A 63,680-nucleotide genomic window follows, 5' to 3' on the forward strand; every position below is an offset into this window, starting at 1 on the left:
CGGTGGATGGGGGTGGAGGATGCGCGGTAAAGGAGAGGACGAGGATGCTGGCAGGCAAAATTACAAGGACCCGGCCAGGTTCTCGTGGAAACTTGCCTATGAAGTCCTCGTTGCGGGGAATATGCAGCGAGTACCCAGGCGTCTGAGCAAGTTTCTATTTTACGAGATCTGTTTCTCCGGGGCACAAAGAGGATCCGTGGAATTTCGTCGTAGGGATAGGGGGTAGAGAAAGCCCCCTCTGAGAAGAGGGTAACGAGGGAATGCTCGTGGAATGGAGGATAGAAGGGTTGGAAGATGTATAATTGGTCGTATATCGTGTGTATGTATTTCTTTTGGGATATCTTTTCCCCCGTTAATGTGGATCGTGTAGAATTTAAGAAAATTTTCTTAGTGGTTTGGATGCGTTATAAATTATATGGAAGGTTTATTAGAGAGTATAGATTATATAGGATTTAAATTTTATTTCGTTAGAGATAGATGATGATGAAAATTTGTTTTTTAGGAATTTAATTGCGATTCTTGAAAAAACGAGAATGAAAAATATTCATCGAAATCTCTTTATTCATATACATATAATTTATATATATATATAATCAGATATATATAACCATTATAATTTATAATTTATAACCAGAGAAATGTTGAAAAAGAGAGAGCATCATTTTTATGCACGAAAAGATCGTTTCCTTCGCAAGCACATTGTAATATTTAATAAAATCGAAGAGGCTTAGAAATATAGATCGAACAATGGATATCAAGGTTTCATGGATACAATGTTCCAGTTCCTTTGATGGAAACCGATAGTCAGGTCATACGGTCCCCTACTATGAGAGATTCAATTCCTCTCGCAACACGCCTCGATTCTCACGGCTTCTTTTTACGATTCCTGGCATTCTCTTTGCCGCTCAGCCTTTCCTACGTTCCTTCCATCGTCGAAGAATACGTAACGAGAGGGCGCGTGGCCGAAATTCGAATCAGCGAGCCACGGAAGTGGCTGTCGTGACGAAATGGTTTCATCACTGATTCCATAGATCGTAATTCTAAAAAAAATGCCCTCGCCTTTTCGATGATCCTTCTTTCTCTCGAATCACTCATCTTTATTCTATGATCTGAATTATTTGATACAATATATGGATATATGAAAGATAAATTTTCTGAATTTACATGTAGGTATATTAACTTCTACAATAAATACGAATATTAATCTTTGTGCGTTGAAGATTGCATTAAAATTTTCGAGTTAGAGTACAGCATACTTATTAAAGATTTTTATCTTTCAATATTAATTATATATCTAATTGATAAAACAATCTCGTACGAATATAAATATCGTTACTTGTCCAATCTTATTCTCTCGTTCCACGTAGAAAATATCCGTGTCGATTTCTTCCTTCGCGCCAAGGACACGGTTCTCCACTCTTTCGATTCTTCGTGAGGGTAGACGATGGGGGAAGCTCCTCTCGTGCAGTTGTCGCTGATTAAACTGGTTCACCAACTCTTCCACTTGATCGCCTCTTCTTTCTCTTGCTGACTCAGACCTTTCGAGAAGAACACACTCGTCTTCCGGTGGATTTTTATACTTGGTTCCTCTACTTCCTTTCCCCCCCTTCTTATTTCTCTCGATAGTTTCCCTTTGGAGAATTCTTTGAAAGAAACGTTTGGTATCCCAGACATGTCCCGAATTTTGCGCAAATTCTTTCCGTGAACTGTTTCCTTTCCCGTGTAAAGAGATATAAAGGGGGATGAAAAGGAAGAAAGTTGGATATATATCCGCAAGATGGAGGGATAGTCGGGCTAATCCTTGGACGGACTCGTGCAGTTTGGAAAGATTGAATAGGAACACGAGGGTGGTATGGTCGTAAAGCATATATTGAGAAACTTTTTTTTTTTTATCGCTGCCTATGCCTCGCGAAACATCGGTTTTATATTAGATTTCGTACGAATTGTGGATGGAATGATACGTCACAACGTATAGCAAATTGATTTTAATTAATGTAATTAAAAATGATTAATGAATATTGGAGAGATTTCTAAGTCATGGAAAGTAAGGTCATGGTGGAAAGATATCTTACGTGGAATATAAAAGAAAGGTATTTGTAACAAATTTCATTGAATATATTTTTGACAATTTTTTATTAACTTGTTTAAAATATTTTGTATAATCGAAACATTTAAAGTATCTCAAATATCAAAATATAATATTTCCTTTCTTTTATGATACTCTTTATATTTACTTTTCTTTATTTTATTGTAAAAATAATAATGAGTATCATCTTATTTCATTGTCAGACGATAATATTCTCCATTCTCCTTCTTCTTTTTATTCTATCGTAAAAATATGAAATAATAAGTATTATCTTGTTCCATTCTCGACAACAATATTCTCCACAATATAATTCACGATAATATAACTTTTTATTACTTGTTTAACTCAATCCACTTTAAACCCTCTCTGAATTTTAATACATAGCATCAGTTATAAAACACCAGCAATCAAACGGATACAACCGCAGCAATTCCTCTATATCATATCGCTGAAAACACGTTTCTTCATCGAACACTCGTCCAAGTGTTTTTTACATTCTCTAAAACTTTCCACGTATTAAACTCCATTCTTGCGATCACATATCTCCGTGAAAACTCATCGATACGTGTTTCTATGATCCTGCGAAGCTAACAAATAACAAACTATCCTCGAGAAATAAATTTTTTTCCACCTCTAAACAATCTCAACAATCATCGAAAAAAAAAACAAGCAAACAAAAAATTTCCATCTCCACAATTTTCCATATTTGTGCCATCATTGATGTCCCATCCACACGTTCTATCAACTTGGAGTTTCTAGTAGTCTACGAGGTCATCGTTGCGAAGCATCGACAAAAGGGAATGGAACAGGTTTGGAATCGGATTACGAGGAGAATCGAACCCTTTCCCGATTTCAATTAATCGAGAAATAATTAGCGGCGTGGAGCACGATGGGAGACGCGCTTCGAGTCGATGCGCATCTGAAGGGGGTTGCGAGGGGTGGAACAAAGAGGTGACACGGAACGTTTGTCCCGGACGTCACCGGTCGCCGGTATTATCCTTTCAAATTGGTTATTTTCGGTAAATACCGTTTTGAAAAGCCAATAACGCTGTTTCCCCATTGTGCTCTCACTCTCACCCCGTCGGCCAGGGCCTCGATATATTTACGATTTCACCCTTTACGAGCTGTTCGTGCTCGGGGACAGGGGTGTTCCCGGAGGTGAAACCGACAAAAGTAATCCCGAAAACGGCACAGGTGATGCCGCTGCTTTCCAGTGGGAAAAAAAAAGAAAATATCGAGGACTCCCCCTGGAAGCAGCAGATATATATATATATAGAGAGAGAGAGAGAGAGCCAGGTAAACCACCCTTCGATCTTCGGGCGATCGAATCTTTGGGTTTCACGAGTTGCTAGATTCGATGTGTATCGAGATATATTCGAGGTGATGGATGATGGTTGAAAGAGGGAGACAGAGTTGGTTGGAGGAGCAGGTCGAAAGCGCGGAAGCCAATTTTTCGAGTGGAGGGTGCCGAGCGTATTGGGTACACCAGATAAGGGATGCTCTCGCCGCGTTGACGAGGAACGAAGTCGGGGGTAAGTTCTGTCGCTGACGGCGAATCTCTCGCTGGGTGTTCACGAGTGGTTTACGAGTCGCTTGGGGAACTGTTTTTACTGTTTGTTGTATTCGAGGGAAATTGGAATTGGGATTGGAGAGGGCGGGGGAAGTATCTCTGGAAGGGTTAATAATAATAAGCCGATAAGTGGATGTGTAATTTAATCGTAAGTTTTAATTCTACACGAGGGAACATCCGTTTTTTTATAATTTTCAATTTACTCCTCGATTTTGGAATATATACCCAAGTAAAACTCTTCCCGATAAAAAAATAAACTATTACTATTCGCTTCTCTTATTCCAATAAGAACGAGACAAATATCTCTCGAACCAAACTTCTTAAATCTCAATTCAAATCAAATGCAACGAGTCGAAGAACCTTCTAGATCATATCTATCGCTAAAACTTGCGAAGAATCGAAAGATTAACGTCGTTAAGGCCAATCTTAATCCCCGTTCCGCTAAAATCTCGGCTCCCTTGTCCTTGTGGAGGAGGAGAGGAAGCTGAATCGCGCAAGCAGGAAAGTCGACGTCCGTCGAAGGAAACGCAAGAAAACGCAAGGGTGAAAGCAAGGAGGAGGAGGAGGAGAGGGTGGGCATAGAGTAGGGGCATAAAGAAGGAGAAAGAGGTGGCACGTGAAATTGTGCACGCCGACGCGGCGCGGGGCGCGCGCCACGCCGAGATGATGGGCGGAGCGGGGCGAGGGCGAGAGAGGGCGCGAGAAAAGTGAGAACGAGAGAAAGAGGGCTCAAGGTAAACCTTCCCCGGGGCGTCGGCCTTGAACTACATTTTTAATTGCGACTTCCTCGCTCGCCTCGCCCCGCTGCTCCTCCAGACGATAAAAACAAAAGAGAAACAGTTTTCTGTCGACGCCGCCGCGAGCGGCCCCACCCCCTTCTTCCTTCTCGCCCTGTTAACCCGTCTCCCTCCCTCCCTCCCTCCCTCTCCAAAGGCCGCCAACGGGGGCCAACTTCCAGCCAACCGTCCCCCTCCCCTCCCCTGCACCATCTCCACCTTCCTCTCCCCCCTCCCCCTCCTCTCCTACCTTCTACAGCTTCCTCTCCTCCTCCTCCTCTTCCTCCTCCTCCGCGTGCAACCTCCTCCTACCCTTTCCTCCTCCGTGCAACAAGTAGCGCGTTCATTTAAGACGTGTCTGCGTTCTTCTTTTGTTCGTTTTAAAAAAGGCAAGCGACGAAGTTCCGCTTTAAAGGGGGACGGAACGTTCCAACCACCCCCGCGTGACGCGGGGCGGGGATGATCGCGAGGATGTGAGAACTCGCGTTGGTAAGATTGTTGGGGAGGAGGAGGGGGTGGGGGGAAGAAAGGGGTGGATGAAGGGAGAGGAGACGCGTGTGAATGGATTATTCTTCGCGGGTTAAGTAAGTCTCTTTTCAATTTGTAATTCGTATTTTCAATTTCGCTCGAGAGGATACGTTGGCGTGTATTATTTTTATGCGTTTCAACGCGAGGTTACAATTACAGGAACGACAATTGGATCGTGTAAAATTTTCTTGACTCGATAATAATAATAATAATAATAATAATAATTATAAAGAAATTTCAAGATTTTCCTAATGTAATTAATAATCTCCAAGATTTCTCTTCTTTTTTTTCGATATATATATATATATATCAAAGTATTCGAATCCTCCTCGCTTCAAAATAGAAAGCATCGAAGACAGGAGAGGAAATCCGACCTCTCAACCCTGGGTGGGCATATGGCTGCCGCGCATATCCGTCTAGTTAGCGCTCGCACACGATACAAAGTTCTCCTTGGAAACGGATGCGAGAAAGGTCCCAGCATCCCATTCAGCTTCCCCTCCTCGTTCAATGGACCATCTCGCTTCGTTAACCAGTCTGTCGCATTTTTTACTCATCACCTATAGATATACCATAGATATATGTATATATATATATATATACGTATACAGAGCCGGGCCAACCCTTTTTCTCGCAATTTGAATACATTGTACCCCAACCCGACATACATATGTATATCCGACCGATACTTTTCGCTCTTCTCCTCACCAAACCCTCCCCCCCTCCAGATCTCAGTCTGTTTCACTCTTCCACGTCGATTCCCTAGTCGAAACGCGTATCGCAGTTTCTACCTGGATAACCCTACCTGAAGGGGGGGGGGGGGTTTGTGTGCGTCGTGGCTTGACCGAGTTTCCAGTCTCTCTCCTTTCTTTCTCGAACACAGACAGAGTGGAAATACACCCCGTCCCTCCCCATATACGGTATGCCGATTTCCTCGACAATGCTTCTGATTTTGATTTATATGACGCGACCGACAGCTACACGGAATCACCGAAGGGTGCACCGCGATGGAAATTATAAATTCATGTACCCCCCCTCCCCACCCCGTCACGGGTTGTTGGAAAAAGTTTCCGCTCCGGGCGATTTGCGTTCCGCGATCTTCTTCGTCCCCCCTCCCCCTTTCGATTGGGTTCGTTTCGTGTTTTAGNTTTTTTTTTTTTTTTTTTTACGAGGCCTTTCTGTTGTCCCATCTGTTGATCGATCGAATACGGGTACGATGGATTCGCAGGATCCGCGTGTAACGGGCCCTCGAGAATGGGGAACGAGGGTCCGTGTTGGATTTGATGAAGGAGTGAAGATGATGCGGAAGATTGTTAGAGGATTTGGTTTATCCTGTTTCACGTTGGTAAAGCGATTCACTTGTCGATGGATTAGGAATTATTTTGTCAAGTTCAAAGATTTGGTGTAACTTATTTCTTTGTTTTATCGATAATTGTAATTATTCTATTTATGAATATATTATGATAGGTTAATTTCAATCGTTATAATTGGGAAATTTGGGAATAATTCACAATTTTTAAAAATACTTCATATTCATTGTATTCTTCTCATTTAGTAGTAGGGGGATGAAACAATACAAGTCTATCTCGACATTCAAGAATAATTATAAATTATTAAATACATAAATAAAACACCAAAGAATATATAATATTTTATATCAATTTGACTTGAGTATAATTCTAAATAACCAAAAATCTTTCCTCAAAATTTTCAACCATCTCATCTCCACCCTCAAAAATCCACTCCATCGTAACTCTCGATAGAGCTCGATAAATAATTACCCTCGAGAATTGAACTTTCTTCAAAGCTACCAGCGACGTTAATGGTTAATGGCGCGACATCCGGGGACCGGATTCGCGGAAACGGGGATGATCCTCCTCTAAAAGGGATGGAGGATTCCGCGTGATCTGCGGGGACGAAACGCGCTTCGAAATTAACCGCGTGCATAATTCTGCGCGTCGACTAAACGTCACGGGATCCGATTTCCCCTGATTCGTCCCTGTAGACGGGTGTAATCCAACCTCCTGTCCTGTCGCCTCGACGCGGATGTTTCTCCATCAATAACTGATACTCGCCTAAGGAGCGAGCTCGTAGCACCCTCCTGACACACATAAGCGGAAACAGCCCTGCTTAAACCGTTCCACGCGAGATCCTGCGCCCCGGATGCACTTTGTGCCGCTCTACTCTACTTCCACCGCGGGGCTAATTTTCGTGATAGTCGGATAGAGGGTTAGAGGGGATTTGGATGGGGATGGAGACGGAGCAGCTTCGGGGTGGATGCTGTCGTGATGAAGTAATTAGTCGGTAGGTATTGTAGGTAATTTTGAGAGTGATGTTTTTGAAAAAGGATTTTTCTAGCTTGTGGTTATGTTTTATATTATTGTTTTATATTATTGTATTGTTTTATTTTATACATTCGGGTTTATATATCGGGTTAATTGTGTAATAATGGATCGATTAAATATTTATAGATAGTTTTTTATTAATCCGGTTTTATAGACAATTCCTTATAATTATTGGTATTTTTATATTTCGCGTATGTACTTTTCAACGTTTGAAATAAAAATAAAAGGTGTAGTAAAATTTCTATTGTTCGAATAACACGATGTGATATAAAATATGTGTTATATATTAGTTTATAATGTGTATAATATATGTGTATATGTGTATATTAGTTTATAGATAGTTTTATACGTATTTTTTATTATTCCGGTTTTATAGATAATTATAATTTATAATTATTGATATTTTTATATTTCGCGTAAGTACTTTTCAACGTTTGAAATAAAAATAAAAGGTGTAGTAAAATTTTTATTGCTCGAAATAATTTATGAATAACACAATGTGAGATAAAATATGTGTTATATATGATATTTTTATATTATGTTCGTGTTATATGATATTTTTAGAGTGAGTTTATGTTATTTTATGATACTTTGATTCATCATACGACGATCATTCAAATACCTCTTCCATTTATATTTATAAAAGATGTTACACAGATAACACACAATCTTGCCACGTGTCACCATACATCTCAATTTCCACGTGGATTTTTAAATTTTTCTTCTCAGATATAACTGATATTCCGAAATAAACATTCCGTTTCTTTCACTCTGTTCTCAACTACTCATAATATTTACATACCACGGCAATATTACAACGGTTCGAAAAATATTTACATTATATTATCGACGTATTCGAAATATACAGAAATACTTAATCGTGTTTCAAACTCAGAACCCACAAGTTTTCCTACGTTTCAATATCCTCCGATCCAAGAACCGTCCAACAGCAACAATCAAAAATTTCTTCTTAATAATTCATATCCTATCCTTCAAAAATCGTTCCAATCGACCATTTATTTTCTCATTTCCACTAACTCACTCTCGGAACACGTTAACCAGAATCGTAATAATTAAAATCTCATTTGGGAGCTACGTCCTCGGCCACGAGAATATTTCACGAGCCCTTTAAAAGGTTTCTTATCCCAGTCAGACGGTATATTAAAATCTCGCGCAAGACTCTCCTCTCTTTCTCTCTCTCTCTCTTGAGAGAGGATCCGTCCCGATTTTCAGAGAGTTCACGAATTTCGAAATGGGAAAAGGGGCCACGGAGGATCTCGTGGTCGAAGGGGTGTCGCGGCTCTCACGGTTTTCCACCGCTTCGAGCAGCCCCCGACGGGTGTCGGGGCGAAAGGGTTACGTGAAAACTCCTCGTCTCGGCGACAAAGGGGGTCTTATCTCGAATTTCTAAAGTCCCACCTTCCTGTCCTTTGCAACGTTCCACGATTCTTCTCACCCCTGGCCCCTTTTCATCCCCGCGCAACCCTTTCACGGGAGGATTCCTCGCTCGAGATATCGTTATTAGCGGTGTATTCCGATATTTCTTCTTTCTTCTTCCTTTCTTTTCTTCCTTTACTGACAAATATATCTTGTCTGTTGCAGGGCGACGCGTGCAGCAGAACGTTACGCAGACGAATAACACGCCGGGGAGGTTGAAGAAGGGAGATGGAATTCTTTGAGGGTTGGAGATGACGTTTGATGGAGCCGAATTAAGCGTGAGTAATATTAATAAACCGTTTCACTCGTTGAAATAAATTTTATTAATTTAAAAGAATCTATATATACACTCACATAGTACACGTATATTCTATAATCTACGCTCAAATCTCTCACCAAATCTTTTTCATTTTTTCACTTCGAACAAAACTTCCACTCTTTCCCCCCTCTTCACCTTATTTGCCACGAAAGAAAAAAAATACTCGCGCCAAAGCTTTCCTGCCATTTATACAAACCACACAATAAACCTTTTCCTTCAACACCTTACAACACCTCGAAAACATTCTCAAGACGGAGGAGGGGGGGAAAAAAAAAGGGGGGAAAAAGGAGTGGCGCGCGTGAAATTCAGCGCACGTAATAAATTCACGGGGAAAGTTGTCGCAGTAAAAGTAAAAGAGCGGAGGAATGGCGCGAGGATGGGGGAGAGTGGAGGGAGGGGAGGGGGAGAGGAGTGGCAACCGCGTGCTAAGAAGAGGCGCTCGATGAACGAACGAGTCCGCTTAAATAACGCGCCACGCCGCTCCTGGATCCCGGTGAATAGCGGCAAGTAGTTAGGAAAATGTCTTACTTAAAGAGAGAAAGTTCGTCGACCGGGTGAGGAGGGATCGCTGCGACCCTGGCCCAGAAACAAAAGCGAAGGAAGAAGAAGCTTGTGAATAATTCAAGTGCGCGCGAAATGAGGAAAGAGTTCCTCCGAGGTGAAAAGTTTCCTCCGAGAAAATTTTACGCTGCCTCCTTTTCTTTGATCGCCCCCTTCCCTCCCCTCCCTCGCGCCCTTGAAAACTCGCGCTCTTAATTGAACCTGCCATCCTCCTCTCCTTCCCTCTCCTCTCCTTCCCTCTCCTCTCCTCCACGGTTTTTAAGAGACGCTCCTCGCTCGTTATCCCATCGATCCCTTCGAACGATTTTATACAAGCTTCGAGATGAAACGTATTTAACTTGTCGTTGTTCGAAGATCGGGGAGGGGAGGGGATGATTTTTTTTCGAAGATTGTGAATTTTAAGGATAGAAACCGTTTGTTGCTTGTTATATGTAAATCGAAGGATTAAGAATAAATGGTTGTTGGGCTTTCTAGAGCCGGTCATCGAGCTTCACAAAGGATTTCCTTGGCGTTTGATGTTCGAGAGAAGTATCTTAAGAATGATGGGATAATTATAAAATGTATCGTGAAATAAAGTAAGGTTGTTTACGATGATGGAATGTCGGGTTCGGAGTTTTCAGAGAAATCAAAGAATTTTCAATATGTAATTAATTAAAATTCGAAATAGAAAATTATTATGCGCGTAACAAAAATAAGAAGAGAATGAATGAAAATAATTTATCGTGACTTACCTTATAATAATCCCGTCAAACGCGGCGATATTCTCGCGCGAAGGAGAACGTTCTCCAGGACCTACCTCAAGAACTCGCTGACAAGAGAGGAAAAGGGTTTAGCACGAGAACCGTAACCGTAAAATTCACGGGGTTTAGAGGGGTCTGCGAGGGGAAGCAACGGGCGAGTAAAGATGGCGGGGAGAGAGCCCCCTTTCCGCCCCCCATCTATAAACAAAAGGCAATGCGCGGGGGCAAATTACGGATTCAAACGGCCGCCTTTTGTCTTTTCATGTTTATTTCTTTGTTTTACCGTCGTCGGTATTGTTTCAGCGGAGCGACAGAAAAAGCCAAAGGAGGGGGAGTGGAAGGTCATGCTTTGCCTTTGTGGGAACTACGACCAGCTTTGTTATTCCTCCACCTTTTTTTTCTCCGTCCACGAGACTTCTCTCTTCCCTCCTTTTTCTTTTTTTCACCGGCTGACCCGTCCCGCTCCCTCCTCTTTCTCTCTTCTCCTCCCTTTTTTTTTTTCATTATTTCTTCTTTTTCTTTTTCTTTTTTTTTTTTTCCACCCCTTTGTACTCTCGCAACACGAGTCGTCGTAACTGACAGCGACGCGTGGTCGATCGGTCGTTCATGGACCTCGGGAGGTCTCTCTGACGGTTGTTCCTCGATTCGCTTATTATTCGTTGTCGAATTGTTGTGTAATCGTTTCTCGTTAGCGGGATGAGACTCGTTTTTTTGGGGAGGGATCGATACGAGAGTGTTTTAGTTGGGACGTTTGTTTGGACTGGGTTTTTTTTTTTATTATTTATAGCACGCAATTATATATGGTAAAATTTCACGTACGTTCCTTCTTGTATTATGTAAAAAATTAATATCGTATTGAAACAATGGTATGAAATGATTTTTAATTTTGTATAACAGTAACATGAACGTCTCAGATACTTGACATCGAGTATTCTCCTAAGTCTTTGCAAGAAATATTTATTCTTTTGATATTAAACGAGAGGTATTATCAGATTAAATATAATATTCTCAATAAATGAATGGGTTAATTTTTAAAATTATTAAATTCTGCGGCGATACAAATATAAGAATGATTTTCCATTCGACGAGTTTCCATTTCTCTTTACTCCGTTTACCATACACTTAAAAACTTTTTAAAACCCGGTACTCCTTTCATTTCTACCATTCCCAATCTCCTGAAATCCCTTCTCCATGCCTTTCTCGTCATATATATATATATGTTTCGAACCACCACGAGAAATCTTCGATATGTACACACAATATGTTCATCCCCTCGATCGAGTCGCAAGTAGGGCAACTAAAATTCTTAGCAAATCGACGATCGAAATCGAGTAAATTTTCCATGCGTTTCTCGACTGTTCCAACGGAACAACCATCGTCCACAATGGCCACGGTTATTTCGAGTCGATTAATTGAACTCGATTATTGTCGTCCTCCTTGCCCTCCGGCTAAGAATATGAATCTTTCACGAATCGTGGAACGTGGAAAAGGGATGGGGAGGGCTGCTGGGCTCGAAATTTACACGCGAAAACGAACGATCTCGCCGGTAAACTGACAACGAACGTGACGTCGCTTAAAGATTCAGAAGGATAGACGAACCTTCGAACGGGAAGAATAAGGAAAATTTTCCACCCTGTCGAAAAGCCATTTTCGGCCAGAGACAGGACGAAGACCTTTTGTCGAGGAGAAGATTAATTTTCGGCCGTGGGACGATTAACTTGGATGGTATGATAAAATTTGTGAAGGGTGAGGAAGAATAGAATATTTTGATAGATGGAAAATTGATTGTTTGGATATTTATTAAATTATTGAAACGAGAAATTTCTTTTATCATTTTTCAAGTAATTTGTAATTATTATTGAAGATGTGATGGTTCTTTTGATAAAAGATTAATATTTAATTAAAATATTTTTTTTATACATCTATCAATAATGAGAGAGGAGATTTTGTTTATAAAACGGAGAGTATGAAATAAATTCATTCGCAAGAATTTGTTTTTTCTTTCAACTCTTTATACGCAAATTCTGACATGAAATTATCTCCATCCAAGATTTAAAATTTAATTTAAAGAAACTTTTTTAATTAATTTAAAATTTCAAAAATATAGAACGGAACAACTTCTCCCTTTTGTCGTTCGAAGAATTTCGAACGAGCAACTTCCGTTAAGAATTACATCGATTAATCTCTCTAGAAAATCTCTCTCTTTATTTACCAAGACGAGTAGCATAATAGACAGCAGGAGCGAAGAATGTGGAACGAGCTGGTTACTTGACCCGAGAACCTTTGAATTAATCGTGGGGATGTTAGAATACAGCAATAATTGAATCTTCATGGCGCCATTTTAGCCCCCAACGATTCTTAATTACATTATACAGTCTTCATTCATCTCTCCTCATTTTTTAAAAATAAACACGCCCTGTACATCGACTGAAGAAATCACCATATACAAGAAATCTGTATACTATTGATACCATTGCTCGTGTTAACACTACTACTAATTCTTCATATGCAATTCTTCTCTCCAATCATCTCTAAAAAGAGGAAGCACGCTTTATGCATCGATTAAATAAATTTTATGAATCATACAACGAATTAATCGATTCTCATTTTACGCATCAATATCCTTTCTTATCTATTCCATTGCTGTCATTAAACTAACAACGATATTCAATCACCATCTAAAAAGGAGTCTACTACTAAAAAATACTTTGCCTCGAAAATTACATCGTTGCTACTAAACCACTCTCATCCCCTTAAAAAAAAAAATAAAAAAAATAAAATAACACACCCTAATGACACACATGATTAGAAAACGAAACCATCGCAAAAAAAAAACTTATTCATCACCAACCCAACTATGCAACATCGGCAAACTATCCTCTCCGAAAACCAACCCCTTCCATCCACCTCGAACAATCTCTATTCGCCGCGGAAACGAGACGTCTCCTTGCACCCTATTCTCCCGCCTTTCGCCACCCCACGCCACCCCCGATGGCGAAACGAGGTCCGTGAAAAACCAGACGCCGCTTACTTTCGAAAATTTCCTTGCACGCTGGTCAGGCACGACCTTCTCTCTCTCGGTCGTCGAGGGATCGTTGAACGAGGGTGAAGAGGATAGGAGAAGGGGGAGGGGACCACAGGGTGAGAAGGATACGGTGTGTTGAACCGGGTGGAGGATGGAGAGAGATGGGAGAGGAGGAATGGGGCGACGGGGGAGGGTGGAAAGGAGGGGGTTGGCGCGGCGGTCGGCAAGGACTACGAGATCAATATGTATGTTGGGGGATGTGGACCACGTGGGTCGGGGGTGGCCAGCAACCGGCGGCTGCTGATTGGCCAACGGCCACCCCAAGGCCACGCCCACTCCCACACACGGTGTCTTAAAGCCCCGACGAAGCGGCAACCACCCTATATACCTTGGTGAACAGCCACCGCAAAAGCAGAGGGACGTTGCTGGGGGTGGCTGCTACCGGTGGATGCACGATGCCAACACTCTCTACACACACCCCTAACACTGTTACCGAATTCGGTGGAATCATCGAAAATTGAAAACCGGCTCGTCTTTACCTTCGTCTCCCTTTTATTCTCCTTTTCGTGGCTTTTCTAGGGGGAAAGGGGGAGGGAGAGGAAGGGGATAGTGTCCCCCTCCCCTTACCCTTCATCAGGATGTAATTCGATTAAGTCGATGCCGAGGTAACACAGTTTTGAAGTTTTGGAGAAATTGGTTTTCTTATCTTTTATTTCTATTTCCGGTGCTAGAAAACTACCCCTACGGTTGATGGTTGGTAATTCGATCGAACAGATGGCGAAGGAATGTGTGTATGTAGTTTCTTAAGTTTTGGAGGATATTAAGTTTTGTAGCAGACGTAGAGTTCGATTGTTCTCTTCCTGTCTTTTATTTATTTTTTTTTTTTTTCATGTTTCTTCTTTATGGAAAAATTTAAAACCACGTTGATGGTAATTCGAATTAAAATGTGAGAACTAGTTTTTATGGTGGATAACAGGTGAAACGTCTGATGTTAATGTGGAATGGAATACTGGTTCCGCGAGCCTGTTCAGTCGTTGCGGCTTTCTTGTCTAATTTACATTCGCGTTGATTCGAGCGTCACGATCAACGAGTCGAGGGTTAAAATGGGGTAACAGGTTGCGTGAAAAGATTGATAACTTTACGAGTGGATATTATAGTAATTAAATGTGGAATATCTGACTGAATTTTTAATTTGATCTTGATTTTATTACGCTTTAAGGAATTTTCTTTGAACGAGTAAAGAATATTTAGTTTAAAAAAAGGATTATAAATTAGTATTTATTCCATTATATTTCTCGTATAATTAGTAATATTCATTGAACATCCATGGTAGATATTCTATAAAACGCAAGATAAATATAACTCGAGAAATGCAGGTAAAATTTCCTATTTCCGTTCTTTGTACTTTTATTAAAGTAATCACAAAAATTTAGAGTGATTAATAATTAATAAAATAACAAAGAAATTCTTTCATATCCTCAAAATTAATATAATCTTTTTACATTGAATTTTACTAAAATTAAAACTTTTTTATTTTACTTTTCATATATTGTAAGATATTAGCTTTGTACAAAAGAAATACACAATTTGTACAAATCTGAAAGTTACGATAAATGAAAATTAACTACGAAAACTTATGCCCATTTTATCGATATTACGAAATAAGAGAAATTAACCGATTGTTCCGGAAAATCCTTTGAATACAAAGTGAATTGTTCTCGATCGAGAAAATCGGTTCGAAGAAAATCGAATATCATTTCTCTTAAGTAACGACGGGATTAAAGAAGCGAATTCTCATTACATTAACAAATTAATCGATTCGTCAAAGCGTGTACGATTCGCCATTGGATTTAATTAACCGTATAAATCTGGAAAGCAAGTCGTGAATGGGTAACGATATTATCCAACCCTTCTGATCGTCGATAAACGAGAATCACAACTCCTCCCACTAATTCTCCCTTTCGACCCCTTTTTCGCGTAGATTCGAAAAGAAATCCGGAAATTGCGTGTTTGACGGTTACGAAACCGTCCAAGGATTGATCAAACGAAATTATTTTCATCAATGAAACGTAAGTTAAACGATCGAATACGAGGCTTCAAAGTGACGATTTACGAGTAATTTAACGAGTGGAAGTTTAATGGATTAATTGATGAAATTATTACAATTGGAATTTAATTATCAATTGTAGGAAACGTATATATATATATATATAGTGTAAGGTAAGAAGAATTTTCTTGAATGATATTGATTGATAAAATTTCTATATAAAGTGATGATTATAAGGTTTCAAAGAATGAAAATGCGAAATGCACTAATATTCCTTCTGAAAAATATTTTAGTTTTAAAATTGAAAAAGGAATATACAGTAATCACAAATTATCACTTACCATCGAATCTCAATCAAAATTATTATACATTCTCAATTAATTCACCCCATTATGCTTCATCATTCTTCCACCTGACTCCATTAATTACCTAAAAATACTTTCACACTTTTCGATCCTCGATCACTTCGAAACTAATCAATCAAAGAATTTTTCAAAATTCCACAATTTTCACGTTTCTTTCCTCGCAACAATAGTTTCGATTCGATTAAATTTGAAGACATTCGCGTCGATCGTTCGCCAGAAAACGAGATGGTTGAAACTTTCAGCGTTATTTCCGCACGATTCCGTCCCCGATTCGTTCCTTCCCTTCTTCTCCTCGTAAAATATTCAACCCTCGTGGACGTAGCGCAAGATTTCACCGGCATATACGATTCACACACGGCAATAACGGCGGGGATGACGGTTCCCTTTGAACACTTGTCCGCGTTCCGTTAAAATAGCTTCGACAGGTTCGCTAATTAGTCGATCAGGCACCACTTAAACATGGCGGAGCAATTAGGAGGAGCGGATGCGGCGGATAAGTCGTTCAGATCAAACGTTGATCGCCTCTTTGATTCATGTTCGATTGGAATTTTCGGGAAATATATTCCCGATATCTCCTGTTCGCCATTTTATTAAATTATAACTCCGTTTATTAAATTATATATCGTTTGAAACGAACGTTCAGTATTCAATCATCGATTGAAGAGATTGTAAATTATCCTAATTCATTCGTCGAAGCATCATTATATATCAGAAATATTCCTTTCAAAACGAGATTAGAAGCTTATCAAATGATAACTTTTTCTTACAAATCCATATGTAACTAATTCATATGTTCGTATGTTCACAGATGGGCGCAGGACGAGGCAGGATCCAGGTCTAAAGGGGACACGCGGATTCATTAGAGGGAGGTCTTCATCGAACCCCCACAGGTATGCTTCTTCGTAATAAACTTCGTATATACGCTTCTCGTTTATAATAGAAAACGGCACCCTAGCGATCGTTTTGGATACTTGGCGAAAATGATAGCCGTTCCATAATTAAATGCACTGCTCGCATGGAACGCGTGCACCCTGTCCCATAAAGCATATTAATGGGTGGAAGTTGGAGGAGATGCGCCCGCTTTTAATAAGCCGCTTACGGCATCGTGTTTGATTCGCGTCTTGTAACTTGCCACGGTATTTCTCTTCCGAGAAGAATAATCTCTTGGCCGGAGAGGGCCCCTTTTTAGACGAATATCTAAGGAGAAGATTTGGGTGGCTTTTATTTTCTTCCTTAGGTAAGGGATTCCTTTTTTTTCATCCTCATGTTTGTGCTAGTTTTCGTATTATTAAGATGAAATTTATTTCACGGTTTAAGAGAGAGGGAGAATTTTGTGAGGGATGAATAAATGTATGCATTTAATATTGGATTAATATAATTTACTTTTTTAAAATTAATGCAATTTATAAAATTTCATAAATGCAATATTTTATTGTAGCAAATCGAGCTTCACTAATAAAATATTTCTTTATATAACTTATTAATTGATAAATAAACAATTGCGCAATCAAGAAAGGAAATAAATAACAAATACATGTACCTTACATACACAAACTTCAACAATACTTTAGTAATCAATAAATTTTATGTAACGATGTTACATAAAAATTTAATATCTAAAATAAATTACGCTTTTAGATATCATTATCTGTTTTGAAAAAAGAAAAGAGAAACAAAATATTCATCCTTTCCAAAAAGAAGCAACAACATGATAACTATCTAGTAAAAAAAAAAAAATATCGTTGCAATCATCCCTTAATATCAATAAGCAACGAATGATAAACTCGTTCCAAAATTTCTTTACCAAGAATCATCTTTTTTCGATGGATAAACTTGCTGATATTTTTCCCTTCCTCTCTCTGTGTTAACACCACAGATCATTTTATCTCGCGGAATAAAACGAAAACGAACTGCCAATGGAAAAACGGGCCGTCAAACTTTACGATAATGCGATTTTTTCCCGTGGAAAGCGAATTTTCCGGGGAAAAAAAAAGGGGATGGAAAGGTTAGGGAGGAAAACTAAAAGTACTACAAGCCGAGTCGGCGCGACGAAAGAAATGTTCGCGTGTATCCCCCCTCTCTCTCTCTCTCTCTCTCTCTCTCTGCTTCTTTTCCACCCCCTTCTTCCGCCAACCCCACTTGCCAAAGTTTTCATTCATAATTAGAGGGAAAAAAGGGGTGAAAGTGGGTCAGCTGGCGCGCGACGACGGAACCGCCACTTGTAGAGGCGATAAGGAGGCAAAGCCATCCGCGAAATCGTTAGCCCCACTTTTTTGTTACGATTAAGCATGGAAGCATTTTTATTCTTTTTTTATTTTAATAGATTTCGTTCCTCGTAATTTGTTAATTCTCGATCAACCAGTTTGGATTTATTAATATCGTTTGTTTTCGAAAGATAGGATTTTTATCTATTCTTGAGAATAGGTTTAATGTTTAAATTATCTTTTTTTATATTATATAAGAAGGTTTGTTAGTTTGTTTATTTTAATACTGTTTTTTGGCGAAAGAGAATTAGTTTGAATCTGTTTTTTGGGGAGGAATAAAATAAAATGTATTTTGTAGGATTTTTAATAGATTGAAGGATGATTTTTTGCGTTCACACAAGCAGATTTTTTTTATTAATCATTAAATCAATTTATGAATATATGTACTAATCTAAATCTCGTTTCAGTCCCGTGGAGTTTAAACTCCATGATTGACTTTTGAAAAAAAATAGAAAAATTGGAGCGAACTTTTTCATCGTTATGGGCTTTAAAAGAAGTCTTAAAAAAATTCCAAGACATTTACCATTCCAATGTTTACGAGTGGTCGTGATAAAAATAAAAATTCAGGAGAAAGAAATTCGAAGAGTGAAATTTCGCTCGATTCACCAACGAGCCAATTTCTTTACACATAGATTACGTATCGTAATAAATAATATTTTTCTCGTATCGATGTTTTCAAATATCTTCTTCGTACCTCAATAACGAGCTTCTTTTTTATTTACAAAGCAAATTGTAAATAACACTCTCCGTGTGTATCTCATTTCAAAGACAGATACGCGAAACTTTGTATTTACATTTTCTTTCTATGTTTATATATCGAAATATTCCGAGAAATACGAGTTCCGAGAAATAATCGCTTCAACAGCGGCGCGTGAACAATACATAAACACGACAAGGAGGAACGCCAGTTGCGAGGAAGACGCGTAACGCGACGGAACAAGTCCATCCAGGCTGAGCGCTCGTGAAAAAACGTTGCAGGAAGACGAGGCAGGAAACAATGCAATTTGCCGTCTGGTAACCGGGCCAGCGAGGGTGAAGGGTTGCCCGTCGAGAAGGGGGTGTCCCAAGGAGGAAAAAAAGGCGACCGAATCTGCCTCGACGAAGTGAAAACATCGAGAGAAAGAGAGAGAGAGAGAGAGAGAGAGAGAGAGAGAGAGAAAACAAGCGCAAGGAAAGAAAGAGCGAGATCGAGTTTTCGAGGAGGGGGGCGGGGGAGGGCAAGAAGGGATCGGCGTCGGCGTTTTCATTCATAATTAGAGAAAAAACAGAGAGGTGGTGGCGGGCGCGAAAGGGAAGGCGTGCCTCGAAATAAGACGGTGGGAAGAGGAGAGGGTGAAGGGTGGACGAGGATGGAAGAGTTCGGTCTCCACGTAGTACGCTCTCTACGTAGTAGAAAGAAAGAGTCAATGAAGAAAGTGGCGAAGCCGGCGGCGGTGGGGGTGGCTGCTCAATGAATAAGAGGATAAGAGAGGAAGAATGGTGGGCGAAGACGACGGTGGGACGAGGAGAAACGACTGGGAGGCTGAAGGAAGTCGAGAGACAGAAGGAGAGAGAGAGAGAGAGAGAGAGAGAGAAAGAGTGAGCGAGAGAGGGAAGAGTGGAAGAAATAGTGGGAGGGGGTGAATGGTGGCGCGCGCCAGAACGGGAATGGGGGGTGAAACCGAGTTGCGGGGAATCTTAAAGACTTTCGCCATTCTGTTAATTTTCTTCTTAAAGTGGGTTAAATTATTTTATGACTTCCGCCGCGTTCTTCTCCCTCCTCGCCTCCTTTCCCCCTCCTCGCCCCTCTTTCGCGGGGTGGCGGCGCGAGTCACCCCTGAATCTAATCCACGGCCGCCTCCGTCACGTTCGCGGCATCGTGAAAAGCGTAATTCCCTCTTTGTCTCGTTCTCGCCCCCTCCTCTTCCCCCAGGCCACCACCTGTGCCTTCCTCTACTCAACCGGTTCTCTCTACCCACCCCCCTCCGCCCAACCCCTTTTCTTTCCAGACTTCTCTATGCAACTGAAAGTATCAGCCGCGTCTTTTCTCGCGCTTCTCCCCCTTCTCCTCATCTCCCCCCCCCCCGGAGAACTCTTTCCGCGAACTGTGCGGAAAGTTTCCGCTTCTTCCGCTCCCGAACCTCTCGACCTCGACACTCTTCCAACCCCGTCAGCTGATCATTTCATTTTCTATGAATCCCGCGATATCGATATCGGTTGGTTAATTTCATTTACTCGATTTATATTTTATTTGTCGCTCGGCATCGATGCTTGCTCGATCGATTTTGATTTTGATAGGTAGAAGGTGGTTTCCTTTGTATTTACGTTATTTCTTATTTGTTATTCGTTATTCTTGAGTTTTAGTAGCGAGGATAACGTGTTATTTTTATAGGTTTTTTTTAGTTATTTGAAAATATTTGAAAATAGTTTTGCAATTTGGTATCGATTTGTATTGAAATATTAAATATGATCGAATTTGTTTTAAAAAAGGGGATGGTTTATTATTCTTTAGTTTTTATGGGGGATTATTACATAGTCATGCGAGTTGTGTTTGAATGAAATACTTGTGTTTTATGATATTTATTGTATTGCTTCAATTAATATTGCTATTTTACGAATACAATTACAACGATATTTCATTATTATATCAATTTAAATAATATAAGGGGATAATAATTGGAATATGTCTTTGTGTTATTATAAATGGATATAATATTGGAATATTGATTTAAATTTTTTTTAACAAATGCGTGATTTCTTGTCTTTATTTTAATTTGAAACGCTTAACATCGCCTCTCCTTCTCTCTCTCTCTCTCTCTTCCTCTCTCTCTCTCTAAACGGGACGATCGGCGAGAAGAGCTTCTGGTATTTCCTCCGGAGGAGAAACTTAGCCGATGTTACAAACTTTATAAAGTTTCGCCATTTACTCGGGCAAAAACGAGGAAACTGGCGCGAGCAAACAAAATCATGGTTCGAAAAGTACTCTCCGACCTTCGACATCTTTCCAGAGTTTAACGGGCGCGATTATTACTTTACACCGCAGCTCTTACTTTCCACTCTCGGCCGTTGTTCGTTCCCAAACAATTTTACACGGACACGCCACTTTCTTAAATTCAACCTTTACGCTCTGGAACAACCATTTTCCTCTCAATTTCCCTCGATACCGACAACCCATCTCTCTCATCGTACATTCATTTTTCATTCCTTCTATAATACATTTCCACGATGTTTCAACTCCTTCCGTAATTGTTTATTTAGTATAATGTAAGATCGAGTGAAAAATTAAACGAAAATACGCAATCCTTCTATAATATAACGATTTACGTGACGATATCGTTGTAGGATTCGTTAGTCCTGATTTGTAGATTCCTTTTTAAAATCTTGTACATTGTAAAGTAATTAAAATTTGAAATCATTGTTATCGATTACACGAGCTCAAGAAGCGGCACCTTGAAATCGAACGATTCCGTTCCGTTAAAAAATATACATAACGATTCTTCGCATCTTCGATCGACGACAATCTCGACGAGAATAAAATTTACGGACGAAGGGCAGAGCCGTGGAAACTTCAGGCGGAAGCCTGAAATCGCTGGCTTCTACTTCCGCCAAGTAATTATTCTTTCTCGACGCGTCGTCGGTGATAAACAAGCCACCTGTAAGTCGCCTCTCCGGATGCAGCGAACGCATCGAGAAGGAGAGCGAAGCAAGACGTTGGCCAAGAGAGGATCGTCGAGGAAGAATTATCGACCTCCTCGCCACCCTCCTTCCGCCATTCTTCCTTCCCAAAGGCTGAAAATAAATCCGAAAAATTTTCTAAAACAATCCATCTTCCATCCAATCTCCACCTGAACTCATCCCTCGTTAAAACAAAAAAATCTTCACGGAAAGAAGACAAGAACAACCCTTTGCGACGCGACGATTGATTAAAAAAGCAGGAAACAAGAACGACAAAGCGGATGGACACTGGACTGGAGAAAGCAACGTTCTCTCGTCCACCCCTGTTTCGTGGAGAGGGGGAGGTATCGCATACGTAGACACATATATACCGATACAAAGACAGAGACAGGGGTGGGCCACGATCGGTCGAGACCCTGCGCCGGCCAATGGCGTTTCACCCCCGTGGTGAGGGTGGGTTGCCATGGTAACCCCTCGCCATACACGTACGTGGCACGTAAAGGCACGTATACATGTACGCGTGACGCTCACTCTCGGGTTTCGCCAGGCCAGAGGGGGATGACTGGGGTGGTTGGTGAGGCAAACGGAGGCCGGGCCGAGGGGGGAGGGGGAGGGGGGATCGGCGGGAAGGGTGGCGTTGGTGGCGAAGGTGAGGTTGAGTGAACGGGGGGGGCGAACAAGGGTGGCGGAGTAGGAGAGGAGGGGGAGGAGGAGAGACGGGATACCTCTTCCACCCTTGGACAAGCCCAATCGATCGAGGTGTGCTTCGGCCGGACGAAACTCACCCTCTGTCAGCCCGCCCTCCTCGATCTAGCAGCCTCGTACCACCATCGCCACCACCATCGCCACCACCAGATCTCTCTCTCTCTCTCTCTCTCGCTTTTTCTTTCTCCCTCTTTCTACCCTCCAAAGCAACGGTGCCTGTTATTTGAATGAGGGGGAGGAAGGAGAGGGTGGCGACGGGGGTTGAATGTGACAGAGTGCCACCCCCGAGGGCCTCTCCCGTCGAAAGTGCGGCGAGCACAGAGACTCTTCTCTCCGCTTGTCTCTCCCCCTCCCCCCTCTCCCTTCTGTCCCTTACTCTCCATCTCCATCCCTCTTGTTCCCTTCCATCTCTCCCTCTCGCTTCGCCCTCCCCACACCTGCAGCTTGCTGCCGCTGCCGCCTCCTGCTCCGGCTTCGGGAGGGTGGCTCGCAGGGGGTTGCGGAGGAACGGCGGGGGTGGTGGCGTGGACAGAAATCAATATAAGACGGGCCTCCACGTATTCGTTCCCTCTCGCTCGCGCGCAACCAGCCTCCCTTATGTTTGTCTCCCCGCGTATACGCGTCCTCGTCGCACCCACCTCCAACTTCGGCCACGTTCCTCGTCCGTCGAACCGAGGGGACCCCGTCGTTGTATCTCTGTTCCGCTCTCTATCTCGCCCGCCCTCCCTCCTCCCTCCCCTCCCCCCTACCGTCCTCCACATCCCACTCTCCCACATCCCACTCTCCCTCGAGGGTGGACTAACACACGTACACGGACACGGGCACCACACACGTAGCGAACGAACACGTAGCGAGGGAAACGCGAGCGAGCGCGCGCGCGCGCTGGCAAACCAACCATTTCTGTATAGGGTGTGTTTCGACGTGTAACGGGTGGCTCGATAATACGGGAAGAATTGTTTTGGGGAATGAAGTTTAAGTTCGGGAGGATGTTGGATTTTTCTTTTCTTCTTCGCCTTCTTCTTCTTCTTCTTCTTCTTCTTCTTCTTGAATCGTAGAATAACATTGGAAAGAAGCAATTTTCCGACCAATTATCTTAGCCACAGTTAGTCGTAACAGGGAGCATAGTCTTTCTCTCCGACTTTCGATCGAGATACGGGAAAAGTTTGTGAAAAGTTGCCGCGCCGATGAAACTCTCTCCATAAATCCAACGAAGAAAAAGGAGCGGAGGGACTGCGTTGGAGAACGAAGGAGCGTAAGAAAGGAGTAGAAGAACGGTAGAGAGAGAGAGAGAGAGAGAGAGACGTGAAAGTACGGAGGAGAAAGCGATCTGAAAAATCTGAATTACAAATCCCTGTCGGTTCCTCGCTGCTCAATTAACTTTCGCTTTCCTCGAGACTTAACCCCACGGATCGCTAAGGATCGCGAGATGGACGACGAGGTCGAGATACTTCGTGGACACCCGTTTCGTCGCGGTATATAGGATCGATAGAAGGACAGCAAACGTGTGGGGAGAGTGGAGTTCGTATCCTGCGGATAAGGGAACGGCATCCATAAATTACGACGCAACTCTGCAGGGTAAAAGTCCTGTACAAGAGACCTCCTATGTACGGCTGAGGTCTCTTCCAGCCACCCTTTTCCTTCTTCCCTCCCCTTAACCCTCCTCGACCCCCCTTTACGACCCAAAGCCCGCGAGGGCTGAGGGTAGGCGTGCTTCGGAACTATAAATTTTATCGTTAAGTTGTTTAGAATCGCGGTCTCGTGAACCATTTCGCGCTTTACCATCCCCTCCCCTCTCCCCCTCGACTTGATTTCGGCCACTTACTTACTATCGATTTTATCGACCTCTCGATGTCGATGATGATCTGTAGATAGAAAGAAGATGGAGAAATTGTGCTGGATGGCGATCCATCTGAATAGAATAATTAGAAATAGATTTAGAATTAATGGAAATTAATTAATCGAATGATTCCTTGAAATTTAGAAGATAGGAATAATATTATCTGGTATCAGATTAGATTCTTTATCATTTGAGGAAAGTTAAATGAAGAAAAAGTAAACTTTTCGAATTCTATTAGAGAACATTTGAGATACGAATAATGAAATATATATTTTAAGATACAATATTCAACACGTCGTTGTGAATATTTATTATTAAATATTAAATCATTCTATTATTCGAAACATTGCAAAGAACACAATTCTAAAATAATCCAGCGAAACAAACAAATTCAAACATCAACTCGTCAATTTCAATGCAACATCAATTCACTCAACTTATCATATATCAATTCGAGAATCGGTATGTCGCGTCGTCGAGGAAGGAAAGAGAACGGAAGAAAAAAGAGAANAAAAAAAAAAAAAAAAAAAAAAAAGGAAAAGAACGTTCCACGTGGCACGCGGCCTACAAAGAAACAAAAAAACTTGTGTCGTCATCGTCCTCGAGGGTGGTAAGCCCAAGTGGTGGGCGAGAGGGATGGTCTGGCGGGGTGTTATCGAGGAGAATGGTGCGAGGGGAGGGGGTTGGTCGAAAACGCGGGTGATGGCGATGCCTCCTACCTTCCATTCTCGGCCAAAGGAAAGAAATAGCAATGGGTATAAAGGATGGCCGGGGAGAGGGGGTGGATTCGATTCCTCGAAAAACTGTACGTTTTTCTCGCCGATAGAATGGCCGGGACGTCACCTGAATACATTATGTGTTTTCCACCCCTGGGGCTAGGATATTGAAATTTTTAATATCGAAGGGTGGCGGCCGAGGGGGTTGGTCGGGCGGCGGACGAGGGCGGGATGGATGGAGAGCAGTCGAACGTCTATGGCTTCACGAAGCATCCCTCATGTAACCACCCTCCCACGGCGATCCCTTATTTTGCCGTCGATATAACCGCTGCTGGATATGTGCGCGCGCGTGTGTGTATGTGTGCATTTTACGTGTCTTTGCTGCACAATGAGTGTGTACACGCGTGGACGCGTGTTTGTGCTCGAGCGTATGTTTGTGTTTGGGTAAACGGCGACGGGTATATAGACGAGGAACTCTGCAGGAAGTTGTTGCATTATCGTTAACTGTCACTTCTTCCGGAGATCGATAACTGCTTGATTCGAATTATCTTCGATTTTTCGTGGCTCGTTGATCGCGAATTCGATTGGAATATTTTCGATGGAAAAATTTAAATAGAAATTGTAATTCTTAGGAGGAGAGAGTTTGAAAAGAAGATTTTTGATATTTGAATTAGCGAGATGTGAGATTCTTTCGTAAGGTGGAACTTATATATATTCGTTTGATGAAAGAAATAATATTTAGGTATAAATTTTTACGTATAAACAATTAATAATTCTTTTTTTTTTTTTAATTTTAAAATAAGTTCTCTTGTATTCTATTTAAATTTCGCGCGATAAGATTAGTTTTGCGAAGAATAAAATATTTATATTTTATTCTGATCGCGATTAGAAAGGATTGTTTAACGATGACAAACGAATATTCGATATGGTTAAGAAATATGGAGCAAGAGGAAACAAAGGATGTCTGTGTCTTTTCCTGTTCAATGGTTTTCGACTCATTCGATGGTTAAAGAGGGTCTAAAGAATCCTTCGCTTTGAGATCTTTGCTATTCAGTCTTTGATCAGCTTTCTTTGCAACTTGAAAAGCTCATTTCGTACTTGTTGCTGCTTTTGAATTGCATTTCTTAATGGCGACATGGGAATAAGTTCAAAGGACGATGGTCTATGTAATTTTTAAAGACAAGACGAAGAAAAACCAAGACGGAAAAAAACAATGAACTGTCTTTTGATCATACTTTATCGCGTATCTTTCCTTTTTCTTTCTAAAAAAATTATTTTATGCAACAAAAAAATTGATTTTATAATTCAATTAAATCATCGATTCTTATAATAATTTTTAAATTTTGTTACTATCAATAATTTCTCTATCAATTTTTCGATGATATTATAATCGTTTTAAATTGTAGCGATATTTCGTAATATATTTATAAATTGATTAATATTTGAAAAGAAATACGTTTCTGTAAAATTTGTTTTTAATAATTATGTTTAACCGGAATTATATGATTTCATTTCCCCTCTAAATGGAGATAAAACAACGATGAATTTAAATTTCCGTTTCTGAATTCTCGATACAATGAGATGTTCGAAGTAATTGACATTCGATTGATTACCGTAATTATGAAACTTCAAAACAGTAAAGGTGGGGAAGAATAAAGACGATAAAACGTTGATCTTTGTTCAAACTTCGATAATATGAATATAATCGGAATATTCATATAACGGAACGTAAAATTATCAGCTTATTGCTACATGCAATTAATATAATCAAGAATCGTCGAACTGGTTTCGTATAACGAGATTCATATTGAAAATTCAAAAACGAAACTTATATGCTGTAATTTTGCTTAATTTTTTCATTTATATACCACGTGCAAAATTTTTACAGGCTTTTAAATAATGTTAAGAGGAATATACGAAAAATATTTTCTTACTTAAAATAAGAATCTAATTTTCTTTATTTAGATTTTTTATAATTTTCTTATTTTTTAAATCATGTTTCTCAAAATTTTGTAATTTTTACTTTTAAATTTTTAATAACTTTTTAAGTTTGTCTAATTTTTCTTATATCCTCGATTCTTGCAATCTAATTTTAATTATATAATATTCATAATATATAATACTAGAATTCATCACACTCGACATAGGAACATTTATTCTTCATAAATCATCACCGAACGAAGATTCGACAATAGAAAATATAAACACTCGTAAATATTTTAAACGATATACAGATAAAGGAGATAAAGGAGATAAAGGTTCCAATGGAGGCGGTAATAGCCATAATTGTGTGACAAATTCTTTCTTAGCCCAGTGTGCTTCACAAAAGAAAGTGCATGCAATTAACGATAAAGTCATGGAGGCTAGCTTCTCTCTTTCTGCACGAGAGCAGTGGCTTTTTCACGATGATTTACCAGCATGAAAACAAGTATCAAAGGAAAGAAGAACGATGCCCTCCGCTTCAATAAGGGCATCCACTTTTATTCGTCCGGGAGTTCCATTACAAGACTGTAAAGTGGCGTGCGTACTTGCCGTGAGATTACATCGGCCCTTTGTCGAACTGGATCCGTCATTTAATTCAATTTTCCTGTTCTGCACATATATTAAAGCATCTGTTGCCGCCGGTGGATCTCGGGGAAGAAAGTAGCGATTGAGAGGGAAACGACATTTTGACGCTCGCCACTTCAGAATCGGTGCCAGTTGGATTAAACGCCGCTTCCTGCGACGATCTAAAATTATTTCCGCGATGGAACGTTGAATTATCTATTGATGGTTACGGTGATTAATGAATTTCATGGTTAATGGAATTCCTCTTGCCGATATTTATTTAAAAATATTTATTTCGACAGTAATTCAAACACAGAAAAATTATATCTAAATATTGCGAGTGAATAATTGAAATAATACGAACGAAAGTAAACATTTTGATAAAATAATAATTTTGTCAAAATGTTTTCGATAATCTTTTCAATAATTGAAAAATTATTGTCATTTTAACAAATTTGATTTAATAAATCGATATATTTCTTTCTTAAATTACATTTTTTGAGTAATTGGAAATAGTTTAGTTTTCATACTAATTTTTTCATACTTCTTTTATTTTCGATTATATCATCATGAAATAGCCTTTACATTTAGATACGAACTTAGGCATCAAATTTAACTCTTCCACGCTTCAACTTTAACACCTCAATATCTTCCTCGTAAAATTATTAGAAGAAAAATATCCAACGAGCGCAATTTCGAAAATCTATCATCCACGCCCTTCTCGAAATCTCGAAGAAAGATCCATCGCATCCACGTATCCACGGGAAGGGAAATCAACGGAACAAATGTAGCCGAAAAACCAGGTCAGGCAAGAGGAACGCGTGTCGGCCAACCGACACCTAAAAAGCAGTTGCCCGATCCATCGAAACGGGGGATCCAGTTTCGAGGATGCGCAGGTGATGGCACACGACAATGCGCCACGGTTACGGAATAGAAAACCTACAAGATCGTTGAAACGTACCTTCGACCGCGACCCATATATATATATATATTTTCTACCTCTCGATCCAGTTTCTCTTTCGCCGCTACGACCCATCCTACTGGACACTCCGTTAATTTGGACTTTTGGTGACCGGAGGGTGCTCACCCTCCAACGACCCTTCCGGCCGAAGGAAGGACGTATGGGCGCGTGCTATGGGCGCCCCTCTCGAGGCCTTGGGGCGCGACCAGGATGGCCTGGATGGGTCATCCGTTGACCCTGGGCGTGCTGCCCGGCCCCAACCCCCCTCGGTGGTCAAAACAGGCGGAAACATGGCCTGACCCTCGTACATCACCGGCCCGGAACGAGGATGACCACGAGGTTGAACGGTCACGCGTCCGCCAATTAAAAGTAAATTCGTTTCGTCTCGTGGATTGGAGGCTGGCGCGGTATCGTTGAGGAGGGGGGGGGGAGGGAGAGGTGAGAATTATCGGTAGGGTGGCAGGGTTCGACGTTCATCGAGGCGGGGATGAAATATCGCGGGCCACGATTAAGGCGTGAATTATTTATTGCCGGGATGAGTCGCGTTTCTGTGCTGGCATTAGCGTTCTTCTTCTTGGTCCTTTTTTTCGGTGGATGGGAGGAGGGGTGAGTTTGGGTTATGGGGGTGGAAATATTGATACGTTGGGACACGCTGCGGGGATCCGAGTGTTCTGGAATTGGATTTGGGAATTGGTTTTTGGTAAAGTGAAAATATGAAGAAAGAATTCTTTCGAAGAATTGTGGTGTTTTTGGTATGGTTGAGGTAGCATTTTTGGGATATTTAATGGGTTAAAGAATTATTACTATTGTAATTATAATATTTATTTTTATTTCGTTCAATTTTATAAAAAGAAAAAGTACATTTTTCGTCATTAACGAAATATATTCTTCTTTTTCTGTTCGATTTTTGTATAAATTATATGATGAAAATGGAAAATGGAGAATTCTTTCGAAGAATGGGTGTTTTTGGAATGGTTGAGAATGAAGGTTTTTGGGATATTTAATTTAATTATTAATATTATAATTATCATATTTATTTTTATTTCGTTCAATTTTACAAAAAGAAAAAGTACATCTTTCGTCATTAACGAAATATATTCTTCTTTTTCTATTCGATTTCTGTATAAATTATATGATGTTGTGATCGTTGTTGTATTCGCCGAGTGGAAAGTGCGTTTCGTATTCGGCCGCATCGACACGAAAACGCAGTAGAAAATTCCGGCCGTGTTCGACAATGACGTCGACATACATTCACACGCGTGCTCCGACGTTGTTTTTTTCATCCCTTCTCATCCCCCCACGTCGTTCAACCCTTCAAAAAAATCGTAGGAATTTTTATTCGCGAATCCAACACGACGTTGACCTAACTTCGGTCGAGCTACTTATCGCGCCAACTCCACTTTGTCTCGAGTGAAATCCAAGGTAATTCGAGATCGAGCTGCATAATTCACGACCTCTATGAACGTTTTTTCTTTTTTTTTAGCGGTAAGGAGCAGAAAAAATTTGATTTTGGTAAAGAGGCCCCCGTTTTTATGATTATTTTTTGAACGGTTCAAGTTGAATATTTTTATTATAATTTTTACCAAATATTGCCTTGACGAAGTTGAAGTAGTTTCTTTATGGCATAAAGAAATTGTAATGTACGATTGTAATTTTATTTTTATTACTGTTATGCGGGAAAAGAATAGAATAGAGTATTGGTTTAATCATTTTAAATGTAGGAGGATAATGAATGTAGGTATAAGAAAAATATGCAATAATCATATAATTATAATATTCTAATTGATTTTTAAATATACTTCAAAATAATTAATAATATATTTAATTTCCGTATTATGCTTACAAATCAGCTGTATGTATTAAAATAACTCTCTCTCTCCATGCTAAATCTGTTTTAACCACAGTCACGGTTATACTTGGTATTCACCCTCAAACAGGGGGAAATATTAAATTAGCCTGATGGAAACGACTCGAGGCATTCTCCTAATATACAATGTTCTCGATTCACCTGAAGTAAAAAATGTTTTTTTCCTTTAAATCAAATTTTTCAATCAAATTTACAAAAATTATTCTTCCTCTTTATTCCAATATCGAATGCTTGAATTAACTTTAAATTACGCAAAGAAATATTTAAATTTTTCAAATATTGAACTTCTACCAACAATCTCAAATAAATAATCAATAAATAATCAACTTCTTCAACTTTAGCATCGAACATCTATTCCTCTCTATTCTCATCACCATCATCCTCTACATCTAACATCTCATTATATATAAAACCACGATATTCCTCCATACATCATCCCCCAATTTTAATATTCATTCCTTCCCTTTCCCTCCACAACACCTACGTTCAAAAACTATTAAAGAAAAAAAAAAAAAAAAAGAAAATATCGATTCCTCTCGAACACCAACAAAACTTTCTATCAACAAGTTTATCATCCAACAACTTTCCCCGAATAAATCATCCCCGACCCACTTCCAAACCCTTTCCCCGCGAAAAACTAAAATTTCCAGCAAGCAAATCCTCGAGAAGCAAGGCAGCCAAGCCTCGCGTTCCCCGTGTTTCACCTGGTGGCTTGGCGGATTATTTGGTTCTCGAGAACGCGGCCCGTTCCCGGGGGTGGTTCGTCGTCTTGGAGGATACGACGTTCGCTGGGTCGGCTCGGTGTGCTCGTTACAGCGCCTCCACTCTGCAAGATTCAATATTCTAACCAAAATCCCCGGGGCTAAGGGTGGGCGGATGGCGCGGGGGCGGTTTGAGGGCAAAACTTTCCAGGCGTGCAGCCGCGTGTTGCCACCGCACCCCATCGCGCCACGAGCATCCGGTTGGTCTAAAGTTTCCCGCTTTCGTCGACGTGTACCCCCGTCGTCGTCGTCGACGGTAAACTCGCAGTCCACACACGAGGTACGCGCGCGAGGAACGAGGGGGATGGGATCACGAGCGAGTTACTTGACGGACTCGACGTTTCTCTGACGTCGTACAGTTACCGCCAAGAATCCAGCTCCGGTGAATTTCGGGGAAGGAATTCGATGGGTTGAGAGACGACGACGACGACGACGACGAGGACCATGCGAATCCGCGATATCGGGAATTTTATTTGCCGAGGTAAAGGGATTCCGAGAACGGGGGTGGATAGTGCGTGGGTTGTCCCAACCGTGCAATTAGATTTGCTTTAGAGCAGCTATGCTGCGACACTCTTTTGCTATTGTTATATATATATTGGAATTATTTCGGTTATTCAATACTTATTCAAATAGGAGTAGTCATTTTATTAGATTGCTAAGTATTTATGGTTTGATATATATATATTTTTTGGAATTATTTGGGTTAATCAATACTTATTCAGATAGGGGTAGTCATTTTATTAGATTGCTAAGTATTTATGGTTTGATATATATATATTTTTTGGAATTATTTGAGTTATTCAATACTTATTCAGATAGGAGTAGTAATTTTATTAGATTGTTAAGTATGTTATGGTTTTATATATATATATTTTGGAATTATTTGGGTTATTCAATACTTATTCAGATAGGGGTAGTCATTTTATTGAATTGTTAAGTATTATGGTTTGATTTTTCTTTTTAATTAGAAAAGTATTTTTCGGACAAAAATATAAATGAAATAAAATTAAGTTTCATTCCTAACAAAATTATAATTTCCAATATGAATAAATCCATCAATTCGTATATCCAATATCAATACACGATACATTTTTGAATTACCACAAATTCCAGCCTTCAAACAAAGTTAAATAAAAGCTTACCAAGTAATATATTTCCAGGTCCCTAAGAAAATTCCTGAGGTGTGCGGAATCACGATAAAAAGTCTCCTCCTCGGCTCCCCCGAGGCACACATGCCCACGTGTATTTATCCCTAGTCGCCTAGCCTGCCCCATCCCTCACCTCCTTCGACCAATCGAAGTCTCCCGCTTTATCGGCGAAACCGAGGGTGTTCCTCGGGCAGACGGAACTGCCCCTGTGTTTCGGCCGCTTTATCGTCGAAAATAGGGGTGGTTTTCAAATAAAGGGGGAGGTGGACGTCGATTTTGCGCGGACTGTACCCTCCGGAAAGCGTATAAGAGCGGCCTCCGCACAGAGGGAAAGACCTCCGGCTATGGCCTTCCATCTTATCCCCCTTCCTCCTCCCTTTTTCCGTCCTCCGTCCCACCCTCGCCTATTTTCCCTCACTGATGTTCCGTTCGTCTATCTCAGCGTGTTTGCGCGTGCACGACACGCGATACGGATAATGGAATGTATCGATGATGCAAGTTGTGCTGCAGTCTAGGCTGCATCGGGGTGAATTTTCGACGCCATGATGCCGAATACCGGTTAGCAAGCATCCACTAAAAATTGTTTTTTTTTTTTTTCATTATTTTATTTCGATGTTTTCGTTATTAGAGGAAATTTTTAAAAAAATGTATGAAAAATAAGAAGAAGAGAATTAGTTTAGTTAAGTTCGTTACTTGGATAGGATTGATTAATTCTCTTTTAACAAGGAAGAAGATTTAACAAGGAAGGAATTTCTTTAATAAGGGAAATGTACGAATTGGATTAGATTAATGTGGAAAATTGTGAAGAGATTGAAATGAGGATGTCCTTGTATATAATGTGTGATTTAAAAATATTATAAAATTTGTAAAAATATAGATTGAGAATCCTTACTTAAGATAAAAAAAAAAGTTCTTCTGTTTGATTTTATATGAGAAATAAGAGATAGAATAAAGAAAATTCTGAGGAAATTGTACAAATTTAAATCTGTTAATTAATAAGCAAACTTATCGCAGAATATTACACTACTATAGTTCAAGAATTCTTAGTACACGATAGCAAGAGAAATTTCATCTTCCGCGTCGATGATCAAAGGCATATTTCTAACGATATACTACAGAATATACTGCAGAATTTCATTTTGGTGCACGATGCGCTCGCCACAAAGATCCACGAACTTTAATCAAACGAAATTACACATTCTCAACACCTATTTACACGATTCCAACCTCAATACGTTTTGAAAAAAAATCCGTATCTTCAATATGGTATCATGGGAATCATCGTATATATAAACAAATTACGCATATACATATAATAAATTTACTACTACTAAGTAATTAATTATTTATTTTAATTACTAAGTTATTAACTACTACTACTAAGTAAGTAGTTTTTTAATAATTGTCATTTATTATTTCTCTATTATTTATCAATATCTTATTCAGGGAAATAATCGCGAAATAACATATTAGTTTCGAATGCATATTGCAATGCAAATGTATTTACAATATCTGTTGCATAAATAAATAAAATTACGCAAATTTAGGCGCAATCCATGCATTCTCGAAAAACACGAAGAAGCTCTATAATAATTCAATTGAAAGAATATATCGCTGTATATGCGTAATTTGTTTATATATACGATGATTCCCATGATACCATATTGAAGAAATCGAACCCTCCTCCCCTTTCCTCCCAACCATCCTCCAAACAAAATTTCAACCGGCGCACGTAGCCCGATAAGCCTCCGGATCCGTAATTCAGCGGACACCATCGCATTATTCATCGACACCTTTTCGAATCCCCGTGCCGATAGAGTCTGGAAGGGCGGCAGGGACGGAGAACTTACCCCCGGCGCATCGGATTTAACGCGTTGAACGCTGCTCTAATGAGGTGCGCCACGTTTTCACGATCCTTTTTCTCCCCGTTCTCTCTCTCTCTGTCTCTCTCTATCTCCGTTCTCCTTGTTCGCCAGGTAGGCGCAGCAGTATTTTTAATGGGGCACCGCGCTCTCCTTTTTTCTTTTTTTTTTTTTTCCTCCTCTCTTTCCACCCTTGGCCGTGTTCCACGTTCAGCTACCAACCCCTTCGGCCGATGGTGGATACCTGAGTATCCGTGACGCAAGAGGCAGATACATAGGTAACAGCGGCCCCCGGGGGTAAAAGCAACGAGAGGAAAACTGTCCGCGCGGCGTAGATTGAAATTCAAATGAGACCGCGAGGATATTCTAATTCCGTGCGGGAACCCCTTTTTTGCATATCGGGACCCACGCAGCTGCCATCCCCGGGACCCAAATTATATACATCTTTTTCTCTCTCTCTCTTCTCTCTCTCTCTCCTTTCTCTCCTCTCCCCCTTCAACCGTTTTCTCTTTTCTATTTTTCCTCCTCTTTTCTTCCTCTTCTCCTTTTTTCCCTTTTCTTTCTTTCTTTCTTTCTTTCTTTCTTTCTTTCTTTCTTTGCGTTCGATCGTTGTCGTTCAGAGCGTTAGTAGAGCGTTTTCGGGTTGGGCGGCGGCGCGTGATCCGCAACAATTGAGAATCGACAGTATTCAAATCCGTAGGCGACGGTAGGTAGCTACCTAAGCCCCAGGCTTACCGGCTGCCTTCCTGCAGATCGATTTTATGTTGCGGAAAGACGGAACACGCCGATACTCCGGCGATTATCGCCACCCACACCGATAACGCGCCGCCCCGTGGCGGACTCGCGTCCGACTTGGCTCTATTGGGGAGGGTGAACCTCGATCCGTGTCCTGCGATTAGGTGGAATTGGAAGGTACGATGGTGGTTACCTTATTTGCATTTTGTTGATATTGGTTTCGTCGTGGATGGAAGAAGGGTGGGATTGGAGAAGTAACGCTATGAGATTGGAATATGATAATTGAGAAGGCAAAAAAAAAAAAAAAAGAAAAATTGTAATATGCTTGGTTTATTATATTTATTATCAGGAATTATTTTACTTGATGAGGAATTTTTGGAGAAGCAATTTTAAAATCCTCTTTGATTGTGGATTAATTAATAATAATGCAATTTTAGTTTTTAGGATATTAAAATACTTATATAATTAAAGTATCGTATTGAGAGATAAAAGAAAGTAAAAATATCTGTGTCTTCATCAATATTTGCATCAACATTTAGTTAAAAAGGTTTGATTAACAATTCATAAGAAAATTATTTTATGAATGTTAGATGTAATGAAATTTTAAGAGAGATTCACAAAAATTTTTCTTCCTATTCCTAAATTAATTTCCATACATTTTTTTTTTTTTAGGATGCATCGAACCGTATTTACAACGCCTTCCACAATTTTCTTTTAACCCAGTTCGCGTGGCAAGAAAAAGAGAAGAGAACGTGTAGATCTTAACAGAGGGTTCGCGTTTCGTTGGCTGGAGAAGTTGCTCGTTACGGCTAAATGAAACGATGGCTTGGGATTGTTCAGTGGCTCGTTTCAGGGACGAGAAGATTTATGCCGGCGAAGAAAACTTGCGCCGATAAAGTGTTCCCGTGCTCATGGCGAACGCTTATCGTCTCGTTATTCCGGACTTCGCGGCGAAAGTTTCTAGGCAAGTGAAAGGGAACCGTTTTCATTCATAAAACGTAACGTTTTCTTTCCACCGACCGTGTGCACTTTTCATTCTCATCGATTTTTCATCGATCCTTAATTTCCCCCCTTCCAACCTATTACTTACTCAATATTATAATCTAATATTGTTCGTATCAAAAATAAACTAAAATACAAGCGAATCAACTTTCAACCTCTCCCTAAGAAATTAAAAAAAAAAAATAACGAAAAACACGTCGATTAATCGGCAACCAATTTCAATTTTCATAAACGAGCGGGAATAATCCCGATAAAAATCCGCAGGTGAGGCTTTCCGCGAAAAGTCAGCGGGCTTGATGGGCCGCCTACGTGTCCAGGAAGAGAAAGAGGCCTGGATCGAAGAAGGCGGGGAAGAGAGAGAGAGAGGAGGGAGGAGAGTGCAAACGGCCTGAGGGGGGCCGCCGCTTTGCATAATCAAATCCCGCGATGATGTAGCAGAATGCGAAGTACCCTGTCGGCGGTGCGTCGAAAAAGCGGGGCTGGGGGATCCCGCGGGCACGCGAGCACTCCGAAAAATGCACCCCCCCCTTTCCCTCCCCTCGCCTCGCCCGGTCGTCAAGGCCACCCCTCGCCAAAGTCCTTCAACCGAACCCCTCGCGGAATTCCGGGAATAAACCGGAAACACCTACTCGTTCCGCGACTGGTGGCCCCGCGAAATTCCCGTTTCAACCGAGGGACGTTGCGAGGGGGGAGGGGGGGGGACGATCGAAGGGAGGAGGAGAATCGACCGGGAGAAATTTTTCATTCGAAGGGGCCTAGGGATTTTCGGCGTGTTTGAGGATTTTATTTTGTTGTGCAGAGGAGGGGTGTAACGTCTAGGGTAACGAAGAATGATGTCTTGTGTAAGGTATGGTGAATTTTCCTTTTAGGAAAGGATGTGATATCTTTTGGTTTCTAGGTGTGTATCTCGATTGGAAGTCTTTGGATTGTATTAAATTGTATGGGTAAAATTAAATTGTATGGGTAAAAGAAGAAGAATGTGGATTTTTGGAGTAATTATTATTTAATGTAATTATTTAAGGGGATAATGAAAATTTTCAGCATTTATTTCAATACGTTCGTGTCGTGGGTAAGAGATAAATTATAATTTGTTATCAGGTTGCTTTGAATGTGTTTTTAGTATAATCCTCTGTGCCTCTTTTAATTAAGTACACCAACTTCTATGTTCCTTTGAAGTTTGTAACTATCATTGATATGCAGAGTTTACTTGTGGTACGTATAATTAAAAGAAATATAAAAACGAAAGAAACTAGAGGAGCAGAGTTCTTTGATGTAAAAAGCTGTGTACGTTAGAAGTTATTTAAATTCCCTGTACAAAGCTACGCAAATAATCAAGTTTTCTCTACATCTTTATTAAAGATCACATTACTTAATCTGTCAACGCATAAATTTCATCGATGAAAAAGTATACGATACATACACTTTAAAAATATTAATCAAAATAAACTAAAGATGCATAGGTTATTATTGATCAGTATCATATTCATCGTTTGTTTATTCAACTCCAAATATTCCTGATCCAATTCATATCCAATAATCCAATCCAATTTAATATCCGTTATCTATCGTCTTCTACCATTCAATTTATCCAATCTTCACATTATTCCATTTTCTTAAATCATAACATACAAAAATTCTATCGAAATTTCTACGAAATCTCCATTCTCACGAAATCCACACCATCGACTCGATAATTACAATGATCAAAATGTTAAAACAAACCAAACTCCACAAGAAAAAAACTCTTCTCTCTACCCAAGAATCAAATAAAAAAAAAAGGAAAAAAAGAAAGAAAAACCTCGACGAAGAAGAAGAAGAAGAAGAAAAAGGAAGAAGGGTGACCGGGCACGTCCTCCGGCATTTGGAGGAGCGTCGCGGGTGTGTTGAGACGGAAAAAAACCCCCGTGGAATTCCGCAGGGGAAGAGGGTGGCTGGCTCGCAGGGTTGGCACGTACCCCCTCGTCAAAATGGACGGGCTAAGCCCGTATAAGTCTAACGGGATTTTCGATCGTGGGCGGGTGAGTGCAGGCCGCGGTTCGATGGTGGGTCTGCAGGGTGCGGGGGTTGAAGGATGGCGAGGGGGTGGATGGGGTAGTCCTTCAAGATGGCGGCTATAAGGGATGGTTTAGGGCGCGTGAGGGTTGCGGGTGAGGCAATATATCAGAGACGAAGGAAGATAGAGAGGCAGAGAGAAAGAGATATCCCTTGCTAGAGGGTTGCTTCGCCCCCGATGGTGGCCGTTACCACCCCCTTTCTCGTCCTCTCCTCCTTCCATCCTCTCTCCTTTCTCTCCTCGATCTCCTCCGCGTCTTATCCCTAGTTTCTCCCTCCTTCTCCCCCTCCTGCACGTCCTCGTATCGCCTTTTCTGCCTTTGCTCGCCCCCTCTCGATCAAGACCATCCTCCCCCTCCCTCCCTCCCTCTCTCTCTCTCTTTCTCTCTCCCTTAACTCGTCCCCGTGGAGCCCTCGGGTCCGTTCACGAAAGTATAAACGTCGGAGGAGACTGATGGAAATGGACGAGACGAGGGAGAGAAGAAACGGACGATCGGGAAATAGTGGAAAATCGAATGGCGAAGGGTGGAAAGTGGAAGCTGGGGGTGGGAGACGACGACAATTCGTTGCTTCCAGGGATTGAAGGCTTTTCGTTCGAGGCAGAGCCCCTCTCTCTTTTACCTTTGCCGCGCTGATATCAGGGCAGGGATGGGGGGAGGGGGAGGGGGACGATGGAAATATGCCAGCGGAAGTCGTCGAAACCGGTAGCCGCCGATGCTTGTTGATGGATTCGCGTAAACGCGCCGAAAGCCCTCTCTCTCTCTCTCTCTCTCTCTCTCTCTCTCTCTCTCTCTGTCCTTCTCTCGTGATTCTGGACGAAAGGCGATGCGTTTTTGTTTCGTATATAGAGCGAAAATGGAAGATCCGGGGAAGGGGAATTGTGAAACGTGGTTGAAACGAAGATTACCGATTGCTTTTGAGAGAAATTAAAGTTGGAAGATTGAGAATTGAAACTCTTGTGCGTTATACGATGAATAATTTTACACTTGCAAGATTTATCTAATATCTGTGACGATAGATTCGACTTTTTAATATAATAAAGATTAATTTTATATTTTTCTTTGGTACAAGAACTACACGAGTGAAGAATAGAATTAGATTTCACGATATTTCTATTATATTTTTACAATTTTAATCTTCGATTCTTTAAGAATCACAATTTAAATCCATTTATCCTCTTCAACGTGACGTTTGTCTCGAGAAACATCAAAACAAAATAGAACAGATCCTCCTCTTTAAATCCATTCAACAAATTCATCACGGGACACGTAGAAGAAAGGATCGATATTTTTTCATTAATCAAAAGAAAAAGAAAGGGTTAAAAGGAAGGGGTAAAAAGGAAAATGTCTCGAGCAAACGTTAGACGAATACGACACACGATCCAAGAGGCAGCAGAACAATCGTCACGTTCAAGTACGTCGTAAATCCACGCGTACAGGAAACGGGCTAAGTGTCGCGGCCGGTTAAAAGGCATTATAATAAATTCACGAGAAATTTATCGCGCGAACCACCCTCGAAAGGAGAGAGAGAGAGAGAGAGAGAGAGAGAGAGATACGGTTCAACAACAAAGAAAAAAAATGCGGAAGAAAAATAGAAAGAAGGAAGAGGAGGAAAGGAACGAGCGAACACGCGCATAAAGATTTCAACTCGCATCCAGCCGCCCCACGCGGCGTATCCGGCAAAGAGGAGCGGTAATGAGCTTCGAATTCGTTCCCCTTAGCGTGTACTTTAACCGCGTTTCGCTGCGTTTTTCCGCGGCGAGATCGTCGCGAAACAGGGGAAAATCCCTGAAAGAAATCAAACGTGACAGGGAGAGGAGAGAGAGAGAGAGAGAGAGAGAGAGAGAGAAGAAACGAAAGGAAAGGAAAAGGAGGAAGAAAGGGAAAAAAGGAACAAGACACGAGAGAGGAAAATAGAGGAAAGAGAGGCAAGAAGAGGGCAGAGCGGCACAATGGCCGACTCGTTAATCGACGTCGGGCTGGGAAACGGGGGCGAGGAAATCGCGTGTCTCAAAGTGGCGGAGAGAGCGTGGCAAGAAAATTTCCCCGATAAAGGGGAAGAAAAACGAGCGGGGGCGAAATCTCGTGGAATGAAATCGCTGACTTTTTCACCTGCCGATCGTTCCTCCTATCCACCACCGCGCCACCGAGGTCCTCGAGAAGCTCGTTTTCACCCCCTTCCCTTTCACCCCTCGCCGAGTATTTTCGTCCACGCCACGAATCTCGGAGAAATTCAACTCCGCGTGTTCGAAGGAAGAGAAAAAAAAATATGTACGAAAACAGTGGAACAGAAAGAATGGTGGAAGAGGATCGTGGTAGAATAAGAAATCATCTTCGAAATCATCTTCGTCGAAAGAAACGAAGAAGGACCACCTCGTTTTTATATATATCTTCGTATTTCGGGGGGAGGGAGAGGGGGATAGAGGTGTAGTACACGAGTGATCGAGGAAGATGAAAGAGGCCGTAGTAGTAGGAGCGTGAGAGCCGGGGGATGGTTGGAGGAAGACGGGACGAATGAAAAGCTTCGAGCTTGCGGTAAACATCGAGCGTGTAATTCGCTCTTTAAAGAACACTTGGACGATAATTAAGCTGGTACGGAGGGGCACGATGCAGCCTGGTTGTGCGGGGGTGGGGGGAGGAGGTTGGTGGAACGAGGATGGCGAGCGGGATTGAAGCGGGAGATGGAGGAGCGAAGGGTGTGGAGCGGCGGGGGTGGAGCGAAGAGGGCGAAACGACGGGTTCCGGGCACCGTTGAAAAGATCTTTTTCCGTTTATTTTTCGTGACCATGGCTCGGAAAGACACGTGGTTCTGATTTTAATTAGCACCGGGGGTGCACTCGTAGGCGCAGCGCGCGCACACCACAGAATCTCGGGCTTAGAATTTACCCTCTCCTCCCTCCCCCCCCCCTCCCCGGAGCCCTCGTTCCGCTTCCTTTCCTCGTGGTCACCCCTTCACCAACCCCCTCCCTCCGACTCGCCGCCACGTTTCTTTGGCCATGTTCTCGCGCTCGGTCAAGAGGGTTAATCCGACAGCGAAATTCTCGTTTCCCCCCGTTCTGGTCGAGAGCGAGCGGTTTTGATAAACGCTCGCGTTCCACCCCCGTTACGAGGAGAAGGAATTTCTAGAGATTTTTTTCCCTTTTTTTCCGTCTTCAAAGTTGGATTATATATCCGCGGAGTTGAGTTTTTAATATTATTTTCGGTATTTTCTTTTTTTCCCCCTGGTATAGCATTGTAACAGATTTAAGAAGCATTTCACGCAGGTTTTTCGATAATTCGAGGGTATTCTTTAATTTTTCTTGCATTAGGATTTGTAACGAGTCGGGTTATTTTTTTATGTTTATTAATTCTTTCTCTTGGACAAAATTTTTTTAAGAATAAATCTATGTGTAATCATTAGTAATCATTTTCTATAAAATTTGCTTAGAATTTCTTTGTTACGTTTATATAACTGGATTCTAACAATATAACGACGTGATTTTTTTTTATCTTATTAATGTACGATATTACAAGCTTTATATAATATTACAAGCTCATTCACGACACGACGTGAAAAACGATTTGTCTTCGAAACGGAGAACTTGGCACCACTATCTGGAAAGTAGAGGGTAATAGGAAGAAAAAAAAAGCTTCAAATATTGAGTTTTCTGCATCACCATCTCCTCGGTCGTTCGTGTTTCCCTAAAGAGTTTGCCTCATTAATTAATGCCATAGGGAAATATCATAATTTCTCGTAGCTCGCTCGAATTTCCTCGATCACCCTTTTCTTGTTTATCTTCTTTCGCGAATATCAATTTCAAAAACAAAAATTTTAACTACGCTTTACACTTAACGGGTAAAAAAAGGGTATTAATAATAAATGATAACAAAACATTTTTATCACACATACACATTTATTACACATTATATACATTATTTACATTACATATACAATTTTCTACATCTATTATCATATTAAAGATCTCGTTACGAATTTTGTACGAAATCATCCCCAATCCCCAATTGTTCCAAAAATTCAACGCACAGAAACAACCCTTCCAACTAAAAACCTAAATTCCCCCCTCCCCTCTAGTTAACCATCACACGCGTAAATCAAAGAGATCGACACGTTATTCAGAATCGAATAACGAGTATCAACGTGAGCAAATTGCGTATCCCTATTCCTCTCCTCTCTCTCTCTCTCTCTCTCTCTTTTTCAGGTTAAAAGAGAAAAGAAAAGAAAACAAAAGAGTGACGACTCCCGGTAGCTTTTCTTCCCCTGTTGGGCGCGGGGGTGGCCGGAGGCGAGATGGCAGGGGTTGAATCGTCGCGCTCACCGACGTTTTATACATCGCCGGGTTTCATGCGGCGGTGGTAATTTTTTTATTAGCTTGAAAACCACTCGACTCGTCGTCGTCGTCGTCGTCGCCGTCGTCGTCGACGTCGTCGTTGGCGTCGCCATCCTCGTGATCGTTGTGTCGCCGCTAGTCGGTGAGGCTCGATCCACCCCAAACAGGGGTGGAAAAAAAAAATCGTCCATTCCCCTCGATCCATCAGACGCTTCTCTCTCTCTCTCTCTCTCTCTCTCTCTCTCTATTTCTCTTTATCTCTCCTCGTTTCACTCTTCCGGTTACCCTTTGCCCTTCACAGCCAATCCTGTTCCAACCCTGTGGAATCGTCGAACGGCGGTGAAAAGAACCACGCGTTCATTTGCCTTATTAAGTAGTTTTGCGGGAATTAAGAGCGTGTCGCTTTGTCGTCGTGGCTCGCCCTCCTCATTGTTCAGTTTCTCGCGGGCTTATTCCGCTCGTTTCTGGAAAGAAGTGGCGGACGAGGAAGCGGAGAGAAAGTCTGCGCCGGGCCGGCCTCTTTCCTTTTCCGGGACACGAAGAATAAGCATGTTTTTCGAAGGATACCCGCGAATTTTCTTGTTCGAGGCGATTTCTTTCTTTTGGAACATTGTGATGAAAGGTACGTTTGCTTTTTGTTATTCGATAGCTTTTTTTAGAGTTTAGATATAATTAATAAAAATGAAAAGAAGAAAGGAGAGAGGAACAGTTGGATAAGATATTTATTACTTTGAGAATTCTTATTTTCGTTGTTATTATATTAGATTTTTATTTAGATAAAACGCAAGCGTTCAAATGTTCAAACAATATGTAGAAAATACATTATGAAACACGCGTTAAATTATACACTTTCGTTTCGTAACAATAGATTATCGTATTCACTCAAAGTCACAAATGAATCTTTTCGTACAAAAAGCGCGAGGAAGAATTAAAAATTTGGTTGTCAAAACTCATTCAGGAAATAGAGGAAAGTATGCCATTCAGTTTTCTTTTTGTTTTATCCCGATATCTCAATCGATTGCCGAGATATAAGAATTCAAAGTTAGTATTTAAGACGGCGCGAAGATTATGAATGGGCTCGCGACTCGGTGACCTACATTTTTTCCTAGAAATGCGTACTACGTTCTTCCAAGAATCGCGTCTTTCGCTTGTCTGGAGTTTGAGATAGGTCAGTGAGACGACGTGCGAGCGAGAGGTCCGAATAAACAACAAGGATGAAAATAATAAAATGACAAAAAATTACTGTTTTCTTTACTCGACGATATCTCGGGAACCGGAAGTCGTATCGAGATAAACAAAAAAGCGTTTTAAAGGGTATGGTTTCGCGGTTCTAATGATCGTTCACTCGTTGACCGGAAGTTATTATCTTTGGAATTATAACTGTTCAAATTTTTTCTAATTTTAAAATAAGGTTTAATAGGATTTAATATAATTGAAAGGAAAACTATGTTTCCTTTACACGATGATATCTCGGCAACCGGAAGTCGTATCGAGATAAGTGAAAAAGCGTATCAAAATAAGATTCTAAGAATCTTTTATCCATTGGCGAGAAATTGTTATCTTCAAAATTATAGCGATTTAAATTTTCTATTAATTTTAAATAGGTTTTGAAATGATTTGTGCGATAAATATATTTATTTTCGAATGAATACCGTTTGCAAAGATCTTGTTAATGATATATTGGAAACTTTTAATTGGTTTAAAAATCTTTCCTTTGAAAATCGTATTTGAACTTGACCCATATAATTTTTCACGCGCGTCTCATTTCTATGAATCGTTAGATATTAAAATACTTTTGCTTACAGGTGATGGTATTCGGAACTTAAGATTTGAAACGACTCTTTTCCGGTTTTACCGGTGCTTAGAAACTTTTAAAGGGTAATAAACTTGTTTCACTTGTGCACGTGCCATTTATTAAGATGAATCATGGAAACGAGCAGTATTTTTTTCATCGTCTCTGCTGTATTTGTGTGAAATCCGTTTTGAAAAACTTATAACTACCAACTTTCGAACAAAAAAAAAATATAAAAAGTTTTCAGCAAACTTTCGATTAAAAGTTACTAACCACTTTATTCACATAACAACATTACAGCGAGAAGAACGTTAAAATTCTATTTAAACCCGTAATTATAACAAAATTTCGCGTAACTTTTTTAATATTATACTTGTTGCTCAAAGAATTTAATTTAGAATCGTAGTATAAAGAGAGAGTGAAACTTGTTGCACAACGAGGAATTTAAATTTTAATTCATTAGAAGCCAACAAGACCCTAATTCTTGTACTTTTTAATGCAATTTTCGTGTAATTTAAAGTTTCCAGTATTTATCAATTCATCCTGTACATAATGTTTCTCTCTTTATTTTATTTATTTGCAAAACTTTCATAGAGATTTAAATATTACGGATAATATACAGAAAATTTCATATTTTTCGACTGATAAAGAAAATACTTAAAATATAATACCAATATGGACAATATTTTTAAGATCCACATTTTCCATTTTAAGTTAATATTGATCGTAATATAAAACCCAACAAAATCTAACCATACAGAATATTAAGAAATAAATAAATCTACAAATAAAACTACAAATCCAACCTTTTCCCTTGTTACGTATAATTAATATTATTTGAAAGACTTCTCTGAAAAAAATCACGCACAATTAAACAACAAACGACGACAGAAGAAAAACAATTAAGACGTTTAAAAAACAAGATATCAAAGATATCCATCCTCGAATATCGAATTAATTACCGCAAACGGAAATACATACAATTCTCGTCAAAGGAAGATTTTCCTCCGCATCGACTTAAGGTAAAGATTGGCAGAGAATTTGTTCAAAGACCGATTTTTAACGTCGATGGCGACATATCGTCGTATCAGGACGACAGGCGCAGAAGCCACCCCTCCGGTTGGATCCGGTATTAATGCAAAGGAAGCCCTTACCTTCCCTGGCTCGCAATCACCGACATAAATAAATCGACCTACCCCCCTCCGTCTATTTCTCTCCCCGACGGCCCAGAATCCCCGTACTCGATCAGGCATCGAAATACGTCCGCATAAAAAGGAGAGGGTGGGACGCGATCGAGAAGGACCGATTGTTCCACTCGTGAAGATCGGATCTGTTGTTAAGCCACGCTTACTCTTCTGCCAATCCCGCGGACGATCTATAATCAGAAAGACGTACGCCATTTATTCGAGGAGATTTTATCGCTGATACAACGATACTCAATATGCCGAATCGAATTGTTAACGGTCGAAAATCGAGGTGTGGAATTTTTACGATTCTTTTTTTTTTTTTTTTTAAATATATGTTTAATAGGTGTATTGGGAATGAATGAATTTTATGATTTACGTCTGGGTGTTTTATATCGTTTAAGAAAAGAGTATATTATTGGTGGATGTAAGGGAAATATTTAGATCTTTGAGAGGGATGAATGTCTTTTCTATAAATTAGAAAATTTTTTATTAAAATTGGATTTTTATAAATTTTATAGAAGTTATATAATCAATAGAAGTATATTAGGTATTGTGAAAAAGTGGAGGAAGGAAAAGATAAGAGATAAGATTGATTATCTTGTTTTTTCTTCATAAGGATTTAAATTATCTCATTCCCTCCACTTCATTTAATTACTCCAAAAATTTACTCTTTTTGAGTATCAATCATCATATTAACTGTTCATATCCCTCAACAGCTACAAGAATAATCTAAAATATTATACAATAATCCCCATAATAGTCTGGGTAGATTCTGGGAATTCGATTTGAACGAAGAAAAGAAAAATATGAGTCAGATAAAGAATCGGTCAAATCAAATTTCGTTCAGCAATTTATCTCATTTGAAACAAAAATAGGAACGGACGTTAAAGGAAAGAAAATACTGTTGTCTTTTAAGTGAAAACGAAAGCTCTTCCAAAATCGACTTTGCGCAAGCAGCAATAATTCATCGGAGGGTGCAGGGCCAAAGTAACTAGCATAAATTTTTGTCCAATGGCGCTCCAACCTGAGAGTGGAATAGCTGGCAAGTTGCACAGGCATCGTTCACGATGAACAGCGTCGTTAGTCTACGAGCCATTAAGTAAATTATGCAAGCTTTGGAGTCGTTCGACCGTTCGAAGCGTAAACTTTAACTATCCCTGGGTGAATCGGGGCCGATCAAATTGTTTTTCGCCTCTTTCTTGTAAGGAATCTTGCACCCTTTCCATCTTTTATTACCGTGCTTCGAGTTTTCGAGAAAAGTGTATCTAACATTTTATATATATATATATATATATATATTGATACGAGACAAGGGAAATAAAAAGAAATTCTTTTCATTTTTAATTCTTCTTTATTTTTAATTTTTAGTTTACAATTACTTTACAATAACAATTATTGTACATAAATGATCTTACAAGTATATTTTAATTTCAGTCTTGTCTTCAATGCTCGTCGAATCACGTTGCTTGATTTCTTAACGTCCAAACAATATTCTCCTCTCCTCCCTTAATCCTTAATTTCCATTTCCACGGTGGTCAGTCCACGTTGCACCCTCCGGATTATCTCGACTTGTCGTCGCAAGCACGGTCGCAAGAGGGTCGTTTACCGTGCAACCTCGCGACTTAACTCCCGCCAATTAATCTCCCCGCGCTAATTATTTAGCCGGTTAGGAGGAGTTCCATGCGGCCGAACGTAGTTCCGTTATCAGATGTAGAAGGGGAGAGGAGGAGGGGTAGGCTTCGTTCGAGAGGGATCGCGAATAAGTCGGCGTGGAGGAGGAGGATGGGGAGGAAGTTACAAGGGAAGGATGGAAGGCTCGTCGCGGCGAGGGGCGAGGGAGCGAAGGAGAGAGGCAGCGCGCGGTTGAGGTTCACTCGTGCTCAGGAGGATACACGAGGGGGGGGTTGAGGCTCGCGCAAGAGTAAATTGATTAGAATTAAAGGGTTGGCTGGCAGGTGCTGCTGTGTGCCGGGTTACTACGGACCATAAGAGAGAGAGGTCGGCCGCGAGAGGGTGAGAGGGACCGTGGAGAGAACATAGAGCAGAGATACGAGGGAGGAAAGGGAGCGAGGGTACAACGGTGACCACAGCCTCGACGCTGATTGGTCGAGTCAAGTTTGTGGCAAGATGGCTGGCTGGTACTGGTGGTGCTGCTGCTGCTTCCCTCTCTCTCTCTCTCTCTCTTTCTCTCTCTCCTTCTATCTATCTATGTCTCTGTCTCGCTCTCTAACCCTCTCCCACACCCACACTCCCAACGTACTAGCGGCAGCCCGTACTCCAGTTTCTTCTCCAGTTCACCTCAACCTCCTGCATGCGCCTCGTCCTCAGGCTCTTTCTCTCTCTCTCTCTCTCTCTTTCTCTTTATCTCTCTCTCCTCTTCCCATCCTAGCTTTCCCTTCTACGGCGGTCTCTAAGATGCTTTATCTATGTGCCAAATAGATGTATGTACGTGTACACGCCTGTTCGAAACAATGCCGAGCGTGCAACCACCCACCCACCCTAGCGCTACCACCCTTTCCGCGAGCACACACACCGTCCCTGCCTCTTACCTTCCACGATCCCCACACCCCCGCCTCCTGGCCCCTGTCCTTCTCCTTGCCCTATCATCCCTTGCGTGCTCTCTCGCCTCAACCCTTACCACCCACATCCACCTCCTCCTCTACCCAACCACCCCTGTCGACATCGTCACCATTTCTGCCAACGTTCTCCGGCCACTCCCGACCCTACCCCTCTTCTATCCACCGCTTTCGTGTCCCTCGTCATCGTCATCTTCGTTCCTTCCTGCCGTGTGTTCCTTTCTCATCCTCTCTCTCTCTCTCTCTCTCTCTCTCTCTCTCTCTCTCTCTCTCTCTCTCTCTTCGATTCTCTCAATTCTCCGTTAGCGTCGCGTCCTATTTCCATCCGCCCGATGTTCTTCGGCCCCTCCAACCACCCCGCGAATGCGAGAATACCGAGCCGGCCTCAAAGAGAATGCGATAATACGAAGAACTTCGACTAATGAGTTAATAGTTGGTGTCTCGCGTTATACCGTCACACCACGGGGGTACTTTATTTCCACGTCGCCCCGAGCAACGAGCTATAACGCGGGGGCGGTTGCGCATAGGTGGATTTGGCTCTTATTGCGCGTGCATTAAATTTAAATTGGATGGTGATGGATACGTTCACGTGCGCGTAAACGAACGGGTATTTATTATTTTCTTTAAAATTTTCTTATAAATTAATATTTTTTTAATTTAGAAATTAAGGTATATCAAAAATAAATACTTTTGTGTGATGTATATATTATATATATAGTTAGTATATAGAAAAATAAGTTGCAAGTGAATGACAGAAGAAAATCGTGTCAGAGAATTTTCACTTTCGCTTTCGAGGGTGTCGGTCACCTTTTTGCCACGACGTTAATTGACCTCCCACGCTCCACCAGGTCGTTGAATTTTATCTCCGTTGTCGGGAAATTCGTTTCAGGAGTGGTAAGGGTAGTTGATATTAAAATCGAGGTAAGGAAGCTGGCGGGGATTACCCGTTATCGAATCGACGATGAGCGTGTTTTATTGGGAAATGGGGATGATTTAACAAAGACACTGGCGTGTCGCGATTAAACTTGTAAGATTCGATTGATTTTGCGTACTCGTTTCGCATTTTGAGTTTCGTGGATACGTGGGTTTCTTTAAATTTGTATCAATTTCTTTCCTTTATTGAAAGAATTTATGAAACGAATAATTTACTGGTATGAATGATTTATGAAATTGATACATGATATATTTAAATCGAAAATGAATAAATTGTCGGTGAAATTAAAATCCGTTTAATTATTAGTTTCTAAAATTAATTTTAATACGATATCTATCCCAATTTTTTTTTTTTATATATTAGAACAAATCAATCAACGATCAAATTTGTGGTTAATCATATTAATTGTTGAAAATATTAATTGTCAATCATCATTTAATGTTGATTAAAATCTAATCGTTAAAATTCTATTAACGATTTAAGTTGATTGATACTAAATCTCGAACTAGACTCGAATATCAATCGTTAATTATTATTAATCTACGATTAAACGTACTATTAAATTATGCTCTAAGCTAATTTCAATCTTAAACTGGTTAGATCATATCATTTCATAGATAAAAATTGAATTATTCGTAACATATATTATGAACAAATATACACATTCACATTGAGTATAAATTAATTAAAACACAATAACTATCTAAAATGATTATATTTCATTCTTTTTATTTCTTAGACCACCCGTCTAAAACACCACTTTATCACAACGAAAAATTTCAATCTAATATTCATTTTACAAATAAACGAATGTCTACAAAGAAATCCAAATATTTACCTTCATCTATCCATCTTTCGAAATCTATTGTTCCAAGATATTCAAGATTATTCCGTAAACGAGTTAATCCGTGGCAGATCGTCATCGAGCCCTCGTGAACCAATCCCCTCCCTCCAAGGTGGGGAGGGAGAGAAAGAAGGGAGGGGTAAGGGTGGGGGTCGTTCTTGAATTTACATTTCTAACCGCGGCTAAGAAACGGCGCGTTATGGAGATTGCGAAGGTAAACGGCGCGATATCAGCATATCAAACGGCCTCTTTGAGCTCTCTCCGGCTCTCGGCGGGCGAGCGTGTCGGCGACAGCCGCGGGGCGCTTTTTAAAACGCGCGGCCCGCAGAAAAATCCCGGGGTTTTTCGAGTGTGTGCGCACACCCGTGCAGTGTCGATTCGTCGCCGAGCCCAGCCGCAGCCAGGGATGAAAAGAAGCCGAGCCGCCAGCGCGAGAAAAGTGCAACCAATAATTTTATTTTCCGCGATAAAGCACGGCCTCTCTCCTCGGTGAGCGTTCCGGGGTGGCACGCCGGCGAAAAGGGGTGGAGGGCCGCGTATCTTTAGTAAGTAAACAGAGCGCCTTATGAATTTTAAGCAGCGCGACGAGGAAAGTACGACCTGCTTCTTCTTCTTCTTCTTCTTCTTCTTCTTCTTCTTCTTCTTCTTCTTTTTCCTCTTATTTGACCTTCTTTCTTTATTTTACATTTTCCTTGTCGTTCCGCTCGTGTTCTCGTTCACCTTCGTCATCCACCTCATCGCTTCCTCCCCTTTGACGCGGCGTAATTCGATGAAAAAGGGGCGAAAGTAGACACGTAAAAGTTGTTGCGAAAGTTTACAATTTGATTGAGAAACGAGAGGGTTATAATGCATATGTTTCTTTCGATCGTTGATCGAATGTATTAATTAGTTTTTGAAGGTTTAATCAATGTAATCAATGATACATTAATAGAGAAAGAATTTTACAAGATTTAATAATTGAATTATACAAAAACCAAAACAATTCTGTTGAAGTTAAATTAATTATAATGTTAACTTAAATATTAATAATATATTTTGGTATCAAGATCAATTTTGGCCATCTTGGCTTATAAATAATTTACAAATTAATACATTGCGTTTAACTAATGCGTTGAAAATTTTTGTATGTTTCAGACGTGCTGTCTAAGATGGAGTCTTCCATTTTCGGTTCTCGAGTAACACAACATATTTAGTCCACCATGAAGCATGTATACCGTGTGCAAACGATTAACAAGGTTGGAGAGAATCCTATCCCCCTTTGAGGTGAACGCAAAGTTTTCCTTAGAGGGGTGAAATCAAGCACGCGTGAAAAAATTCTGCGAAGAGGTCAGTCGTTACCTTCAGCAAACGGAACAAGAAGTTCACCTGGGCTAAAGATGGCGGATATCGTTTTTTCATTTATGACCACGTTTCGATGTCTTTAAACGAGACACTTTAGAGATTCCCATTTTAGAGATGCTCGATATAGTTTCGATCGATTTTATGAATCGTAAGAATTTTAAAAATTGTAAAATTCGTAGGTTCTCTAAAAATTTATTTATTTACATTTACAACAAAATGCTAAATTGAGCATTCGTTATTTACTTATCGGACTTATCATTAAAAAGTATAAATAATAATAACTTTTCTCTGCACCGATAATTCAAAGATTACTGTTCGAATATGCATCATCAACAACTAATTAATAACTTTTATAACAATTATAACGCTTCTTTCATCAAACAGTCAAATTCAAATTACATAAAATTTAATCATCGATCCACCACTCAAAACTCACCTTCCAAAACTCAATTCTTCTTTCCAATCTAAAAATAAAAACCATCCTGCAAGAAAGGAAAGCCATTGTAACGCGGCAAACATCGAATATCGCTCAACTCAAGACGAGTTTTCCGGGAAAACACGTCCTCGCTTCGGATTTTCCGTCAGAGTGGGCGGTCATGCGGCGTTGTTTTGATATTGATCTCCGGATACAACACCGTCTAAGCATTCTAATGGCAAGGGACGGGGATTCTGCGCGCTGCATGGCGCACGTGTTTCTAATGATTTTAGTGGTACCGAGGTCTACCTACCGGCGATATATAGTTATAGTCGGCTACGAACACGTATTACATCCACTCCGCCGGGGCACCGTGTAATATGTCGGAATTGCGGAAAGGGGTAACGCGGCCTGGAAGCCGGAGAGAGCCCGCGAGGATGGTCTTGCGGGATTCTTAATGGCGAAAGGCCTCTGAGGTAACACTACGGCTATTAAACGCAGACCTCGCTACTCTGTCTACCTTACTTCTCTCTCTCTCTCTCTCTCTTTTACTTCCTATATCCAGCTCTTTCTCTTTTCGTTTGCGACAAACGTATAGGGTGGTTTTCCGTTACGTTCACTGGAATGCAATGGTGTCGACGATGGAATGTTTTTTCGACGGATGATAAGGCATGGTAATTTTTATGGAAATATCGGGAGGATTTAAGGTATGAGGTATAAGGTAATAAATAAAAAGTAATAATTATTTTTGTAACGTTGTATTTATTGTAGTATTATATATACATTTATATTACATTTATTTAAGTGTTACATAATTATATACATTACATTATTGTGTATATAGTATATTACATATTTATTTGGTATTATATAAGTTAATTAAATGATATAGAAATGTGTAAATACTTACTTTTTTTAAAGAAGGAAGTTCTGATGATAAATAATCACTATCACTTTTGTGAATCTGTATTTAGGTTTATTATTCATGTAAAAAGAATTTGATTACGTTTTTCTGCGTTATTATTCCCCGCGCGAAATATCTTTAATACACTTATACGCTTATTGCGATTTATTTAGTTACTTTTCCTTGAATACATTTTTTAAAAATCTCTAAAAAATAAATAAGAATAAAAAGCATTAAATATTCATTTCTCCTCCAATTTCAGAATTAATTCAACATCTTACCTCTTAAACCGCGATTAAACGAGTTAAACATCAAAACTCGTAGGAACGGAGTAAAAATAATAAATCTAACGAACTTTCTTCGCGAAATCGTAACAATTAATTTCACCCCACCAAATCTATCTACCGTGCATAATCGCAATTAAACGATCACGCGAAAACCGGAAGAGAAACGGAATAAAAATAAGAAAAGATACACTGGAGTGAGTGGTAGACCCCGAACCAAGGATAAGTAACGAAAATGCAAAGCCCGGATCAACCGCGCTCATCCCCTTTGGCGTCGGCGTTTGACGCGACCGCTGAAATTTTTACTTCGTTCGATTTGGTCTTTCGGGGATTCCCCGCCCTCTGATTGGTGGACTCTGGCCACGCCCTGCACATAAGGGTGGCTTGCTCGCCGGAGCACTATCAACCCTTATATATGCCCGATGTGAGTACACTTATGTGCACGGGCGCATATATGTAACCGGTGCAGATTTCGCGCGTACATATATGTGCGCACGGGCCGGGGTACATAGGCGTAGGAAACCGTGTGTACACCGGGTGGGGCTCTCGCAGGACTGGGAGGCAGCCGACGGTGAACACTCGATACGACACGGTCGATCGAACCAGTCGTAATTTTAGTTATAGAAACTGTTGTATCTGAAAATAACGATGATCGTTATTATTATTTTTTTTTTCTTCTTCTTTTTCTTTTTCGCGCAACTCTCACGGGACTTGAGAGAAAAGGGATGGGATCGAAGGGAGACACTTGGCATCGAGTAAGTGTGAGAATTTTAGGTAGGTTTTTTTTTTAATTGGATAATTTTTATGTTTATATTTTTAAAATGATATATATTTATATATTGCTTTTTGATATTTAAAATTTAGATGAAAGCTTGTTTTTTGTTTAAAATATAAATTACGTAAGTATATAAGGATATATATATATATAAATATTTTACGAAGTTAATAAAAATATTATATCTTATATTAAAAATTAATCAATTTTCTTGTTTTCATGAATAAAAAATATAGAAAAATGATTTGAATATCGTCGGAATATTATTTGAAAAAAAAGAAACAGGGAAAGGAGTAGAATAAGGATTTTAAAGTTCAACGATACTGCGATAATTTAGTGACGAATGAAGGTCTATTTGAAATCTGATTAGCCTCACAAACGTCGACATTATTGCTTGTAATTAGTCGGTATTGAATAACGTAATCGGAATAAAAGGGGTGGATTCGTAAGTAACGGCGGAAATTGCACGATGTTTCAAGTATGACTTCGCATTAACGGCCTGGTACACGGAAAGGGAATTTACGTAATCTCGCAGAGTTGGATTGTTTTGCGCTACGAATTGAATAGAATAAGATGTCACTTCACCGGGAAGAGAATATTTTCATGCTGGGAATATTTTATACGAAATTTATGCCTCAGAGGGATAGACAGAGACGAGAGAAGGAACTTACGATGTCTACGTATAGATATTACTCTTTTACAACGGGACGAAGTAGAATAAGATGTCACCTCAAATTGTCTCGAGTGACTAAAATAGCTTTACGTTACAAACCTTAAAAGCAACGACAAAGAAGGAAGACGAAGGGGAGAATGTGCGAAATACACGCGGGAAACGGCGTTATACTAAATTCTCCTCTTTCGAAATGATATGTATTTCAAAATTAATTGCGTGCAAGTGCGAGCATCTTTCATGATGTATCGCAGTAACCCTGCTATTCACCTTCCTTTGAATTATTCTTACTTAATTATCTCGCGTACCTCGACAACCCATCGTATTCTTAAAGGGGAATTTTATTTGATGTCATATACGAATACGAATCTCTATTTGTACTTTTTATTTTTTTTAATCGTTTTAACAAATTACCAAGTTTTGATTTTTATATTAAATTTTGTATTTCCAAGTTAAAAAAATTTAAAAAGATTTTATTTTTATTTAAAATAATTTAATAATAAATGTTTAAATAATATTTATATAAAAATATATAACAAGTGTTTAAAATATAATAAAAGAAAATTGGATAATATTCTCTTTAGTATTGTAAAATAATAGAAGATAGTATAAGAACGATTGATGTTTTAGCGCTTCGTTTTTAAAGTTGAATTTCGCGGTAATCGAAATTTCGATATTCAATATAAACTTTTCGATTCAATATTTCGATAGTGCGGGAATATGTTCGAACATAGTTCTTCTTATATGCGAAGCGAGCGGTGCGGCGCTCGCGTCAGTACCGTGAACGCTTCAAAACAAAATCGTGTTCGGTGGAAAGTTTCTTCATTTGTGATTGAAATGATCGAGGAACACGACGAGCACGAAACAATATGCGACTCAGTGGTAAGTATTACGATGTACTGATCATGATTATATTAATAATTTTTCGTTGGGAAGTCGGTGATTACGAATATGTATATCTTATAAGATTCTAACCTTACTTTCAGAATTCGCTGGTGGAAGGCTGCCGTTTACCAGTCAGAATGCATGGAACGGATGATTGGCGTAAGTAAAGTGTTCATTTTTTATCAATTAATCCATATTTAAGAAATTTGTGATTTTTTTCTCAAAATCACGTATATGTTTTTGTATGACAAAACCATTTAATAAGTGTGTTATTGAATCGCATATTTCATAGACATACTAATATTTTTATTCATTAATATCGTTGCAATCATATTCTATAAGTCAGAAATGTATTTAATGAAGTATTGATATTCATTATCCATACATTTTGTTTAGTTCAACTTTTAGGTTATGTTTAGGTATCTTGGATGATAATAGTTTGTATGACATGCTGTCTTCTATTGTTTCTTGGGAGTCTATTATGATTCCACTTATTTAGGTGTAATAATAAAGGTTTATCAAAAATTTCCTTTTGTCATCCACAGCTCTTGCTGAAATCATCAGTGTTAAAGAAGTACATGGTGTCAAGTGTTATTATGTTCACTATGTAGATTGTAAGTATAACGCGAATTAAGAAGAGAGGTGTTACATATATGTACATAAACAACCGTTTAACTAAATGTACAATATTTTAGTCAATAAACGATTAGATGAATGGGTTACGGAAGATTGTTTGGACACTCGAAAAGTCCAATACCCTCGTCGAGATGGAACCACACCAGGAACTGGTGCAGCAACGCCAAAAAAACAAGTACCCAGTAGACCACCTAGCCCTAGTAGCCTTTGTAATGAACCAGTCAATGGTTCTGCAGTTTTGCAAGCTGCATTACAAAAGAAAATGTCTAGAAAAAGAAAGGCCACATTTATAGAAAATGATGATTCTCAGGATGGTCCACCGCAAACACCTGGTCCAAGGCCAACTGGTTCATTAGTGGCGCATCATCATGATGATATAGTTACTAGAATGAAAAATGTTGAACTGATAGAATTGGGTCGTCATAGAATAAGACCTTGGTATTTCAGTCCATATCCGCAAGAGATGGTACATTTACCATGTATATACATTTGTGAATTCTGTTTGAAATATAGAAAAAGTCGAAAATGTTTAGAGCGACATTTAGCAAAATGTAATTTAAGACATCCACCTGGCAATGAAATATATAGAAAAGGTTCAATATCATTTTTTGAAATTGACGGTAGAAAAAACAAAAATTACGCACAAAATCTATGTCTATTAGCAAAATTATTTTTGGATCATAAAACGCTATATTATGACACAGATCCATTCTTATTTTATATAATGACAAATTTTGATAGTAGAGGATACCATATAGTTGGTTACTTCTCGAAGGAGAAAGAATCGTCCGAAGATCACAATGTAGCTTGTATTCTTACACTGCCACCGTATCAAAGAAGGGGTTACGGAAAATTATTAATAGAATTTTCATACGAATTATCCAAATTCGAAGGTAAAACAGGTTCACCTGAAAAACCATTGTCGGATTTGGGATTATTATCTTATAGAAGTTATTGGGCTCATACTATATTGGACATTCTATTGAACGTAAAGCCATTAGTAGAAAATGAAAAACCTCAAATCACGATAAGTGAGATATGCGAGCTGACGTCGATTAAGAAAGAAGACGTGATATCGACGCTTCAAAATTTGAATCTTATTAATTACTACAAAGGACAATATATTGTGACATTGAATAGGTAATTGGCTAGTCTATGCGTCATTAAAGGAAACGAGTCGTGCAGACATTTAGCTTCTTTCCATACCGAGGATTTCTTCCACTACTTCACTGACAAAACATGTTTATTCACAGGGAGATTATCGAGCAACACACAGCCGCAATGGAAAAGAGGCAAATCAGAATAGATCCTAAGTGTCTTCATTGGACACCAAAAGACTGGAGTGTTAGGGCAAAATGGTGAAGTGGCATTCAAAATTGACAATAAGACTATGCTAATTTGTCTTAAAGTTGTTTTCAGGATTCCTGGAAGTGTGACTAATTGTACGTAAACTGTACATAATACATCGACCATTCGGTCTGCGTTTTTTAAATAAGACTGTATAAGGCTTTGCACGCGATGCCAATGGTCAAAAACGACAAAATGAAAAAAAAAAAAAAAAAAAAAGTGATAAACATTTTCACGAAAGCACTATGTACCTTAGTTACACAGCGCATCGATGAATCACAGTTAGCGATATTTGACGAGATAAGAAAGAAGTATTTCTGTTAAATATATGATACTGGCTTGCGTCTAGAGTCAGAAGCAATGTTTTAATATGGTGACTAGACTTTTTTAAAAATTCGCATACGTTCTTGCGATTAAACGATTTGTACAGGAAATATAAATCGGTCTTGTAGAATTGTAAATAAATCTGATTTTATAACGTGCGCCTCATTCTCTGCAAAAATACAAATGCGATCTAGTTTTAAAATACGTAATTTAATAGTATATCGAAGCTTCAAGCGGTGAAGCTTGCGCATAAAAATTCGTATATGTCCTTTTTGAAATTAATAAGCAAAAACTGATTAGTACAACGCAGAAGTTGTATGCACGCAAGTATTCGCACAATTGTGCACACACCTTGAAAAACACATATTAGATATTCCAATTTGCGTGTGCACGTATCATAGACGGATGGTAATCGAGAAATAATCGTTTAGAAAATAAAAATAAAAAACAAAAAAAAAAAAGAAAGGAAAAATAAATTGAAGAAAAGGAAAAAAAAAAAAAAAGACAAAGTATAGAAGGAGAAGAAGGAGATACGTTTAGAGTAATCGGATTCACTCGTAATCTCATCATATTCGACAAAGTATGAGCTTTTATTTGGCATTGTATTATCAATGGCTGTGTTTGAACTTGAAAAACACTCGAGCATAAATCATCCGTCTGAATCCGATTCAAGATTGTTCTACCAAAAAGAAGAGTTACCTATGAACTGCGAAATAAAAAATATTTTTCTCTGAAAAATGTGTATTTTTGATAGCGTTGAACTGATATCATTAGCCAACAGAACGAGCTGGAGGAGAAAGAAAAGATAAAAAGAATGAATAGAAACAGAAAGAATCTTCCAATTTGTTCTTTTTTATAAATATTTTCATTTCAATTTTTCTCATATTTCCACTTCCACAATACAATTAATACACAATCGTTGTTCAGCAAGAAGGTGTAAATAAGAAAACACTCCTCGTACAATTTTTAAATACAGCATCTTTCATGTATATATATATGTATATATATATATATATTTATATATATAATTTTTTTATATTCAACAGTAACATCACAGTAGCTTCATTACAATAAATTTTCTTTTTTTTCTTTTTTTTTTTTTTTTTTTTTTTTTTTTTTTTTTTTTTGTCATAATTTCATCTGTCTTTGTATTCGTTCCACCACGTCAACGTGACTCACGGCGAGTCCCGAATGTTCGCTAATTTTTACAAAAAGTTTCCTAGTAGATTCTTCGCGCGTCAGCAGTGGGGGAGGACAATGTGACAGAGGAATCTGTCGTGTGTACGATATGCACGTATTTACCACGCATACAACCAGAGGAATATTACAAACTTAGGATCGCAAATATTATTCGGATCCTCATCGTTCGTATTCTCCGAGAAAAAAAAAAAAATCATCACACATCTGATTTTTCTACACGAGAATATGAAATAATCGTAAATAACCATGAGTTCAGCGATATACGACGTGTTTCAAGAAAAATGCAGGAGGACAGGAATCCGAATGATATTGCTGACATAACACGAAGCACTGTGTCATAGTTGGAGATAGCGAACAAACGAAAAACGTATCACGGCGATTGTGATAGACGAATATAATATCGAATTGTCGAAGCGATCAAAACCTCTTACGATGATCGTATTGAAATACCAACCTCTCGGTTTCCTATAGGTATATTTAATATCTTATCTGAACGATAAAACGCATAATACCGATCATAAAACGCATTATATGAAACTTCTTCTTTTTTTCTTTTTTAACCTCTTGTTTCTTTTCTTCACACTCATAAAACACACACATATACATGTATATAATTTATATATGTAATATATTACACGCATACATAAAACACATGCATACCGAATCATTATCAGTGTCTGTTGATTGTATTCGTGTTCCGCAGACACAACGAGAGTATCCGGGTACTTGAGAAACACTTGATGAACATTAGGCGAGGACTCGGATACCCCGAGAACGCTATTTTTACTGGACCTGTAAAATTGTGAGTATTACAAAAAAAAAAAAAAAAAAAAAAAAAAAGAAAAAAGAAAAGAAAAGAAAAGAAAAAAATTTGAACGATACGCGAAACTTATGTAATGTATTTGGAATATTTAAATAAAGAATTGAGAAATCTAAAATGGGTGAGTTTATTTTTTTTAATGTTCCTTGGTTAAATTAATTTTTATTTAATAATTTTTATTTTATCATATTTTAAAGTAGAAATTTTGAAATTATTAGATTAATTATATATTTATAAAATAATAAGATAATAAATGATTGTATTAAATTTAAAAATAAATATTTTCTAGCTTTTTTGGATATTTCTGCGTGTACTCGAGCACTCGGTTAATCTTCATTCGATTCAGCGTGCATACTCCGGACCAGTGATATCATATATAGATGTAGAAATTGGCGGATAGATTTATAACAACAATAACAACAACAACAATGACAATGAAGATCCGAAGTCGACGAAAGTTGTCGACAAAAGTGAACAGCGAGTTTTTTTTTAACAGTGAATAGTGTTAGAACGATGACAATGAGAATTATTGTTAGATGACGGGATGTATTTAACCCTTTTGTACTTTTTAAAACTTATAATAATTATAAGTTTTAAAAATATATATAAAAAAAACATGCATAAAACTATTGATTAACTAATCGAATAATAAAATGATAACCTCGTTCCAAAATTTAATTATTTAATTATTTAATTCAAATATGTTTCTTCTTTTATTTATTTATCATAAATAATAAACATGTCTTTATTTTTTATATAAATTTCACATTATATAAATTTGAGTGAAACAAATTCCATTATTTTTAATCAATTTATCTTTAAAAAATTTTTCAATTCTCTGAAATATTGATGAAATCCAGTATCAAGTCTTAAAATCTTTTTCCATTTTTAGAAAATAGTAAAATTATAGAATGTATCGTTTCCAATTAAATATAAAAATTCGCTAATCAAAAAATTATTTAAAAAATGTCTTCATTTTTTTAAAAAAAATAGCAAAGACGATAAAATCGATCTTAACTAATTTATCTTCAAAAATCTTTAAATATCTTTAAATATCTTTAAACTCTTTTCGTTCCTCAAAATATCATAAAATTGATATGTATAATATTATTTAAAAACAGTCTTGCATCATCGAAATCTAGGATTTCGATACGATTTTCGAACGAGATGCTTTCTCCAAGTACAAAGGGGTTAAAATACCATCGTGCTGCGGTATGCAGCCCTCGTTACGATATTCCTCGCATAGGATAAGCGTTGTATCGTTATAAACACAACCCTCTTGCACGTCCATCACGCATTTCGTGATCGAATTCCGAACTTAAGAATTGGAATTCAAAACGCGACGTATTCGATACTCGCCGCAATCCGGATCGTGGTATCTTCGTCACGATAATTCTCGTCTTCCTGTGTTGCATTAGTTGTGCATGTGTGTGTACGTGTGAAGTGTGCGTGTATGTGTGTACCTCATATATGTATATATATTATATATTTATATACGAATATATATATATATGTATAGTTTCATTCATACACTCTGTCAATTTTCATTCTCTTTTGTTTGTCTAATTCTATCTCTTCTTCCTCATATCTCTGTTTCATTCATCTTTTTATCTTCTTTTATGATTTATGAATACTTCTACAGTGTTGAACAGTAGTCGGCAATGGCTGGACAGAATCGCTTTCGATGAAAATATCTTTTTCTCTCTTTTCTTCTCATCGAGATTCGAACCATTTTTCTACGAGGTATCGTTTCGCTTCTTTCTTTTATCTTTCTGATTTTTCTAATCTTTTGGATAGATTTTCATCCTCTTTCAAGATATTTGTTCCTATCTCGCGATGTGCATCGAACAACGTAACTAGGACTGTCGTGTCGAGCATAGAAAAAAAATTCGCTTTTTGTACATCAGTGCACGCATATCGCAGAGAATATGCCCTGTATGGAGGCATAAGTTTTTACTTGACCCATTGGCTAGTATTTTTTTAAGAAATATCTTAAAAAATTAAAATATTTATCTTGGATAATACATTTTTTTTTTTTTTCGATTGAAAGATTTAGTAGATTTAGTACAAAATAAACTTATGAATTTTGTGAATTAGAGGATTAAATTAAAATTAAAGAGTTTTTATTTAGTTAAATAATAGAAACACGTATTTATGAGTCTGTATTTAAATTATGCCTCCATGTTTTTCGTCACATTGTGACAAATGATCTCCCCAGTATTTCTCGAAAAACCAGGAACAATTGATATATCGATACTGCGATCAATCGATTACACTTCGATCACACACTAAAACATCTACACTTACACACTGAGTTAACAGAATTACACGAGTTACACTTTGCCCATGATCTTTTTTTTAATAAATTTACTTTTGTATACTCATAATACAAATATTCCTTTAGGGGAAATTTTTTATATTCATCGTGGACATGGTGTATCGTGGAAATTCTGTTATTTTTCGCACTTACGAAGATGAACGACAACGTGAGAGCATAGCGACGTTTAGAAATTTAGACGTTGATCTTGTCACTTTTGAGCCAGTTTTTTTTTTTTTTTGCTTTTTTCGAATCGTAACCCTTTATTGTAATAATAGAAAATAATTTATAATTCGTTTTTTTTTCAAATTTAAAAAAAAACAATTATCATTACTATTTATTCGATCAGCTTTATAATTTACTTTTTTGAAAAATTTAGTATCTTTTTAAGGAATAATGTTTCATAAAGATCAAAATGATAGAAATTCTAATTTTTAACATTCTAATTTTTTAAAAATTTTCTTTTTCATCAAACAAATCTCAATCTTGAAAAATTTTTGCCATCTTCTCAGGGTCACGGTTCACAGATTGAAAATCTGGATTGCAGACGATCGCGAAGAAACGCGTCATATATTTGTAATTAACACGCTATCTGTGGAACAGATATTCTTTCTATTATTTCTTTTCATCAACAATGATCTGAGAATCACGTAATTCCACGCACAACGAGCTGTGAATCACAGAGTGTTGAATTTGTTTTTCTTTAACATTGTATATGGCGGGACATGCAGCGTTTCGATTGTATCGACCAGCGATTCACTGCAAGTCTCGTATATGTATATGTATAATAATCTCGTAATATATAATAATTCACGTGTATCGACCAGCGATTAATTGCGCATCGTGTAGTTATATATAATATGCTTATGACTATCAGTGATAAACCACGGATTTAAAGCAGTATCACACAGCTTCCCGAGGATTTATGCTAAATATATACGGTATACATTATTCATTTATAGCAACACGTAATATTACATTTATTTGGCAAACGAGGAACCACGTGGCGTTACGTTATTCCAGATCACTGTTCAATGTGACAATTACGTGGACAGTCATGTGTTGTTGGATAATGAGCAATAAATTTCGACTCATCGATCGTTACTCTCTTTTAGAAAATTGTAAAATTTGGACCTTTAAAAATTTTTAAATCTTGTCAATTAAAAATATTATAGCAGTGCATTGTTTTCACATTCATTTCAATAGAATTATCTAAATGATTAATGAATTTTTAGTAAATTTATTAACTGGAAGTTCTGGATTATTAAAAATTTCTAAATCTTATAAATTATATTCAGATTGATAGAAATGCATATATATAAAATTATTTAAAAAAATTGCATATATATAAAATATATATAAAATTATAATAAATTAAAAAAACTTCAAATGATAATGATAATTGATGATCTATTCTAATGATAAATTTTACATAGACATTGCAACGAGGATGTATCGAATGATCTTGAATAATCTTTACATCTTGAAATTAAAAATTTTGTAATTGTCAGAAAGAATTCAAAAATGTCGTTCAACAGATAGCATATTGAATTCAATACACATCGAGTTTCACGACCAGGATCGAGACATAAACAAAATAATCGCCGCGATCAAATGTATTTACATTGTTGAACGCGTGACAGATCATCGTCCACCGACACGATTTCAATTTTACAAACGTTCACGTTTACAATACGACACGTGTTTTTTTTTTTTTAAATATATATGTAATATACTTTTTTTTTTGCATTTTTTTCTTTTCCTAGCTTGTTTTACAGCTACACATACGGTTGCATATTTAGTTAGCTTATTTTAATTATCAACCCTCTCTCTTTCTCTCTGACGTCTCTGCTCGTACATCATTTACATATTATAATATGTATGTATTTGTACCTCTCGAATTTTTTCTACGATTCTGTTAAAAAATATTACAAAATGCCCTCTCTTCTCTGTCAACCGTGTTCCTCGATCAATAATTGGATCGATTTTTCGATAAATGTGTGATAGAGTTCATAGAATTTGATGTGCTTCTTTTCTCATGTGGTCACAGGGACGTATTTTACAATCGATTTCTCAATGATTTTTTTCGTTTTCTATGTGAAAAAAAATGATCTACTTTCGTCCAGCCGCTTGCCTGAACAATAAGACACTTAACAGTTGGACGATCCCCGCGAATCGACGAGTATTTCATTTTT

The 63,680-nt window shown here is 39.0% G+C and overlaps 1 protein-coding gene across 3 annotated transcripts; it reads left to right on the plus strand.

The window, feature by feature from the left end:
- The first annotated feature begins 54,723 nt into the window (after positions 1 to 54,723).
- LOC122710898 (histone acetyltransferase Tip60) lies at positions 54,724 to 59,823 on the plus strand. Of its 3 annotated transcripts, XR_006346012.1 has the most exons (7): positions 54,724 to 54,838; positions 54,943 to 55,000; positions 55,387 to 55,455; positions 55,537 to 56,617; positions 56,731 to 58,819; positions 59,052 to 59,150; positions 59,458 to 59,823. XR_006346012.1 is itself a non-coding variant. In XM_043929126.1 (5 exons), exons 1-5 carry the CDS (start codon positions 54,794 to 54,796, stop codon positions 56,837 to 56,839), a joined length of 1,362 nt encoding a protein of 453 aa, XP_043785061.1. In that variant the 5' UTR covers positions 54,724 to 54,793; the 3' UTR covers positions 56,840 to 59,045. The 3 variants fall into 3 exon arrangements, 1 of the variants encoding a protein (XP_043785061.1); XR_006346011.1 differs by lacking the exon at positions 59,458 to 59,823 and having other exon boundaries at positions 59,052 to 59,221; XM_043929126.1 differs by lacking the exons at positions 59,052 to 59,150; positions 59,458 to 59,823 and having other exon boundaries at positions 56,731 to 59,045.
- The last annotated feature ends 3,857 nt before the right edge of the window (positions 59,824 to 63,680 follow it).

The sequence above is a fragment of the Apis laboriosa genome, unplaced genomic scaffold (genome assembly GCF_014066325.1).
Source record: "Apis laboriosa isolate Shangri-la unplaced genomic scaffold, ASM1406632v1 scaffold15_cov152, whole genome shotgun sequence".
Classification (NCBI taxonomy): Eukaryota; Metazoa; Arthropoda; class Insecta; order Hymenoptera; family Apidae; genus Apis; species Apis laboriosa.

Coding starts and splice junctions, on each gene's coding strand:
- LOC122710898 (XM_043929126.1), top strand. CDS start 54,794: ATGATCGAGGAACACGACGAGCACGAAACAATATGCGACTCAGTG. Junction 54,839..54,942: donor AAACAATATGCGACTCAGTG/GTAAGTATTACG, acceptor CCTTACTTTCAG/AATTCGCTGGTGGAAGGCTG. Junction 55,456..55,536: donor TTATGTTCACTATGTAGATT/GTAAGTATAACG, acceptor ACAATATTTTAG/TCAATAAACGATTAGATGAA.